The following is a 72,089-nucleotide window of genomic DNA, read 5'->3' as shown; positions in this document are numbered from 1 at the left end:
GTAGAGAAGAATCCAAAGGCAGAGAATCTGTATCTCTTTTATCACCATCTTCAGAATCTCGAGGATGAGATTCATCTTAAGGGGGGTAGAATTGTAACACCCTAAAATTTGCTTGTCTTGAAATAGAGCTAAAATGATTTAATTTTATATTTTTATGCTCATGAAAACATGGGGAAATAATAAATTTTCATTAGATTAAAATTTATATTAAGGTAGAAACATGTTTGTTGCATTCATGCTTGTCGCACCTTGTGTTTCTATGTGCAAAATGTGTTTTTTTAAAATACATTTAGGAGACGAATATCTATCTCTAGGAATTTTCCAGCTTCTTTCTGGAATTTAATTCCTACCTCCTTCACCTTAATCTTTTTGTTCCAAGTTCCCAACAATCTTTTCATGAGCTCCAAATACTTTATTTGGGTTCATCATGTTCCAAAGTGTCTTTGGGAATTTTCCCCAAATTTTTGGAGGCCTCGGAGTATTTTTTGTGGCTTAAATATCAATTCTGGACTTTTCTAGAATTATTTTATTTGCAAAATTAATTAATTTGGAAAATAAATAATATATCTCATTTTCCAACCAACTCTCAAAGCCCATGTACAATAATCCTAATAAATCTCAAAGGCCCATGCATTTATTTACTAATGGACTTTAATGATTATTTAGGTCCATTAGTAAATGTGGAGGGTGCAACATCAATTAATACCATATTGTTAGTTGATGTAGATGTGTGAAGTTTTTATCCCTATAAATATGTACCAACCCCTTGGGCAAAGCACACCAAAACTACCGTAAGGGAAGCCCCTAGTTTGGGAAATCCCTCGTGTAGTAAATTAGATTTTTCTCCACTCGCCATCGCTGCCGCGCTGCCCGATGCCGTAGACCAATCGTCGACCGCAAGAAGGCCCTAGGTGAGTTCGCCGTCTTCTCCTCTTATTCTCTATGCTCTCGGCTCGTCAAACCGTGGCCTCTCGGACCCAAACCAAGCGTTCTGGGGAGCTTCTCGTCGCCGGTAATGGAGCTTCGCCGCGCCGATTTTCCTCTCTGGCTGGTGACTCTCTCCCCCCTGCTTTCTAATCTAGGCCATCTAGATTCAATCCAATGGTCCAAGATCGCCCGTACCCCTTTTTCATGTTTATTTGCTAAAGAGCCCCTGTAGTTTCGCGTAATATAACCCGCAGTCCATGGTGCACTTCTAGAATACGTTTTCCTATTCCGAAAGCATAGTTTCTTTCTATAAGATTCAGAATACGTTTTCTCTTTCAGAAAGCGTAAAATCCCTCGGTTAGATTCAAAATACGTTTTCTTCTTTTGAAAACATAGTTTCTTTGGTTAGATCCAAAATACGCTTTCATCTATTTACAGTTTTGCCACTAGTCTTATTTAGGCCATAAAATCTTGGTTTTAACTCCGTTTTGATCCATTGAAGTTGCGTTTGATTCGTAATTGAGTAATCTATATGTTCATCCTACTACTAACTATATTTTCAACTTTTGAAATTTGAGGTTAGATTTAATCTATTATTTTATTAAAGAAAATCTTGTTTAATTCATAACTTTTTCGTTATAGCTCCGATTAGAATGTTTTTCACGTCTGTGTGTTCGTAGCGAGACGTAGATTCATTTTACAAAATTTTCATGTTGATTTTATATTTGGTGTGCCTTGGACCCTTATGGAATAGATGATGAACACTGATAATACTGATGATAAAGATGCTCATCAATAGTTAATTGTTTATGCTATTCATTATTCATGTTTACCTGATCATGTGTTTATATAGGCTTGTGAATAAAATTGTTGCCACCCAACTGCTAAAATTATGACTCATTAAAAGCCAATCGCAGTTGAACTAGTGTCAGCCTTTTGAGCCTCATGAACCCCATGTTATATTTGTTGAGTACATGTACTCATGCTTGCTTTACTTTTTAAATCTTTGGAAAAATCCCGGATGGGTACCAGATTGTTAGAGTTTGGAGGAATTAGGCTTGTGATCAACCAGTCAGTTGTCCCTATGGAATTGGAGTCTTCACCCAAAGATCGGAGTTGCCTTTCTGCTATTTGCTGTCTAAGGTTATATCCCTTATACTAAGTATGTTATAAATTAAGCAATGTCTATTGATATTACCTTTATTTGTAGCTATATGTGAGAATTGACTTCCTAGGCTCACATATGGTGTGTATCTGGTTTTGTCCTTAAAACCAGGTGCTACACGCAAACAATCGACTGTTTAATATAAGTAGATCTACGAACTGTCTATATCTAATTTATTACCATCAACAGTGAGGTTCGACCGGATTGATGCAGCTATGATGATGACAATAATTTAAAACCAGAAAATCCATAAAACCGACTATATGTCAATAGGTTCATGAAAGCATGCCAAATCTGTGAGAGCACAAGCGAATCGGCTAAAATAGCCGATGCATGCATAGCAAACAAACAGAGTACATATCTTGATCAGGAACAAAACCACTGATTGATAATCTCTAATCTAAAGTCTTACCTGTGAGGTTTGACCGGATCGATGCAGCTATGGTAGTGTCATTAGATTAGATCTCATTAACTAGTGAGCTTATCCATGATTGAAACATGTCTTTGAATGGATACTATGCTTGATTGGAATAGAGATAAAATAGCCGATCTAGCAGAATTAAGCCATCAATTATGAGATTCATAGTGTGAACAGACTAGAAGACGACCAATTATGATGATACGATATCGATCTATATATATTTCAATCGGATGATTTGTTATGATTAATAGAACATTAATTATAACAAGATCGATAATTGGTGAATCAACTAAAAACAGCAAGGAAAATCTTACTAATCTTAGCCGACTCAGTAACTGGTGATATTGTATTAAACAACAAGTTATTTAACACAAGATCGATAACTTTGATCTATATTATGATTCATAAGAGATCAATCAGCGGATGCAGCCTTACAAATAATGATACAGATCGATAACTATCTTATACTAAAGCTCATAAGAGGTCGACCGGACTAATGCAGCCTTACAAATAAAAGTATAAGCCATGATGGTACTCATAGACAAGCCAGAGGTCGATCGGATCGATGCAGCATGCTTGTTGAAGAACTCATCGAGATCTACAGTACTCCTACTCCTAAGGGTTGGCGTGAAACCAAAAAAGTAATTGGTATTGATTGATTTGTTGTTCTATTTACAATAGCCGAGGTCTAATATTTATACCTAGAACCTAAATATGAATCCTACCCAAATACGACTTATTACAATTCTTGGAATAAAAGAAAACATTCCTAACTTAAGATAATTTGAACCCTACTCTTTTCCTTTTTGTAGAGTCCGACATATTTTTCTCGATGCCATCTATACGTAGTCCATTGACGTTGTTCGCTGACGTCATCTATAAAATAGGTGATTCCGACACTGCATCACAACTAGCCGATCTTGATTTACATCTGATCGATTCCTTGATGATACAACCTTTCGAGTTCCCACGTTCTTCTTTCCAAATTTTGGTATAAACACATGCCTCCCAATTTTGGGATAAAAATGATTTTATTCTAAAATTTCTATTTACCAGCTCACCGTGTCGCAACCGTTTATTCCAAAATATACGTGCGACTCCTGATTTCTCGGTTCAAATTTTATATAATAGCCCAACAGTATCATTTCCAACTCACTCGGCCCATTCGCTTTCCCCTTCTTTCTCGAGCAAGCCTCAACAACCAAAGCAGCCATCGCCAAGGCCTTAAGCCTAGCAAATGTTGTGCTCTATCAAGCTGTTATTCAAGTAACCTTCCTCAGATTTAGATCAATTTTGGCTGCAATGGCGACCGTGACCACATCCCTGAGGTATGCTTTCAAGTTCCCGTCTTCCAAGTATCAGCCGTTATCCTGCATTTTCTTTCTTCTCAAATTTATTTTATCTGGTTCCTAGGAAATAAGGAACAAAATTTTGATTCCCCCGGTGTTGCTCCCAATGTCTATTATCTTGGGCCTATGGGTGATCCTGATCCATCTATTTTTATCAGTCAAGAAACCAACCGAATCCCCTTCAAACAATCTATAGTAGATTAGTCCTCTTAGAATACCAAGACTCCCTTTAGAAACTGGCCCAAAATGCATAAGGGATGGAGAGATTGGTTTCATAGGGTATCAGGGGAAAAGGCAGGAGATTGAGAGATTTATGACTTGAATCAATGCTTGACACTCTCATTGTCTGGAATGAAGAGGAATGATTCACTCTTAATTTCTGCATCTTATTTCTGGTCCAACACCCTAAATGCTTTTGTTTTTTGTCACGACCCAATGACCATCACTTTGGCCGATGTTTATATGTTGACCGGCCTTAAAATAACAAGATTAATGCAACCTTATGACTTCTTAAGTGCTGGATCCAAGAAATTAGCCAAAATATCAGACTACACAGGATGGGCAAGCTACATTCTGAACCACATTGGAGACGGATCAACTGTTGCCGAAAGGGAACATGTAGCTTTCTTGAACATATGGCTGAAAAGATTCATCTTTTGTGGATCTTTTTGTGGTCCAACTTTCAATCATAAATACTTGGCAGAGCGTCTAGCAGCTGGCAATGAAATCCCCCTTGGAAAATACCTGCTAGGATCTGCTTATCATCTGAGGCACCAGGTAGCTGTCCAGTTGCTGAAGAATAAACTAGTGCATATTATTAGTGGCCCTTGGTGGTTGATACAATTATGGCTAAACCTGTATATGCACAAGATTGTAAGACCTGATCTTAGAAATCTAAGCTTTCCTTCTTCCAACTTTGCTAAAGATTACAAAGGGAAAGAAGGAAGAGTTTGACAGTGCATAAACTATGGTGAAGCTGCATGAGCCATAACAATCGTTGTTGATGTAGGCCATCTCTTCAAGAAATTCTGCAGAGGATTTGATGCAAATATCTTGACTTGGTTGCCTTATGATGAAGATGAAGACAATGAATTGGTTCTGCCAGCCAAATTTTAGTTTGAATCAAGCTGCTCAGATGAAATAGCTGCAGCAATCTTTAGTTGCATCATCAAACCCTGTGTACTGCCAGCTGAATTTCGCCATGGCCATGGAAAAATGGCTACTGGTTCTTTTCTCCTAGAAAATCTTCCAACTTACGAATTCTATAATCCTTGTTTCATGGCCCATCAATTTGGCCTTGGTCAGCTGCCTCCTCAACTGTTCTTCAAGAATACACTAAAGCCAAGAGAAGGTATCAGTAAAGTAATGGAAGCCTCCAGAGTCTTTCAACTAGGATCAGATCTTCTTTCCTTTTGCTTGCATGACTAGACAAGAGTCACATTCTCTTCAAATCTGTTTGACTCCGAGTGGCAAGAATGGCACTACCATCTCTTCTGTGGGTCGATCCATCCTAGATGCATAGCTCTAGATGAAGATTTCACTTCTGACATTGAGGTAACTTACCATCCCTTTTTTAGAAATTATTTAATAAATTCCCCTGCCAACTATTCTAACAAACTTTTTTTAGGACGTCAAATTTGTTCCCCCAACCACGGATAGGGGCATCCCTTAGACTACTATCCACCATGTCCAGCCTCAAGAATGGGATCAACCGCACCCACACTGAAGAAATTGATGAAAACCCAAGCTGCCTCTACAACTGTAATATATCAATCTTCAAAACGTAAAGTAGCCCAAGGGACAACCCAGAAAACAATTACTGGGAAAAGCTTTGCAGAACGAGACCATCAACTGTTCAGGTAAAATAATTCACCCTCTTCCCAAAATGGCATTCAATTTCTAATTCTGATTCTTTCCTCACAGTTATCAACCATTGCATCCCAATCTGCTCTAGGTGCTGAACTGTTGTCCCAGGTGTTTAAATCAGCACCAACCAAACCTTCATCGGCCGATCCTCAAAAGGATCCGATTTCGGTTGAAACAACCAATGCTTCTAGGACAGCAAAAGATGAGAATCCTCCCACTTCACTTCCTGATGTTGCCAAGGTATCTCCTCAAAACTCTTTTTTTCAATTTTCACCCTTCTCTGACCATTTATCATGCCAGATACTCCCTGAGGAAACATTCACACAAGAGCAGGAGTATGATAGTCTACCCATTGAAAATGATCCTATGTTGTCACCCAGACTGTCGAATCTCCAGTCCAGCAAACAATTGATGGTAAGAAAGTTATATGCCTAGTTTATCTTCCTGCAACCAACATAATCTTTTGAGAAGTTTCCTTGATGTCTGCAGATGTCATCACTAAAAGTTCACAGCCGATCCAAACAATTGTTGAAAAAGATGCTGGCACATCATCGGTTGTTCCTTCTCTTCAACTAGAGCCTCTTCTAGAAAAGGTACTGTGTTTACTTCACCATTTATCTTATTATCAATTAATTCTATCCTCCTAACAAGATTTCCTTTGCTCTTATGTAGACACTTAATTCTCCAGCTCTGAGCTACTCCTTCAACTTTGAAGAATACATAGATGAAGGTGAGATCAGCTCTCCAGCCACCTCTCTCCAAGAGACTTTATCAGAAGAGATCAGAAATTGGCTAAGGGAGATATTACCAATGCTTAAGAAGGATATAGCCGATTCGGTCCAAGATGTAGATCCAATGTGAAGAATCTTCTTTGCTATGAAGGATAATTTGTCCCTAGATCTCATCGAAGCTTTGACTCCTTTGTCAATCATTGAAGATCAAGCCCCAAAGGTGAGAAAAGCTCAAAGGAATCTATCTGACCATGAAGCTTTGATGGCCAAGAAGAATTCTAATAAACAAGAAGCCAAAGAATTAGCACAACTGATTGACAATCTAAAGAATTCCTCTTCCAAAATTGAACCAGAGTTGAATTAGCTGAGAGCTAGGTGTGTTGAACTTGAGAAAGAACTAGAAAGTGTGAAGGCCGCCATCAATTGCTAAGAGTCCAACTTGGTTCAGATCCCCAATGCCATCAAACAGAAGAAACAAGAGATGCTGACCATGGTCAAAGAAGGCAAGGCCATTCGCAGCAGTCTTGAGAACATTCCTAGATCAGCCAAAGAAGACAAGCAACAAATCGCAGAAGTTGATGCTACCCGGCTAAAAGCATTGAAAGCAATCCAGGATGTTCTAAACTTGTAATCTACATACCAACATTTGTAACCAATGATAACCATATTTTTTGTTGATCTATTGTATCTTTTATCTTGGCTAAAGAGCCGATTTCAGACGTTTGACTTTAATCCAATTAAGTCTGAAAGCACGACTTCCACTAAGAAAACTCCTCAATCTTCTATCCTTAGTTATCAATGCCGCATTCTCTTCGGCATTAGTGGGGCGGCGCTTCGCCTTCTATTAATTGCGGTTGCCTTTTGCATGTCCAGAGATATCTACTACCTCGCTTTGTGGCTATAAATACAAGCCAAGGACTCTGGCCTCAAACACATCCACACTTGCAACTACTTTTGTTCTCTGCGCTTCTCCGCCTTCACAAACCCTATAGCGGTTTTCTTCCTCCTCTCCGTAGATCCGACCAAACCCTATGGTTGGCGAGGACAACCGGGGCAAGCATGCGGCGGAGTCCTAGAGGAGAACCTACCAATCAACCAGCGCCTCCGCAGTATTAGGTGAGATCAAAATCTTCTGCTCATGGCAATGAACTTTTCTAACTTGTTTATAGGTTTGTTTTGAATGACAGCCTTCGTCCACTTCCTCCAAGGGATGGCGAGCCCTTCAATGCTGCATCTGATGCCACCTCCACGACGGATTTGTCATTGGACTCCTCCGACTGCTACAACGGAGACGACGCCTGATATTTCCTCTAGGAGTGGAGGGCATCCAAGGATAGTTATTCTGAAGTAACTTGGGAGAACGGTCAGCTTGAGATCCGCCTCAAGGCCTCTCAAGCTTCCCTCCTCGCCGCCGAGGAAGAGGCCAGCACTGCTTGGGCACGGCTGGCTAAGTTCGACGCCATGGTGGCGGGTATGATGAACTCCAAGAAAACCCTTATTTCAATTTCCACTGTCTTTGTTTTGATAGCTCCTTTGTTTCTGTGATTGCCATCCCTAACGATGCAGCTGGAGACCCTCCAACTGGCGGTGAACGCGGCTAAGGTGGCCGTCTGTGCCTGAGTCCCCTTCATCAACGCCCGCCTCCATGATGTCCCGGCCTGTGTCCAGGAGATCGCCCTCCATGGCATCTGTCGTGGCGCATCGGTGGCGCTAGCCATGGTGCAGGTCCAGACCGGGTACGAGCTCCGTACCATGGAGACCGGTTCATCGATGGGCGATGGCCCCGAGGAATACGAGGAGTTAATCGAGCACTTCGTTGATGCAGCGGAGGCCATCATGGATATTACATCCGCTCAAGATGTGATAAACAATGTCTTTAACTAGTCTGTACTTAGGGCAAACTAATCAATGAATAAAATCTCTGTTTTTACTATGATCGTGTCTCACTGTATTTTCTGCAGTGTCTTTGTATACCATAGGCGATACATGTCGTATCGGCTTTTCCCCCTCTTTGGGTTAATTTTTTGAACTAAAGGCGATACCTTTCTAGTACTGGCTAGTCGAGCCGATGACTGAGCAAATTGTCTGTCAAGTATTAATCCAAACACTAGGATAATATTTCTTTAGATACTTTTCATTGATCGCTTTTTGATAACTTGCATCAGTATTCTTCAAACCAAAGGTCATTACAACCATTCAAATAAGCCGATCGTGCCAGGGCACCTAAAAGCTGGTTTTGTTATGTCTTCCTCAGCCATAAAAATCTGATTATAACCTGCATTGCCATCCATAAAACTAATAACCTTGTGCCCGACTGCTGCATCTACCAACATATCGGCTATTGGCATCGGATAACCATCCATCGCTGTAGCCCTGTTCAGATCTCTGAAATCAATGCAAACTCTTAACTTCCCATTTTTCTTATACACAGGGACAATACTTGATATCCATTCTGCATAATGGCACGGTCAGATAAATTTTGCTTCTAGTAATCTTTCAGTCTCCTTTTTTATATCATCAAGCACATTTGAGTTAAATCTCCTCGGAGCTTGTTTAAACGACCGATATCCAGGTTTGATTGGCAACCAATGTTCAATAATTTATCGATCTAGACCAGGCATCTCATAATATTCCCAAGCAAAACAATCTTTAAATTCCATTAATAAATCTACCAACTCTCGCTTATACTCAGGATCCAACTTAGCACTTACATACGTCGGCCTAGGCCCATCCCTAGGACCAATATCTATCTCCTCTAATTCATCGGCCGACATAAAGCCATGTTCTAGTTTACCATCTATACCATCTATTGGATTATCTATCAAAACAAACTCTCAAAGCCGACTGCTTGGATCAGCTATTGGCTTTCATCATTGATCTCAATGAGGCCTCCTTCCCATAGCTTGCCAAAAAAACACTCGAAATCTTCTAGTTCCCAATACATTGGATCGGCTATTGCTATACTCACAGAATCATCAACATGAAACAGCTCAACATCATCTCCATGCCACTGAATCAAGCATTGATGCATAGTTGATGGTACACAATAATTTGCATGAATCCAATCACGACCAAGGAGTAAACTGTATGAACCCTTTCCATGAATGACAAAAAATGTAGTGAGTAAAGTCTTACTCCCAATTGTCAATTCAACGTTTATTGCCCCCCTGGTCTTGGATGCATTACCCCCAAAATCCTTAAGCATCATGTCAGTCTCAATTAAATCTCCTGGTTCCTTGCCAAGCTTGCGAAAAGTAGTATAAGGCATAAGATTAATAGAAGCACCTCCATCCACCAACATTTTGCTCGTTGGCTTCCCATCAACAAAACCTTTTACATATAAAGCCTTTAAGTGCCAATGCTTGACTAGCTTATCAAATATAGCTTGTTGTATCACTGTCAACTTGGCAACTATCTCCTCATATTCTGATTCATTAAAATCTGAATAGACTATTTGATCTGCTGGAGCACTAAATTCTAACGGCAAAAGAAAAGCCATTTGAATATTAGCTGATCATTGACCCCTATCGGCTGTTTATTTAGCATGCCACACTTGAGGTTTACCAGATTTCTAAGCCTGTTCTAGCTCTCTATTCCTTAGGCGTTGTACCCTTTCGTGCCAAACATACTCTTCCTCATCACCCTCTTCTTCATAATCAGCCCAGTTTTGATCAACAACTCACTTCTCAAGCTGATCATGAATACTTCTATTTTTTAAGCGCCGATCCATATTATTATGATGATACTCATTTTGAGCATGGATAGACCGGCGGTTAGCTTGAGATTGCCTAAACTCCCAATATTGTTCACTACACTCTAGGCAATTATTTCTAGTAGGCAATTTCAAACCTTCATTCCAACAATGTCTGAAAAAAGGACAATTCCAATGTAATTCAGCTTGTTTTCTTTCATATCTCTGCTCTTCTTGTTGACGCTGGTATTCCTTTTCTTCCAACAACGCTGATAATCCTTTTCCTTCTGCCATTGACATTTATTCAATAAAATTTGAGATGTAACACGCGGCCTTGTTGCCCCGTTTCTTGATGTCTCTCTCTACTCATATCGGCTCTTCTGTTGGTCACGATGCCTCTTAATTTCTCTATATTCATCAGCCGATATTTACATCTCTGGATCAACTGTTCTAGTTTCTTTTGCCCTAGTTGATGTTAGGACTTTAGTCCTCCCTTTGAGCAACTTAGCATCAACCATATTCTGATTTCTTGGGAAAGGATTATCATCAACTTTTATCTTCTGAGGTGCATCAAATTTAAGCTTCCTTTGCTGAATAGCCCTCTGTATATGTTGCCAAAAAATTCTGCACTCATTAGTAGAATGAGAAGTAGCATTATGAAATTTGCAGAACTTCTTATTCTTCAATTGATCAGGAGGTAACATAACATAATTGGTGGGCAATTTGATCTGTCCTCTCTCAAGCAAGAAATCAAAGAGCTTGTCTGATTTTGTGACGTAGAAATCATAGCTCTCTTTAAGTCCTTTTCCCCAAGGATTTGGCACCATGTCTGTCTTCTTACCCCAACTCCATTCAGCCACAGCAATCTCCTCTTCTTCATCATCCTCACCATCATTAACTGAATATGGATCATAAGCTTCAGCAATTATGACATTTTTCTGGAATCGGGTATCCCTACACATATTCTGGAATTGGCTATTAAGTGCTGCCACTCGTTGAGCCAACTGACCTAAATTGTCAAACTCTTGCCCAAGCAGTTTCTCTCTCCATGTTAGTAGCATTCCTTAAACAGCCAAAGCAGCTAGCAGATTATCAGTCAGATTCAATGAAAAGCACAAATTTCTGGTTTCTCGGAACCTCTGAAGAAACTCAGCACCCGATTCATTAGTTCTTTGCCTTATTATCGTCAAATATGTGATTTTCTTTTCTCCTATCCTAGTATAGAAATATGTATGAAATTTCTTCTCTAGGTCGGTCCAATTGGCAATAGAATTAACTGGTAATGATGAAAACTAGGTGAAAGCTGGTCCTAACAGGGACAAGGAGAAGAAACAAACTTGATAAGCTTCTTCAATGGATGCTTCGCCCAACTATGTAAGATACCAACTTACATGTTCTATTATACTTGTGCTATCTTGACCAGTGAACTTAGCAAATTCCAGGAGCCTATAATTTGTAGGAAGAGCAACCAAATCATACCACTCTGGATATTGACATTTGTACGAAAAGGTCTGCCCTTTTAGTTTTAAACCGAATTGATTCTTCATCATTTCGGTTACTCTGAGCAACAACTCATCAGCATTTGAATCTAGATTTTTTGTAATTAAAGACCCATCTGCGGATTAGCATTTCGGGTACCTTGATACCCTGGATTTGGAATCATATGAAGGGTATTATAATCTATGCTATAATGATATCCTTGTGGAATCTCTATCTATTGGGTCCTTTGCTGATTTGCTGCTTGAAGTCTCTGATTGTAAACGTTGGGATCAGTATCTCTATAAATCCTTTGAACTGATGGCGCTATTTTTTGAGCCGACAATGGTATTTGGCCTGATGTGCCAAAATTAACCATTTGATTCTGAACTTGCCCCGTCGGCTATGGCACATGCTACACTAACGATCCAGGATTATATAGTATTTGATTAGTAGTAGTACCCTGAACTTGCTCAGATGAGCTCTGAACTGCCTGGGCATCATCATTACCAGCTAGTGCTACTTCTTGATGGCTAGTACCAGCTTGATTAGTTCTCTGAGTCGATATATGTGGAATATTGTAATAAGCCGGTCCAATCTGATCAATTGGATATCCATGAAACACCTCTTTCATGGTATTGTGGAATATGTTCAAGAAAGCAGTATTATGGTTCAACATGGCATCATGAACAAATTTGTTTACAACATCTACGAAGAAATACCTATCATCAGCTTCGTCTGTATCTGACTGCCCATGCATCAAAACTCTTGGTTGTGGATATTTCTGAACAACTTTATTGTCACGTGTCTTGGTGTAGGACAACAAACACTTGTTCTTAAATTCTTCTATAGCTTTACTAATGATGTCCTTATCCTCATTAGGTAAGTCTTCATAAGGCACCAAAAGAATGTCCCTGTTGTTGTGAGCTACCATGACGACTGTGGTGTCCCACTAGGCATGCCAGAACATGTGTCGGCGCGAAAACGTGGGAGACGCGCCGAGGACACGCAGCAAGCCGGAACGATCAAGACATATGCTTAGCTTCAACATAGGACCAGTCGATCCTGTGAATCCTGAAGGCGTGCCAGTCAATTTGACCTGTAATTAACAAGGAGAGAAAGTTTATCAGTAATTTAGGGTGGAACATGCCGATTTTGCCCAGACAGTTCTAAGTGTGCTGCTTCTGGAGCAGCCAAACGAAAAAAAATCGACTAAATAGCCGATACAAGAAGAAATCGACTGTTAAGGACTGTGATACTCATGGGTCATGATTGATTTATAATAACGAGTACAATGCAACCAATTTTAATGATCCTTTCTCTTGAGCTATTAATACGTATGCGTCAAAGATACATCATTGGCTAAATTAGATTTAATCAATACGTGGTGCAAAACAAAAGAATTAGGTAAAAAGGGATATACCACGCAAATAATCGACTGTTTAATATAAACAGATCTACGAACTGTCGAGATCTAATTTATTACCGTCAACAATGAGGTTCGACCGGATCGATGCAGCTATGATGATGACAATAATCTAAAACCAGAAAATCCATAAAACTGACTGTATGTCAATAGGTTCATGAAAGCGTGTCATATCTGTGAAAGCATAGGCGAATCAGCTAAAATAGCCGATGCATGCATAGAAAACAAATAGAGTATATATCTCGATCACGAACAAAACCACTGATCGATAATCTATAATCTAAAGTCTTACTAGGGAGGTTCGACCGGATCGATGCAGCTATGGTAGTGTCATTAGATTAGATCTCATTAACTAGTGAGCTTATCAAGATCGAAACATGTCTTTGAATGCATACTATGCTTGATTGGAATAGAGATAAAACAACCGATCTAGCAGAATTAAGCCATCAATTATGAGATTCGTAGTGTGACTAGACTAGAAGACCAATTATGATGATATTATACCGATCTATCTCTATTTCAATCAGAAGATTTGTTATGATTAATAGAACATTAATTATAACAAGATCGATAACCGGTGAATCAACTAAAAACAACAAGGAAAATCATACTAATCTTAGCCGACTCGGTAACTCATGATATTGTATTAAACAACAAGTTATTTAACACAAGATCGATAACTTTGATCTATATTATGATTCGTAAGAGATCAATCAGCTGATGCAGCCTTACAAATAATGATACAGATCGATAACTAACTTATACTAAAGCTCATAAGAGGTTGGCCGGACTGCTGCTGCCTTACAAACAAAAGTATAAGCCATGACGGTACTCACAGACAAGCCAGAGGTTGACCGGATTGATGTAGCCCTGCTTGTTGAAGAACTCATCGAGATCTACAGTACTCCTACTCCTAAGGGTTGGCGTGAACCTAAAAAAGTAGTTGGTACTGATTGATTGGTTGTTCTTTTTACAATAAACAGGGTCCAATATTTATACCCAAAACCTAAACATAAATCCTACCAAAATATAACTTATTACAATTCTTGGAATAAAAGAAAACATTCCTAACTTAAGATAACTTGAACCTTACTCTTTCCCTTTTTTAGAGTCCGACATATTTTTTCCGACGCCATCTGTACGTAGTCCATTGACGTTGTTCGCTGACGTCATCTATAAAATAGCAGATTTTGACACTGCATCACGACCAGCCGATCTTGATTTACATCTAATCGATTCCTTGATGATACAACCTTTCGAGTTCCTGCGTTCTTCTTTCCAAATTTTGGTGTAAACACATACAATGCATTTTTTCATTCAATTTAATATTGCACAAATAGTATCTCACTAAGACCATATTTGTTGCTGTTCCTAGGTATTTTTAAATGGGTTATCAGACTCTACATGGAGATGTTGTATACACACTACATGCCAACTAGAAAATCATCCATACATGTTAGTATGTGAGCCTGTGACGCCGTGCTCTCCGTGACTGTGTTAATTTCATAAACTTTGTTTTTTTTGAGTAAATGACACTCTAACATTGGTATTTAATTTTTACACTATTATTATCTTATCGTGCGATCCGTGTGTTTTAAGTACAAAATGTTAGCTATCCCGTAGCAACGCACGGCACACTACCTAGTAACATGTGAAATTAAGTTTGTCTATAGAATGAACGAGTGCTTTAAGGTCAACCACATTAGAGTTTTCGGATCCTTTTATCTAAATGTATGGCCTGCATCAAATCTCTCTCCGATCGCTATCTTATCTTTTGTTCCTTCTTTTTCCATGGCACCTAGCCCCAATCGAGCTGCTCGGCCTCGCCGCCCCACCTGGCTCCGGTGGCTCTACAATGGTCGGACCTGCTTATTGCTGTCCACCACGGCCCAACTCTAAAATCCATATGATGTGCCTCCTCCGTCTTCTCCATCATCTTATTGATCTCTAGCAAGGCTCCCACACCACCGCCAGCTCACACTTGGTTCCGACGGTGCCTCGTCGCCTTTGCCATGGCCTACGACCGCCGTCACACCAAATCTCCTTCATTGTGGTATCACCATGATGCCCCTCGCACTTCTGCACTCCAACTACTTCCCCAGCCACCCCACGGGCAATACCACTACTGCCTCATTCAAACCTCCTCTGCCAAACTGCCAAGCTGGCAACCTACCTTGTAGATCCATCTAGGGCCAATAGAGTCAGGTAAGCCGATGAACCCTTACCCTGCACCCTAATCTTGCTGGTGTTGGGGAAGAAGACCATTGTGGCATGACTTATGGGCATAACTAGATGAAGCTTAGAGCTACCTATTGTGCCAATTACTATAGAGATAAACCCAATCTAGAATACGGCAGAAAAATTTGAGTGAAAGAAAGATTCAAATCACTCAACTGATGTTTAGATTTCCTCTTGAACATAGGCGACTGGACTACATATTTCCTACAAATCAAAACATGATTCATGCTCCCAAATCAATATATTGTGCGTTATGATTCATGGTACCACAATCAATCTATGGTGCCATATCATTCACGATACTAAAATCAATCTATGGTGCCTTATCATTCATATGCTAACAACATATCTAACTATGGAAAAATATCAAATATGGCTCCAAGGCTAGAACCATTATAGCACGATGACAATATGGCTGCAAAGAACACCTGTGAAATTGTGCAGACGTTTCTTGAAATTGAATCCTATCATAGTCACCCACATTGATAGGGTGCACAATAAAAATTCATGGTACTTTTCCAGCACATATGCTTAGAGCCATTTGGATAATCGGACCATTCACTACTGGATTCAGGCGCTTTGCCGGGTGCCGAATGCACCCGCCAAAGGCTACTTTGCACTCGGCAAAGCCTTTGCCGGGTGCAGCACTCGGCAAAGAGCCTCCGGCAAAAAGTTAGTCGGCAAAGATTTCTTTGCCGGGTGCTTTTTATCGGGCACCCGGCAAAGAAAAGTGGTCGTTACGACGCCGGCTCCGTCATCCCTTGTTTTGCCGGGTGCCATGTCAGAGGAACCCGACAAAGATTTTTTTAATTTTTTTTTCACATTTTCTGTGCCGGGTGCCGTGCCGGGGAGGCACCCGGCAAAGATTTTTTATTTTTTTATAATTTCTTTGCCGGGTGTCGCACCGCGGGGGCACCCAACAAAGAGTTTTTTTATTTTTTTCGTAATTTCTTTGTCGGGTGCCAGGTCATGGGGCACCCGGCAAAGAATTTTTTTTTGAAAAAACTTTGCCGGGTGCCCTGGCCCTGGCACTCGGCAAAGCTGGGAATTCTAGGAATTCTGAAAGGAATTCCCAGCTTTGCCGAGTGCCAGGGCCAGGGCACCCGGCAGAGCCTAAAAAATTAATTTTTTTTATTTTGTTTTTTGATTCTATAATCACAAACACAGCATATAAAAGATATATATCACATCTGAAGCATCACAAAGACAATATAGCACATATATATCACATCCATCTCATCACAAACTCAATCCCACACATATATATCACATCGCGAATACAATACCTCACATACACGACATCACAAACATAATAGGTCCAATTATCATCGAAACAAGTCGATAGTGGATCACAGTGCATCACATGTCCATCAAGCGGTGAAAAAGAGATACAAACTAAATGTGGGGAGGAAACTGAGTGCCTGGTGAAGGAAACTCGGCACCGCCTGCTTGCGCCTGAGATGGGTTATTCGAACCCGCCGACGGAGGCTACATAAAGGACAAGAGATTCAGGCGCTTAGAGTGGGTCATCTAATGAAAGCACTAGTCGAAGCAATATGGATTCATACTCACTAGACTAGATACAACTGGCGGCGGCGCTGGAGAGAACATCGGCACAGGTACACCGTTCACTTGCCCAAAGTTCTGCAGGAACATCGTAATCTCCGCCAGCTGCTTGGCCTGTCTCTCCCGCTCGGCCCGCTCGGCTTGTCTTTCCCGCTCGGCCACCTCGGTCCTCGCCGCCAGGTCCCGCAGCTCCTGAGCCATCCTCTCATTATCGGCCTGCAACATTTCAATCGAATGTTTTAGTAATGTAAAGGTAACTAAGTTATGTAAAGATCAATGTACGAAGAGTTAAACTGGACTAACCTGGAGTGCGTCGACCCGCTGCTGTGAAGGGGATGGCCATTGGCGTATGGCCGAGCCTCCACTCGGGGTACTTGCTCGGATCTAGGAGAGGGAGGGAACAGAGCCGGACTCGAGGGTGCCATCGCCAAGCCAGTACCGCCCATGCTTCTTGGCCTGTCCGATCCTCATGACAGTCGTGCCATCAATGTCATCGGTGCTCGGATCCTAGTCTGGCCCCTGGACCGACCTTGCCTCCGACACGTAGGAGCTGATGCGGGTGTGGGCGCTCGGGTTGCTGTACGACTCGGGTGGGTCATCCGGGCTGAAGGTGACAACGGAAGTCGCCTTTCCCTTGCGGGTCAGTCCATACGCCATGAACGTGGACAAAGGCTGGCCACCATGCGACGCCGACTGCGAGAAAGACAACAAGATGATTAGAAGAAACATGCAGAATGGAGCGTCAGAATACTAAAAATGAATTCACGTACCCAAGCTTGCTTGTACGCGCCGAGGCTGTGGCTGCCTTGGTGGTGTGTGGGGCCTATCGCCTGCAAAGCCCGCTCCTGGTGGGCTTCGTGTTCCTGGATATAACCCTCTGTGAACCACCTGTCCATGATCATCTCCCAGCAGTCGGCAAAGGACTCGCACCACCATGGAATCATCTACATGTCATAAAGAATTTGAGATGTAAGACGACCAAATGAAAGCTACTTAATCTCAAAACGAATCAGTATTATTCTTCTTCATTTACCTCAAGGAACTATTCCCGGGTCAGAGGCATCTGTCTTGCCTGTGTCTTGCTGACTTTCTGACCAAGTCACGTGGCATAGTACTTGATGATGCAAGTGAGGCGCTCCTCGTAGTGCATGTCGTTGATGCATTTCCTGGCACTTTTCACCAAGTTCTTCTCCGCCCTCTCCTCCTGTCCCTCTTCACACCTGAAAAAAGTCTGTAGACAGACACAATGTATCAATTCATTATGTTAAAAAGTGTCAAATGAATGTGATGTATTGATCAAAGTTGTGCGAACGAGACTTACCCAGAACTCTCTCCTGACCCGCTCCTGCTTGTCTTCATAATCTGCGCCGGGGGTAGATTTGTAGTGGTCCCACGATTTGGCCGGCCCCACAGTCCCCTTGTGCGTGACAATGCCGGGGTAATAGTGCCTGCACACAAGCCCCAAGATGTGGTTGGGGTTGCGTGAGTCACTAGGCGACACAACCTCCTAGTGCCTGCACAAGTCATTAACAAACATTATTAGTTTCTCTGACAATTTTCAACAGGTTATATGAAGTAGCTGTGATTAAATCTAAAGTTAGTTACATGTCCCCCTGGGGGTGGATCACTGGGCGTAGGGGAGGAAGCGGAGGCCCAGGGAGTTTTGAGGGACCTCGCAAGTAGGGGCTAGCCGCAGCAGAGGCAGTGGAACTACTTCCGACCTCGCCACCCTCCTGTGCCTCTCCCTCGCTGTTCGTCGCCCGAACCTCGTCCGTCGCCAGAACCTGCTCGTCCTCCGAGGAGTCCGTGGTACGGCGCTCCTCCGGCACGTCACGCGGCCTGACTAGAGGAGGCCGGCCCCTCCTGCTGCCGCTCCCGCTGCCGCTGCTCCTGGCCCTCTGCCTCCTCCCGTCCGATGCATTCTCTCCGGCATCTGCGTCCTCACGTGCCCTCTGGTACCTCGAGTTCACGTTCCTTGGCCCACTGCCACCCGCCATCTTTGTTCAATCACCTGCAATTAAAAAGAAACAAACAAGACATCATTACATGTATTAGAAATAGATGCTAAGTAAATAAACAAAACACGATTACAAAATAACATAGTATTACATGTATTAGAAGTAATCATCATTATTGGGATTATCTGGATCATATGTCTCGTCATCACTATCAAAATTGTCCAAATAAACAAGACTGTCCGAAGGTTCAATGTTGCCTTCATCGTCATCATCTAAATGTAATCGCTCAAGCATTTCTATGTCCTTGGCATTTTGCACCTCATCTCCTTCTTCCTCGTCATCAACCCTTTCATTGTCTACTTCCATTCCAATCGCCTCGGTTAAGTCTATCACCAACCTCCCTTGTAGCCCATCTTCTTGATAGAACTCTCCATCATATGTGTTTGGGTTGAAGTTGTAATCTTCATCGTTTGGGACAGCTAGTCTACCATGTGGCGATACCTGGTGCACAATAGACCAACCCTAAAGAGCCTTGTTGCCTTGGCATGCGTATGACAAATAATAAACCTACACGGCCTGATCTGCCACAATAAAGACATCTTTTCCTTGATAGATGGAATCATGTCGAATCTCGACTTGACCAATATTAGGGCTCCGTTTCGTTAGTCGAGGATTGAACAAGTGGCATTTGAACATGACGAGACAAAGAGGTTTCGAACCATAAAATTCAAGTTCATAGATATCTTCAATTATGCCATGATACTCGAGGCCATCAGTGCCGGGAGTACAAACTCCACTGTTTGTGGTTTTTCGATGGGGCCGAGCTCACTCGTAGCTTCTTGTGTGAAAGAGATATCCATTCACATCATAACCTGAATAAGCTTTCACCTTACTGTCGAAGCCATTTGCAACCTGTCTCAACTCCTTACTCATAGTTGCATCGGTTTGGGCCTGCAAGCGCAAGAAGGAAAGATTGCCGGACTAAGTACGCGAAACTCGAAATCTCGAACTAGGTACGAGGTAAATTGGACAATACCTTTGTTTTGAACCAAGAAATGAAATCGGGCCTCCCTGCTCCTGGACCCCGTGAAAGAAGGGTGTCGGTTTGCCGTGGGGTAGGATCCCTTGGTTGATGCCAGGATACACGAATAAATTCCCTGTGCACACGAGAATAGTGACAGCGTATTTAAACAAGTTCTTTGAGAATAGTGACAGCGTATTTAAACAAGTTCTTTGAGAATAGTGACAGCGTATTTAAACAAGTTCTTTGAGAACTTACTCAATGAACGACTTCACCTCGGGTAGGTTGTGGAACACATATAGCATGATCATGCGCCACTCTTCATTTTCCAACCTCTTATTGGTCGATCCACTTGACCTGCCGAGTTGCCCTTGGAAAAGGCTAAGGTTGGATTCATTCTCATCAACATTGTAGCGAGGGAGTGGATTATGCACGCTAGGAAGGTTCTCCGTGTAGTATAGCTGTGTGAAGTTTGTCACCTCCTCCGGAATGGAAGCCTCTGCAATGGAAGCCTCAATTTTGGCTTTATTTCTACATTTTTTGCGAACGGCCTTCAGACATCTCTCGATTGGGTAGCACCAACGGGCCTGCACGGGCCCCCCATACGTGCCTCATACGGGAGGTGCACAATCAAATGCTGCATCGACAAGAAGAAGCTGGGTGGAAAGATCTTCTCCAACTTACAAAGCAACTCAGGTGCCACTTTCTCCAAGTTTGCAACCACGGTCCGAGATAGCTCCTTGGCACAAAGCTGGCGGAAGAAATAGCTCAACTCTGCCAGCACTAGCCAGAGATGCTTAGGAACGTAGCCTCGTACCATCGCCGGAAGAAGCCGCTCAATCCATACGTGGTAGTCATGACTCTTCATGCCATTGACTCGCATAGTGCCTAAGTTCACTCCCCTGCTCAGGTTCGCTTCATACCCATTAGGGAACATTAACGCCTTGATCCATCATAGTACTTCCCTCCTTTGTTCGGGTTTCAAGACAAAATCGGCCTTAGGCCTTTTCCAGTTCTTGCCATTTGCAGGAGGCCGCATCACTTGCTGTGGTCTATCGCACAACGTCGCCAGGTCCACTCTAGCCTTAGGGTTGTCCTTAGACTTGTCAGTGTCCATGAGTGTTGCCCAAAGTGCCTCGGTGATATTCTTTTCAGTGTGCATTACATCAATGTTATGGGGCAGTAGGAGGTCATCGAAATAGGAGAGCCTCATCAAGCCGGACTTATGAGTCCACATGTGTTGCTCACCATATCCCACAAAACCACCTTCTTCATTGGGCAAGAGAGCATCTATCTGAGCATGAACCTCGGCACCAGTCTTCAAGTGCGGTCTAGGGTCCGTGACTGCGACACCTTTCCTGAAGTTCTTGGTGTCCTGTCGGAATGGATGGTTGGAATCTAGGAATTGATGATGTTGATCGAACGACGAATACTTACCACCCTTCTTCAACCAAATGAACCTCACAGCTTCCTGGCATATTGGGCACGGGAACTTCCCATGAACACACAAGGCACTGAATAACCCATACGCCAGGAAGTCATGCATGGAGTACTGGTACCAGACGTACATTTTGAAGCTTTCCTTTGTAGCTCGGTCGTATGTCCATACCCCTTCATTCCAAGCTTTGATCAACTCATCAATCACAGGCTCCATGAACACACCCATCTTACTCCCTGGGTGCCCAGGAATTATCAACGTCAAGATCACGTTATGTCGTTGAAAGGCGACGCTAGGGGGAGATTGAGGGGGATAACAAACATGGGCCAACATGTGTAAGGGGCAGACATCATGCCATAAGGATTGAACCCATCTGTTGCCAGCGCGACACGTACATTACGAGCCTCATCGGATTTCAAATGATGCTTGTCATTAAAGCTGGTCCATGCTTCACCATCAGATGGATGCACCATCTTGTTAGGATGGTAGCGTTTGCCATTCTTGTGCCATGTCATCTGTTTCGCGGTTTCCTCGGCCATGAATAGCCTTTGAATCCTCGGCACGAAGGGAAGGTGCCGTAGGACTCGGGCGGGTATCTTAAGCTAGGTCTTCTGGCCACCACCGTCACCAGACTCTACCTCTAGGAACCTGGAGGCTTTACACTTCGGACAGTACTTTGCCTCCTTGAGTTCTTCCCAAAATAGGACACACCCGTTTGGACAAGCATGTATCTGCTCATATGGCATCTTCAGTGCTTTAAGGAGCTTGTGTGCCTCGTACATGGTCTTCGGCAACACATGGTTTTTTGGAAGCAGGGTGCCAACCATGGCCAACACCTTATCGAAGCCTTCTCGACTACAGTTTAAATCGGACTTCAACCCCATCAAGCGACTTATGGCATCCAGCTGGGAGACCTCAGAATGAGCGTGAAGGGGTTTCTGTGCCGAGTCCATCATGTACTTGAACGCATCTACGGCTGCCTGTATCTCCGCCTCCTCACGTCCTTCAGCAAACTGTGCTTCGTGAACGTCATCTACCATGTCTGCTACCCCGGCATCGGCATCGAAAGCCTCGACGCGTTGTCTCACCACCTCCTCTCTCATACGATCGGCTTCACCATGGTGGACCCACCGGGTGTAGTTCGGCGTAAACCCATTCTTGTGCAGATTTGTACCCATGAGTTCCTTGTCTAGCATTCTCCTGTTACCACACTTGCTGCAGGGACACAAAGCCATTTTCAGGAATTTTGCGGCCATGCCAAATGCACGATTCAAGAAACGATCGGTCTTCTGCATCCATTCATAGCTGGCATCACCCTGACTTGTCCGGCCCGTGTACATCCACTAACAGTCCTCCATCCTCTAGCATATATAACATCACCACAGGTGACCATCAATTGCATCTAAGCGGTGTCCCTACTCTCTAATAGGTGAGGATAGGTCCTAATCCCACCCGCGGATGCGTAGATGAGGTTAGTTTCCATGCTCCGCTCCTATCCGAGACGGAATTTTGGCAGCACCTCCCCGCCGTTCTCCCGATACACGTCCTGCAAGGGAGAGTGTGTATCCGGAGAACAACGGAGAGGTGATGCCGAAACACCGTCTCGAACCGGAGCGGAGCATGAAAACTAACCTCAACTACGCATCCGCGGGCTATCCAAAAAGCGTGGACAATCCGAAATAGATACGGTCGCAGATATGCAAAGGTCCGCATATCTCTGACCGTATCTCTTTCGAACGGGAGACACCTAACTAGGTTACGCGACCAAAGACCACATACGGATAGAGGGGTTATACCTAGGGTGGCGGTGAGGTCTGGGTAGCGGGGCGGTGGAGAGTCGGTGCAGTGGCGAGTCGACGCGGTGCAGGAAGACTCGCAGCGCCGACGAAGACGATCGGGGTCGCCGAGTCCCTCCCACAGGTCCTCCTCCTGCAAAAAAGGGCAAAAATGGTTAGTGTCGACTCAAAATTTCGGCAGCACCTCCCCTGCACGGGGAGGTTCCCAAAACCTGCAAAAAACATGGCACGAAGGCCAACAACCACATATATACCAAACATGGACACGAAGGCCAACAACCACCAATATATCAAGAGGAGCCATGTACTTTAGTTCTCTTTCCATGCACATGAAAGTATTGAAGTAGTACAACAACAATTACTACTAACCCTACAACTACTACTAACACTACTACTAACAACTACTTAACTACTAACAATGCTAATAGTAAGAACTACTTAACTATTAACAACTACTATTACTAACCACTACTACTTACTAACTACTACTATTTACTAACCCTACAACTAACACTACTAACTACTACAACTAACACTACAACTAAAACTACTAACTACTACTACTAACACTACAACTAACTACTACTAACACTACTAACTACTACTACTACTAACACTACAAGGGTAGGGCTTACCTTGGCGGCAAGAACGGCAAGAGCGAGGGCCGACGACGACGGCGGGGATGACCGCAGCAGCGTGAGGATCAACGGCCGGTCGGAACGACGTAGGGATCGATGGGCGGTCGGGTCGGCACCTTCCCCTTCTTCCTCCTCCCCTTCTCTTTCTTCCTCTTCTTCCTCCTCCCCTTCTCTTTTTTCCTCTTCCTCCTCCCCCTTCTTTTTCTTCTTCTTCCTTCCTCCTCCCTTCTTCCACCTACCTCCTCTACTGCTGGCCGCGGCGGGAGGAGCCCGGCGGCCGGACCACGAGCAGCCGGCCTCGTCGGGGACGGCCGGCAAGGTGGGGCCGCGTGGCCGCCGCGGCCGGCGAAGCTGGGGCGTCGGGGCCAGGCAGGAGCGCCGGCCGGTCCGAGCGCCGCCGGGGTCGTCGGGGCGGGGCCGTGGCCGCGGGGCCGTCGGATCCGGGCGGGGAGGGGGCCGGGGGCCGGCTGGCCACCGGGTCGAGCGCCGTCCCCGGGCGTGGGCGCGGCTCGCGCGGGCGCTGGGCCGCCGGTGCCGGCGCCGCGGGGTCGCCGGGACTGGGCGTAGAAGTAAGGCGCGGCAAAGGCATGGAGAGGCGCGGGCGCGGCGGAGCGCGAGGGCGGTGGCGGCGGAGCGCGGCGGCAGCGGCGGAGGAGCGCAGGCGCGGGTCTGCTAGAATAGGTTAGGGTTGGACGTGGGCCGGCCTTTTTAGTCATGGGCCTTTGCTGGGTGCCAGGTGACGACGGCACCCGGCAAAGAATTTTTTTATTTTTTTTTTAATTTCTTTGCCAGGTGCCCGGGGTGGCACCCGGCAAATTATTTTTTTTTTTGTTTTTTTGACCCCATTTTTTTTGTGGGGACTTGCTATAGTAAATATATCCCTATTTCAAAATTTGGGACAATTATGAGTTTTTAACTATATTTCCTTAATTTTTTCCGTTTCATTGAATATTTCCGACTATTCCAAATTTGAACTGCAGGTACATGAAATAATGGAATTTGGTCATTCAAAAAATAGTATTCATGATATTTAGGCTATGTCGAGGCCGTATGCAGGAAGTGGCATGAAATGTCGTCATGTTGTCGTAACATGACGATGTACTCGCGGGGGGAGTTTATTTAAATTATATAAAATCCAAACGATGTCCGAAAATCACGAAACTTGTCGATGTGTCTTGTTATCACATGTGGAGGCCCTGGTAAAAAATTGAGAAAGTTCCAAGCAAGTTGCGATGTCACCCTGGACGATTTCTTTAGAACAACCTGAGTAAGTTTTGAAGAAAAAGGCAAAATCCAATCAAACGATCTCCAAATTTTTTGAATCTGAACAAAATTTTTAAAATATCACGATGAATCACTATCAATCCAAGATCAATAAAGCTATTGCAAAGGATCATCCAATTGATCAAATGGTTGGTGACATATCAAAAGGTATTCAAACAAGATCAAGGATTACGTCATTTTGTGAGTACTATGCATTTGTGTCATCCATTTAGCCTAGAAATGTTGATGAAGCGCTTAAGAGATCTGGATTGGGTGAATGCTATGCATAAATAGTTGAATAATATCACCCCAATTACGTTTGGACGCTACACTACGGGAATCAGGATATTTGCCGAGTGCCAGGGGCACTTGACAAAGCCTAAAAAACACTCGGCAAAGGGTTTGCCGAGTGTTGACACTCGGCAAACGACACTCGGCGAATTTTAGTCGGCAAACAGACTTTGCCGAGTGTTTTTTGTCGGGCACTCGGCAAAGCCTTTGTCGAGTGCCAGAAAAGCACTCGGCAAAGATTTACACTCGGCAAAATAAAAATGCGAAAAAACCAAAAATAATAGCAAAAAATTTCAAAAAAAAATTTCGGGGGAGGCCGCCACTGGCTAGCGCTCGCCCGTCTCCATCGAAGTCGCTGCATTTTTTGCGCTAATTTCGCGGCTAACGTGGCCGGCGGGATTCGAACTCATGACCTCTCTCTCGCGTGTCTGCTGCTCTACCACTGCACTACACTGTCACTTGTGTCTAGATTCCATTATCTATCCTCATATATTATACTAAACCGAGAGTAAATTGCTTGTTTGAGTCCCTAAACCAATTCAAATCAAAAAGTGGTCAGCTACAAAGTTTCATAACTTTTCGAGATCTACAATTTTCATTTAGGAAGTTTTTCCATCCGAGGTCGTTTGAAAAATTCGAATTTCAAATTTGAGAGATTCAAACGTAGTTTTGCATGATAAGATGATTTCAAATCAAAAAGTTGTCAACTATATAGTTTCATAACTTTTGGAGATCTACAATTTTCATTGAGGAAGTTTTTCCATCCGAGGTCTTTTGAAAAATTCAAATTTTAAAATTTTCAAATTCAAACGTCGTTTTTGCATGACAAGATGATTTCAAATCAAAATGTTGCCAACTACAAAATTTCATAACTTCTCAAGATCTACAAAGTTTATTTTGGTCATTTGTTCATCCGACATAGTGGTAGTAACATTGTTCACAAATCTTATATATCTCTCTTCTACTTTCATGAAACTAATGAGAGATGTAGATTTTATGAACAACGTTATTGTCGCTTTGTCAAATGAAGAAATGACCAAAATAAACTTTGTAGATCTTGAGAAGTTATACAACTTTGTAGTTGAAAAGTTTTTCATTTGAATTCATTTAGGGCCTCAAAAATTGCTTTGAAAAACTGATTTGCCGAGGGCCAAAAAAAATACACACGGCAAAATGCCTCTTTGCCGAGTGCCAAAACAAAGGCACTCGGCAAAATACATCTTTGCCGAGTGCCAGAAAAAGGCACTCGGCAAAGACGCATTTGGCCGTGTGCCAAAAAATAGCACTCGGTAAAATACATCTTTGCCGAGTGCCAGAAAAAGGCACTCGGCAAAGACGCATTTTGCCGTGTGCCGAAAAATAGCACTCGGCAAAATACATCTTTGCCGAGTGCCAGAAAAAAGGCACTCGACAAAGACGCATTTTGTCGAGTATTTTTTTTTTTTGCCGAGTGTATTTTATTTGGCACTCGGCAAAGACCGTATTTGCCGAGTGCCCGATAAAATACACTTGGCAAAGCCTCCGGCACTCGGCAAAGTGCCGGTTTCCAGTAGTGCTAGTTGAGAGACCCAGGAACTACAGTATGGGTGGTATTAAATAGGTGCTTAGAAATAAGCAAAATAAAGATGGCATAGTTGTAACAAACAAAACAAGATTGGTTGCACGGGGCTATACTCAAGTTGTAGGATTAGATTTTCATTAAACATTTGCACCGGTTGTAAGACTTGAGGCCATTGAGTGCCCCAATATTGAGTTTTAGTTTTCAAATTTTTTGAAATTCATACTTTTTGAAATTTTTCAATTGCCTTGGACGGAGAAACGACCCAAACCAAAGTTGTAGTACTCAAAATTTCGAAAACTTTCCAATTCAATGTTTTTTAATTTAAACTTTTTAGGCTCTCAATTATGTATTACAATATTCACTAAAGTGGATACAATATAAATGTATCTGCTACATAGACACGAGTGACTTTGAGGCATAGTGGTCGTGAGTTTGAGCTCTCTCAGTCACACGCACGTGTTAGGCACGAAAAATCATGTGACTTGTCACTTCCGTCAACACATGCTAGGATGTAGTAGTGCCTCCTGTTTAGCGGGCTCCATCAACACCGCTAGGAAGTATGATTCCAAAGCGTTAGAATATCTAGTGTTCTAATTTTGTGGAAAAAGCATTGAAATTGAAGATTTCGGTACAAACTCTAGGGTTCAAATTAGAGGTTGGATGCCTCAAGCTACCAAATGTTATTCAAACACCTTGACTGGAAGACTAGAGGATCTCGGATTACCTTTCTCTACTGTACCAGCACAGCACGTGACGTGAAGAAGGGCGGGCGCTGGCTTTATGAACAAGGCGTATTACAAGTTGTTAATTCCATTACTTAGTCGTTAATGTATTAGTTGTGTTGGACCCACGGGCAGTGGGAGGAGAGGGTAAATAAACAGATATACTTGTGACCCTGTGAACTCTGTAAAAGACAAGACTATTCTGAATCGGAACAGAAAAGGGATCAGGTTCTCGTCCCTATATCGCTATCTCGTTCTTTCTGTGTGCGCTCCATCACCGACGTACGATCGGCGGCGGCAACGGGGACTATCGCTTTCTCACTATATGAACAAGGCAATGTCCCTGTAGCATGCAGCTCCGTGCTCACTCGGTGCCGGCATGCGATGTGCTTGTTGTACACTCGGTACGTAGGTGTGTATATATATAGACTCTAGACGTAGGAGTATGTATGGTGGCAGAGGCCTTTCTGTCAGCGCCTCCTGGATCAGATGAGGAAAGGGGTGCAACCACGAAAAACATCTGTTTCGTCAGGGGCCAGGGCTCACATTTTATTTGCCGTAGCGGAAAGGGGTGCAACCATGAGTTGGTTGGCGTTGGTTACACGGACTCAATCCTTGGACCTTTGCCACCAGAGAACAGAGATCACTCGATCAACCAGCAGGGTTGCTAGTTGTGTATGGTCGTGCGTCTCACCACCCTGAGAATAGTGCACGAAAACAGAGTCAGCATATTTTGTTATTTATTATTATATGGTGTGTCTGTTACCAGGACGCTGTTTGTAGTTGCAATCTCTGCGGCGAGCAGATGTCCAAATTAAAGCCCATGAATTTAACCGAAGCAAGTGTTGTGCCGCACAACTGAAATAGCTCAGTTCCAGGTCTAGCAAAACGTAAACGGGACAGATCAATTGGAATAGAGGAAATCCTGTTATTTATGCACAATCAGTTGACAACACAAGGTGACAAATGACTCTGTTCTCAGGCGTGATTCGTTGAACAAAGTGTCAAAGGTTCAAAAGCTGCTTCAAAGCGTTGCTTGTACAAGTACTGAGCATCGAAATGCATGTTCACATTACGCTCTTGGTCTACCCTTTTGTTGCTGCGGTGCAGTCAATCCATTGATCCCCCAATGAGTACATGCGAACCCTTGTGCTTCAGTCCATTGGTTCGAAGGTGCCGCTACCTTTGCGGCTTCACTGCAGTGCAGGCACGCTCGTCCACGCAGCCAGAATGTCAAGTGATCATAGGCCTGCCACCTTCAGGGGGATAGCCCAAATATGTTATACTACTCCAAGAAGAAATTAATGAAATAGGAGATATTGTCAGGATGGAGGCAAGCAGTTATATCGTGTAGGCAAATTTACCGGAAGCGTAGGCAGAGGGGCAGGCGTTTGTCCGCACATGTGCGTCCTTCTACTAGCCACTCTTCTTCATCAATGGGACATGTTTCAAAATATCGAAACCTCCTGCGGTGCATGCGTGCTGCAGAAGATATACAGATTGGAATTGACACGATGGAAACAATAAAGCAGACCAAGCGAAACACAATATCCGAAAATAAATATATATCGGATGAAGCACCTTTAGTGTTAATTTACCTTGAGCAATAGCAGAGCGGCTGATATTTGTCTCAAAGCGGAAAGGATCCCTTGTGTACAGAACATACCACTTCCATGGACTGCCATAGGCTTTGACTTGCTGGATGTGGCTGAACTTGTGCCACTCAGGACCAGATTTCCCTGCTGCTAAGGATGTGAGCAGCGACAAGGAACAATATAGCAGTAAATGCCTTGGGTTGACATCCTGTAGATACCTGGGGACTGTTCCCATGGCATCATCCTTCAGATTGAGTCTCTGTAGTGCTGGCATGCCCTCCAATACCATCAACTTTGGGCAGTCTTGGATGGTGAGCTTCTGCAGTTTCGGTAGATTACTGATCCTCTCCAGGTCAGTGTTCCTAGACACCTTGAGGTGGACAACAGAAGTGAAGTTCTCCAAAGAGCTTAGATGCTTGACATCACATATGTATATTTCCTTCAAAGCCTTTGCGTGGAAGCCAAGCCCAGGTGGCACACGCCTCAACTTGCACATTTTGAGTGTAAACTCCTCCAAGAGTGGCATGGCTTTCACTTGTTCCTCCCACACCCATTCCTCCCATTCCACCATTCCCACAAAACGCAGCTCCTGCAATCTGGGAAACGCAACCCCCACATGATTGCTTGGTTGTAGGAATTCAAGCCCAACACGCTTGATCGCTGGAGCCTTTCTAATCTGTAGCAGCTCCAAGCAGGGGAGCTGACTCAAGCCACTAGGAAGCTCTGTGCAGCAGGCCAAGTCGTCCATCATTAGAATCCTCGTGCTCCCAAGCGGCATAATTGCTGCTGCTGGCATCATCCATCTTGGGAGCCGCTCACCAAAATACCCTTCAATGTTAAGGTTTTCTAAGCCAAGCGGAGGGCAGAGCTCATCAAAAACCTCCTCGATTTGTCTCTTGGCTTTCTCAGAGATCCCATCTTCCTCTTTTACCAACAGGCCATCATCTCCAAGTCTACTGGTGCAACCCAGTGAGAGAAACCTTAGGCGCTTCTTCCCACCAAGTTTGGCCTGTATAGCAGATGAGGAAGAAGCTACATTCTCCAAGAAACAGATATGAAGATCTGTTAGCTGGCAGAGAGGCCCCAGTTCCCCCAAACTACAGTGATCACAGTCCATGTGGGCTGGAAATCCATATAATTTCCTCAAAGAAGTTAGGCCACTAAATTCCCTTGGTATAACACTTACATTTTTCCGGTCAAGTCTGAGAAACCTCAAGTCTTGTAGCAATCCAATGCTACTAGGAAGATTAGCCAAACTCTGACATCCAGAAAGGCTAATGTACTGCAAGAATTTCAACTTGCCTATGTCTTCTGGTAACTTGGATGTATTACAGTTTTGTATTGACAAACACCTCAAATGTTTCAGCTGATACAAAGATTCGGCTATTGCATCAATATTTACACTGTCCAAATGTAGTGTTCGAAGACTTGAAAGAGAAACAAATGAATCACCTAGCTTAATCTTTAAATTACCAACTAAAATTAGTGTTCTCAGTGATGTCTGTGTTTGGAGAGAACACCAATCCAAATCATGTTCTGATCCTTTGCTTTTGAGAGATAATCTAAAAACCTTTTGCGATTTAAGTTTGTCAATACCAATTTTACTGTTGTGAGCTATGAGTGCTTCATCTCCCAACATGTTATGAGCAAATGACCAAACAACATCATGCATGTTGCAAACCGCTTGATCAACATACTTCATATCTGGCTCAATAAGGTTCCGCTGTATTAACTGATCATAGTATTCCCTTCCTATTTCTTCTAGGTCACGTAAAGTTCCATGAACAAATCCTTCACTAATCCACATGCCAACAATGTCATGAACAGAAAACAATGTGCCCCTAGGAAGGAGGGAACATTGCAAAAAGCAAGGCTTCAAACAAGGCTGCAGATCTTCATAGCTAAGATATACCGCATAATTTAGCTCTTTAGGCATTTGTGATACTGACCATAGAGAATCATCTAAGACATTTTGCCAGTCGGTTCGTCTTATCCTTTTCTGACGCAGGAGACCTCCCATTACTTTGACCCCAAGAGGTAAACCATCACATTTTTCAACAAGTCTCATTCCAATATCCTTTAGTATTTCAACCTGGGGCTCATCATTTACGTCTGTAACAACCTGCAAGAATTTTAGGCTAATTAGACAAACAATAATTTATTGTGCAGTGTCGTGATATCCTGTCAATGCAAAACACATCAAGAAAGAAACCTGTGCGGTCTCTAGCACATAATTTTTGGTCAGCCTTTTTTATATTATACTTTATGCATGTGCAACTAAGTAAAAAGAAAGAAAAAAGGCACGAATGTTGCTTCGGAGACAATAGCAACAAAGTATTCTCTAGCAATGTTCATGATGAATTTCTACTTCTTTGCTCCTATCACCTTTGGAAGTATGGCCTTTCCTAATCTTTAGCAAAATCAGCACTATTATTCAGCTAATACAACATTGTGTGCATTGTAGCTGCCACTGCATCAATTCTGAACCCACTGGAATGATTCACTACCAATCAATATAAATTCTGTATAATATAGCTACAGTGCTCAAGAAAACATAACTCAATAAATATGGAAAAATATTCATTACATGGGGCGCATTAAGGTATGGCCAAGCAAAAATATTAGAAAGAATTATTTCAATTACAAGTGACAGCATGTAATCTCCCAGTGCATGACTATACAAATAAACAGTTGAAAGCAGTAATAGTCTCCTACCAACAAAGGCGGTTGGATTAGTTTCAAATTTTGTTCCAAAAATAATTAGTATTCTAAGTGGTTCTAGTTCTATTCGTAGTTTCTGGGCCCACTCTTCAGTAAATTTCACCCAATAGGCACATCCAGTTTAGTACAAAGAGTTTTGCGTTGGTATATGTGGGTTCTTTGCTATAGCACGCTTCCACCCGGTTCACGTTGAAAAATCAATATTAAAAATGCTGTTGTAGACAATTTTATATGCGATGCCTTCTCACGTATACTTCCAGTCATATGATAATTGGTATAGTGGAGAATAATATATTTTTATAGAGTAAATTATAGCCATGGCCCCTAAACTACTACATCTTCTATCATATCACTAAATATAAAATTGCACATTTAGATCCTTAAACTATTTAAGTACCCCGGTTCTGTATGGCTGCGCAGCCACGGCGGCTACGCGGCCACGACGGTTGCTCACATTTGTGCAGCATTGACAGCGAGATGAAGTCATGTAGCATTTCTAATGTGGAAGAAGATATTTTTAAAAAAATAGTCCCTGATGAAATTTGTTAATATTTGTGCAATTTATGTATCTGGGTGATTTTGTATATAACCCCCGCTAATATTTTATTTTCAAGCAAGCGAGTCTTTTCTCTGCACGCGGGCCTGAATCCATACCCGTTTGTACGAATATGAGGCCCAAACAAAGTTTAAAGACCGGAATGACATACTTTTTATGTTTGGTGACCAGGATGACACAACTCACAAGTTGGAGGACCAACCATGGAGTTTACTCATCAAAATATTATTTCTAGCCTTAGAATATGTACCACGATGTCATCCACATCCAAACAGACCTAGACCTTTTCCATTCCTCAACATGGCAAGCCATGGTGGAACATTATCTGTGTGTTTGGATGCAAGGACAAGCAGGACCGGATGAGATGGCTCCAGGATGAGTGGTGTTTGTTTGGGAGGCCACAAGGGGCGAGGACATCTCAAATGGGAATATTCCCGTGAGATGCAGGTTGCCCAGTCCCCTGATATTTGACGTACGGGGGTCGCCCAAGGTGGGACGAGCCCGCTTGCTGGCGAGGAAGAAAAGGAGAGGAGGTGCACGTAGGGGCGGTCGACCAAGTAGAGGAGCGTCGGGGGCCCACCGTTGCGCAAGCATGGGGGGCCACTGCCACGCGTGACCTCGAGGGGCCGCCACCATGTCCGAGATATGAGGAGCCTCCGCACGTGAGCTTGGGAGGCTGCCGCCATGCAACCTCTCAAGAGCCACTGCGTGCAAGCTCGGGGGGAGGGGGGGGCATGAAACAGGAGGTGTGGGGCATGGGCGCCGATCTGACCAGGAGGATGCGTAGGGCGTCGCGCTGCGATCCCTTTGGGCAGCTACGGTTGGGGAAAGAGAGAGGAGAGAAGGAAGAAAAAGAAAGAATAAAAACTGCCAAATGGGCCCCACATGTCAATAGCGGATCCCACTTTTTATGTCTAAGACCAAACAGAAAACGGGGTTGATCCCATCCCTCCCCAACCAGAAAAGAAATAGGGTCGCCGCATCCCACAAACCAGAGACAAGACCATCCCACCCCACCTTATCTCCCAACCAAATGTTATCTATATGTCTCATAATATCTCTACTAGTGGATCCTACCCATGGGAACCACACATATATGTTGGTCTTTGGCCCACCGTCTCGATTCCCCCTCCCTCCCTCTCTCTCTCTCTCTTTCTCTCTTCTCGCTCTGATATTGTGCAGCAGCCCAATATGTGTGACATACATACCCTCGCGTTGGACTACTGGTCAATACCAAACCACAAATGGATCAATTGTGGCCTGCCACATAAGGATGTATAGTGTGTTAGGGCACATTTAGAACTGGATGATAGCACGTGACAAGTCTGGGGATCTTGATGATATTCTAGTATAAGTGTGGGGGGCATGAAAGTAGCATTATAAGAGCTTGGGACTTACATTACATCCAAAGACAATTTCGCTAACCTCACAGTCCATGCATTTTGAGAGTCTAGGGACCCAGATGGCATCACACAGAATAAGTTCGAAGTCCGTTTTTTTATTTTACTCTAAAAAGCATAGTGCTAAACAGACTTATTATGGTTGCCTTAGTTTGTGAATTGAATTTAGTTGCTAATTCGCCATGTGGTATTGCCTACGTTACAGCTCATGACAGATCCAATCGAACCTACAGATCTCAAGTTCTTTTAAAAAAGGAGGAAGTGCAATACAATGTCCAAATTTTAATTGCTTTAACAAAAAATTGTGAATACCTGCCCTATGTGGAGTCTGCATGACTGCATCTGCAGGATATTACAATACTAACATATGGAAGTATGACATTTTGTTTCTTTATAATATATTTTGAAGGTCACCACCGTAGAACTAGATGTCGAAACAAATAAGAAAAATAGAAGTAGCCAGGACAGGGAATCTAGTTCCCACTACTAAGATAGAAGCAAAACAAAAGTGATGCAGCTAGAAAACAAAATGCATAATTAAAGAAAAGTAATTAATGTATGGATTAACTTGTACCTGCTTCTTGAGCAGCAACCATGCATCTTCAAGCCCAAGTTTGTCAATACGATGGTAGGGCTCCTCAGCCTTCATCTGACGTGCCACTATGTCATGCCTTGTGGTGACCAGCACACGGCTACCTTGAGCTAGCATGGCGTTGACAAAGGGAGTTCTAAGCACACCTTCCCATATATTGTAGTCCCAGACATCATCCATTATTAATAAGGTTTTGTGTCCCTTCAAAGCTTCTATTAGAGTCTGTTCCAGTGCCACCTTTGAAATTCCACAAGCATGGTGGTTTCCACCAGCTTCCACAATAACTCTCCTTAGCATTTCAGTATTGTTGAAGTCTTGGTTGACACTCAACCATATTTTCTTCGTGAACTCATGTTTTATGACTTCACTGTTGAAGATCTTTTGAGCAAGGGTGGTTTTACCAATCCCACCAATTCCCACAATGGAGAAAATGATTATTTTGTTGGATTTGTCGTCGTCAGTTGGATATTTCTTTGTCAGCATCTCTACTAGATTTGTTGTGTCCTCTTCGATCTTCTCACCAACCAAACCAGATTCGTCAAGCCCCCCTGACGTCTCACGGGTACCAGAAGGATATGATACCACGTTTCTTCCACTGTCCTCATAAGTACCAAGGTTCATGAAGTTGAATGATGCACCACGTGCCTTGATGTCATCAAGCTTCTTGTTAAGGTTCTTGATGCGGCTTCCAATGTTGTGGGCATGTAGGGGATTCCGTATGCAGAAGACCAACGGGTTGAAGCATCCGGCATCATGCCTTTGGCCTCGCTCCATGGCCTTGAGCTGGCACATGTCGAGGATGTCAGTGGCATCATACATAGCATTCCTTAGCTCTATCCCCCATGCTTGGACACTCTGGTCTGTGATGTTCCTCCTATCAGCATCAGCAAGGATGTTTTTCAGATCCCGAAGCTTGATGTCCATGTTATCAATCTCACCGGACACTCCAAGCAACATATGCACCTCATCTGCCACCATCTGCATGAGCATGTTTTGGATGTAGGACGCCAAAGCATCTAGGACACCGGCCATGATTGAGAACTTCGGTTTTTGCTGTAACAAAATGAGAACAGATATTAATTTCAACAAGGCATTTTAATTTTATACATCAAAGATTCAATCATCTGCCATCTATTATTGCAGCCATCGCGGCACTACTACTAACTTCTCGTTCATTCATACAACTACATGACAGTGGCAACTATATGCGAAGATCTAGCTACGCATAAGCAGCTGCAGAAACGTAAGTACTACATCACAGTTGGCACTATATGCGCAGATCTAGCTACGCATAAGGAGCTGAAGAAATGTAACGGTTAAGGAACGAACCAGAGGTTGACGAGCTGAGCAATGGCCAGAAGCGGTGAGGCGGTGCCACTGTTGTTCGTTCTTGGTCGTGGAACAGGATCTATTGGTTAATGGTTAGACAGGCATCGGCATGGACATCGTCGACCTAGCCCACCTCATATTACTGCTGGATTGCGGCACGCCAGTGAGTGAAGAAATGAGGAGTAGCGAGATGGATTTAGGTTCCGATGTGAGGTTGTTGCCTGCAAGAATCGCAGTAGCTGCTTGGTGGCTTGTGTTGGGTGTATGAGCTAGGAAAGAAATGTTGATGATTCAGGGAAGGTGGTGACTGGAGTAGGTTGTGGTAATAACACTGCAAGGTGGGCAGGAAAGTGCGTGACAGCTTCGACGGATTTGCGGACTGCGTCCTAGTTTATTAATTCCACAGCAGGGCCTTCGATGCTAGAGTAGCTCTGAGCCACCACGTGAAACGGCGGCCAATGCATTTGTGTGCAGGAGCGCGGGGGTACCGCAAGATGCTTTCTCATCGCACGAGATGACAAACAAAGACCAACAATGCAACTTGGCAGTGACCGGCTCGCATGCCTCTTGTACTACTTGTAACTGTAATCAATGACAAAGGTAATGGGGTTTTTGGTACGTTACAATACAACGCTGGAGATGGCTCCTCGTATTGTATGGGTAAAGATTCCTCTTTGGAGCCCCAATAGCTAGGAAACAACGACTCGCTTCCTTCCATTGTGAGCCCCAATGTGTTTACCCATGACAATTAACAAAGCTAGGCCACATTCTCTGCACCTCTAACTCGGGTCTAACACGTAATTAAAGCTAAAGATGGGTTCACCGCGCCAATGTTGATGTGTTAGTATATATTGCAAGTTGGAAGTTAACAGTTTGATCGCCATTTGCATGTCTGGATGCACCAGCTGGTAGATGCCATGGTGCTCTACACTAGCCTGCACCTGGCTCGAATGGCTGGTAGCTTCACCTGTGACTGCTTCCGGTGCAGATACCATGCCAGTGAGGACACCGGGTTGCGTTAACAAATGAACATTAGGGTGCCAAGTGTATTATATTGTCAGGCTGCGCTGACACTAGGACATGACACGCGGTTAGGTAAGTCCAGCCCATGAGCCGAACTATTCTACTTTCTCGCGCAGGCTGGCAATCGTAGGTGTAGTGCAGATCGATCAGATAGATTCAGATTCATGACCAGCCGGTGATGACAGAAAATTCAGTCGAGAGTGACCAATACTCACTAGTTAGCCACCGGAAACAACCAATGGAGGGCACATGGCCTTTCAAAGCTAAACGGGGACTACCTGTGGAGATACAAGATGATGTGCTAGCTAGCGCTGCCGGGTTTCGATGACGATGTACTACAACGGAAAAACAAAGCAAACTCCCAGCTCATGCAAGGAGGTCCCAAACTTGTTCCACTGTTTTCCTACAAATAATGAATTTATGAGATTTCATTTAGTCCTGTCATTACAAAAAAGAAAGAACAAAATTAGGTCTCTCAGAACATCTCATGCGTGTCCTCATAAGAAGTCAGCTTCGTTCAAATACCATCAAAGTGGTGGATTCGCCACACTACCTTTATGAAACACTTGTCACCTGCTGAAATGCCATTTCTGTGTTTTGGTTGTCATTTAAAAAAAAAGTTGACATGAAATTCCCATTTTATCCCTAGTATGAAATCACAATCTTCTCACTGTTGTCCATGGTTCGTCCTTGCATCATGCCGCTACTGACTCCTGCGTCAACCATGGCATTATCAGCAGCCTCGCTAGCTCTGCCGGAGCCCTATATATGCCCCTTCGTCCCTAGCCCTGATGGTTGTTCGGGTGAAGGTCGATGGCAGCGCTCACTGCTACACTCCCTCGGCAGCGGCGGCCTCCACCATCCCATATCGGGTTACCAGTCCTTGCTGTGGCACCACGATATGCCTGGTAAATGCCACCCTAGCTCTCATTCACACTACCTCAATGGCGATCACATCTCGCCAATGACAGTCCTCCTCTGTTCTTGCAAAGCATAGATCTTTGTTGGTTTCAAAGAGCAATACGAAGTACACCCTCCGCTCCATATTATAAGGCGTTTTGGCTTTTCTGTAGGCGTAGCTTTTGCCATGTACTTCGACATATAATATGTCTCGATATATATTAAAAACAATGTATCTATGAAATTAAAGCCAAAACATCATATAATTTAGAACGGTGGGAGTAGTATTGTAGGCTGCAGGGTTTGTGTGACTAGATATATGTACAGCCCACACGAAAGCCAGACCATAGAATTATAACCTCCAATTTATACATTAAAGTCTTAGCGAATTTTACTAAAATTTGTTGGAGACGGCTCATTATGATTATCTCTACTTCTTTGTTTTATGTAGATTCATGTGAATAGATATATATGTGGGGCCCACATCATGAATTCAGAACTACACTACTACAATAAAACTTAACTGAGGCATTTAGCAAAAGGACTCAGAGGCGGGCGGGCCTATTGCCCACCTCCGTTATTCAGTGGCTGGGCAGCCGGCCCAGCAACTGTCTCATTTAATCATTAACGGAGGAGGGCAACCTAATGCGCCCGCCTCGGTTAATGTCAATTAACCGAGGCGGTTGCCCTAACACAACCGCCCACTAGTAGAGAAATGGGTTGTAGTCCCGGTTGGGAACTGGCTTTAGTCCTAGTTTCCCAACCGGGACTAAAGGTCCTGGCCTTTAGTCCCGGGTCACATAACCGGGACTAAAGGTCCATCCTCAGGAGAAAAATAAACGAAATTGTAGGGAGACCTCTCTTGCGATGTGTGGGATTCGAACCCATGACCTCTTTTCTCGCGCATAAACTCCTTACCAATTCAGCTGTACACCACATGTGACAGGGTCCTGGACACTCTCCTTTTTAATTGACCTGTGGGGTACCTTTAGTCCCGGGTGGGAGACCTTTAATCCGGGTTGGTGACACCAACCAGGACTAAAAGGTCACCCTTTAGTCCCGGTTGGTATTACCAGCCGGGACTAAAGGTTGAAGGACCTTTAGTCCGGGTTGGTAACACCAACCCGGACTAAAGGTGGCCTGTTGCGAAAACGTGCTAGGATAGGGGCCTTTAGTCCCTGTTGGTAGCTCCAATCGGGACTAATTCTTCGTTTACTCCCGGACGCAAAAAATACCGAGACTAAAGCCCAAAATCGAAGCGGATGAAAGGTTATTTCTCTACTAGTGGCCATGGTTAATCGACAGTAACCAAGGCGCCGCCTCCAAAAAATGGTGGCCCAGCAAGCAAACCATCTCGACCTGACACTCATAGAAACATCATATAATTCGAGTTATCCACAGCCGTCTCTCATTCCCTCACCCGCCGCCACACAGCACTCTCTCTCCTCTCTCGGCTCAGTCCTCACGAGAGAGGAGGCGCTCGTCTCTCTCGCGTCTCTCGCACATGCATGGCCCGCTCTCTCCCTCTCGTCTCTCTCGTGCATGCATGGCCCGCTCATGATTTTAAAATGAATATTTAGAACCCTAAATGACTTCAGATAAAAAAGTCATCAACTACAAAGTTGTTGTTCTGATCGAGATCTACAAATTTGATGCTGGTGGTTTTGCCATCCAAGGTCGTTTGACAAATTTGAATTTGAAATCGTCTAAACTTTAGCCATACTGTTGGGACATCAAACGATTTCAAATGAAAAAGTCATCGAGATCTACAACTTTGGTTTTGGTTGATTTTCCATCCGAGGTTATTTGCAAAATTTGAATTTCAAAATTTTTGAACTTCAGATAGAAATTTAAGACCCTAAATGATTTCTAATGAAAAAGTTGTCAATTATAAAGTTGTAGATCATAGCAGGATCTGTAACTTTCCTATTGATCATTTTTCATCTGAGGTTGTTTGTATAATTCGAAAAAATTGAATTTTAAAATATAAGAGCTTCAAACAGATTTCTGGGACCCTAAACAATTTCAAATAAAAAAATCATGAACTACAAAGTTGTAGATCTCATCGAGATCTACAACTTTAATATAAAGTTTGTTTTCATCCGATTTTTTTGTAAAAGTTATGAATTTTATTGTGACGTAGCATAACTAATCATCTCCGGTTCGTATTACGAACCGTTGGTGAAATAATTTTCACCACTGGTTGGTACCACAAACCGGCGGTACAAATGGGTCAACCATCACTACTGGTTGGTAACACAAACCAGCTGTAGTGATAGGTTTATCACCACCGGTTCGTGTTCCCAAATTTTCACCAACTGTTCATAACACGAACCGGCGATGAAAATTATTTCACCAATGCTTTGTCATACGAACCGGCGGTGAAAGTGGCGTCGGTGATTACCCGTTATGTAGTACTGTGGAGATGCTCGTCTCTCTCCGGCATCGGCGCGGCACACGGCGCACAGCTCCCGTCCTCCGACAGTGGCCACCACCGACGCGGATTTGGCAACCAGCAGCGGCATGGGTGTGGATCCGACCACCAGCGGCGCACGGCGTTCCCATAAGTGGGCTCAGCGTTGGGCCTGAGAGTGGGCCCGGTGTCGAGCCTGGATTCTTTGTTTTTTTTATTGATTTACCGAGGCAGGCGTTATAAGACGCCCGCCTCCGTTAACTGATTAACTGAGGCGGGCAAGGCAACCGCCTTCATTATTCATGGATTAACCGTGATCTTTCGACGGAGGCGGTTATCTTTGCCCGCCTTCGAAAATAAAAAACACACGTCTCCATTAAGTTTACTGTAGTAGTGCTAGATATTTGGCACTGCTCCATAAATTCCACCGTAGAGCAGCTCCACAAAAACCTAGAGTTTGTGGAGCACTCCTTTAGGTGCTCGTACAGCTCCAACCTTTTTCCTCGATTTCCCTTGCAATTTATTTCCACATTGGAGCCTCATTAGCAAGCAAACTAAGTCAACACAAAAGCAAGTTGAATTAAGTTATAACAATAATTTGATCGCACATCTGGTTGTCTAGATGTATGCACCTGGTCCAGATACCATGTGACTGCATCGCTTGCAGATACCATGCCAGTAAGGACCTCGGGTTTGCTTTGACAGATGAACATTAATTAGGGTGCCAATGCAAGAGTATTATTCTACTTCTCGCCAGGCTGGTACGGGTAGGTGAAAGTCAGATCGATCAGAAATTCACGGAAGCAGTGAGGTGTTACCAGCAGTAGCACTGGGTCAAGGTTAGATAGGAATTGGCTTGGTGGTAGTCATATATACAGACAACGCAGGTACCTGGCCCATATCTCTGATAGTAGCCCCCATACGACTTAATGGTAAGCTAGCATGTAGCCTTGAGTCCTTGGGACGTCGCAGCCTCCCCTTGTAAGTTCTGCGTACCGTGAGTACATAGTGAGCATCTTCGGGTGCCGAAGTATTGAGCAGCACAATTAGATATTTCCAAGTATTGGGGAGCCAGTATGTTGCCGTTCGAGTACCAAGAGCATTTCTCGGGTAGCGAGAATCTTTTTCAAGCATCGAGTGCGGCGGTGGTACACCGTACATCAAGGGACGTTGCCCCCTGGCAGCTGTAAGTGCTTGACTTGGGTGGTACACCCCATATCGGGAAACATAGTTTCCTGGGTGTATCCCTCGGGATGTTGTTAACGCCGCGTTCGGGTGATGTTCCTGATAACTGGAAGCGTAGCGACATCGTGGATGCCGTGTTAGGGTAGAAATATCGCTGTACTCGAGAAGTTGGTTCCCGACGTAATCCGGCGTGTAAATAGTGGTTGCGCATCATTAAGTCCTAGTCGTAAATAATAATGAGAATGGGGTGGGTACTTCTCACTTGGTGGTTCGGCGGCTAATTGGCATCACCCATCAAGACCACACATTGGCACCGCAAGAACCTAACCACAAGTGAGGGTAGCTCAGTGACACGTTCTACTAGAGTTGCTCTTCACGGCTCCCGCTGGGCGAGCACAATGCCCCTCACAAATCCTTCTCCAGAGCTTCGCACAATCTTCTTGCGGGCTTCATGACGGAGAACTTGCCACCAAGCCGTCTAGGAGGTGGCAACCTCCAAGAGTAATAAGCACCACAGGCTAGTAACTCGAACACCTAGTGCCACTCGATGCAATCTCTCAATGCAACGCACTAGGATCACTCACTAGCAATCGAATCGCACTCTTGCAAGCATGAGTTAGAGGGCTCCCAAGCTTACTCAAGCATGGACACAAAGTCCCCCAAGGTGCTCAACCTCAGCCATGCCCAAGTACCCCTTCGATTTATAGCCCAAGGGCTCAAAAGCTACTCGGTGAGGTCCGGACCCTAGAACAGGACCACTACAGTGAGGGTCTGGATCCTAGGATGTCGCCACGTGTCCCCATGTTTAACGCGACCCTAAGATCCCAACGATCACTATTTATCATGTGTCTGCGTGGAACCGGACCCAAGTTCTGGACCCAGAGCCAGACGAACTAAACTCTAGGTCCGGAATGGAACAGAGAGGTTCCAGAGATAGAAAAACACTCTGGACCCGGTCTGAACCTAGCTTCCGGACTAACTCCCTGGGCCCAGTCTCTTTCCCAGATGAATCTGTGAAGGCCATGTCTCCCTTCGTTCATACCTGCACAATCGGCTCCTAGGTGTGACCAACCGGACTCCGCGACTTGGGTCTGAATCCAAACCGCGCGAGGGTCTGAGATCGATTGAGCCGAGCACACGCTCCATAGCCCGACGTCGCACCTAGGGCGGACCCGTGTTGCCCCAGGGTCCGAGGCAATGACACTCTCGGTCTAAAAAAGGCCACGTGCACCCTGCCTCTTCGTCGAACCCGCTAGCAACGTTGGCCCATTCTGTCTCTACGCTCACACACGTGTGTGACCGAGCTCCTCGCGTCGAACTCACGCGCCCTCACACCTGCGCTCGCGATCTAGAGGCTGAGGCCACGTACCCAGATGGAGCCGCCGTGATCGCTACTGCAGAGCCACGTGTAGATGCCATGATTCTGCGTGACCTGCCTGTCCTGCCACGACATAGGGCCGGACGCCCGATGGCATTGACGCTCGTGGTGACGAGCGCCGCTGCTAGAAGCCATGACACCAGCTTCTTCTTTGGTCCGCTGTCATACCTGCCGAGCGCGAATGAAGAGCCCCGCTTAGGAGATTAGACCCACGAGCCCTCAAGGCTGGACCCACGCTCCCTCCGTCGGTCCGACAAGGACACTACGCGCCTGTTGACGGTAGTTATCATTCATTATAAACTTCAATATAACTTGAAATAATGCATGAAAATGATCACCAACATAGACTTAGGGGTTTAAACTAACAATTTACACGAGTTTGGTGAATCTGTGTTTTCAGCAAGGTTATTTTAGAAAACTGTCAAAGGGGATCAAAACGTCAAATTAAATCACGCTTATCCGCGGCGAAAACTACTCTACAAGGTTCCAGAGGACTCCTAAAGCCACGTCACCAAAGCAAAGGGTGAGAGGATGATAGGTGGGGCTGCTCGGCTCCCTAGGCCCACTTGGCAGTCCCTTCATAGTACATCGGTTCTCCACCGCCTTCAGGATTGCATCTACGCCGTTCTTTCACGTCGGTTTGATCCGAGGGCTCACATTGGACGCTCTGGCCTATATAATCTGCCCCTGCCCCTCCTCCAGGGCATGCTGCCATAAGTCAAGATTAGACCTAAAATTAGGGTTTCCAGATAGAAGAGAATATAGTTCCAATTCTTCAAGTTTCTAGTATAGGCTAGTTAGCAAGGTTCAAGTAGAGTGTGGGCTATTGCTCAGGATTCTGCATCTACCGTCTGGAGACTGGTACAACCATTGTATCTCTATATTTATGACTTTATGAAGGGCATCTGCCATCTTTAATATTATGTTGCTATTTATTGTGTTCCTAGTTTGCTCTAGTTATATGCTTGATATAGTTATGATTGATGATGAATTTATGCATGTGTTCGCAAAGCTCTTAGCTCAGTACTCAAGTGAGTTAAGTGGTCGACATTATATAAGCATGGTGCTTAGATATTGTTTGCCTGCGGATACATTCTGCACTCTGGGTCATGTGGTAAATCGCTGATGTGATACTCCTGTTGAATTCTTTGTAGTCCACTCCCCCTTTGTAGAGCAAGTAGAATGCGGTTGCGAAGGGAGACAAGCTCTGTTCTTGATCTTCCTTAGTAATGTTTCTTATGCATAGATCCAAAGTTAGTTATACTATAAATGAGAGTGTATATACTTGGGTGCACACAAGACAGTAAATAAGGAATGACATGGGAATCTTTTGCTCTTAACGAATCCCCTGCTTAGTCGTACTATATTTTATGAGTCTCTATTTCTATCTCTGGAATACCATTATTACCTCACACTTATCCTTTATTTATCCCATGACTTACCCCTGCCATAGCATGAGAGTGATTTTATCATAAGTATATATATTTGTCAATATCTCTATGCCTACACAACTCCATAGCTGCTCCCTGTGAATAAAATAAAAATAACGATACTCGATATACTCCCGGGTGAAATGCTACAATGGTACATTATCTGTGCGCTTGCGGATTACTTAGTATATATATAAATTTACAAGTGTTCTCAATAATTACCAACAACGCATTTCTGGCATCATGCTAGGGATGACAACTTAGTAAAGAGTGATGCTAAGAAATGTCAACAAGCATTTCTGGCGCCGTTGTCGGGGAGGGGCACATAGCTAAAGAGAATTGACCAAATAAATACTTATTGATGAAATCCTGACCTCTGTTTTAGCAGGCTTACCCTTGTTTGTCTTTGTTCATATTTCATACAGGGTATTGCAGACTTGGTTGTGATTCATGAACAACTTCTAATCAGAATCAACCAAATTAAGAGGAAGCTTAACACCAGTTTCTAAGCTATGGCTGAGAAGACTCTACGTGAGTTCTCTGCTCCGAGCACTGAGAACATTCACACTGGACCAACAGTCAGAACTACCAACCTCAAGTTTGAGCTCAAGCCAAGCCTCATCAACTTAGTGCAAGCTACCCCATTCAGTGGAAAGGCACATGAAGATGCTAGTGCTCACCTTTAGAATTTTATAGAGATTAGCAGCACAGTTGTCATCAAGGACGTTGCTCAAGACATCATACTACTTCGCTTGTTTTCATTCTCACTTGTGGGACGGGCGAAGCAGTGGTTCTACATCAATAAAGATCACATCAACACATGGGCAAAGTGTTCAAAGGCCTTTCTAGAAAAGTTATTCCCTGTAGGCAAGACAAATGCCTTAAGAGAAAAGATTTCCAATTTCCAACAGCAGAAGGGAGAAACCATTCCAGAAGCATGGGAATGTTTCCAAGAATACATTTCAGATTGCCCTCATCATGGGATGAAAGATTGGTTGCTCATGCAAGGCTTCTACCATGGATTAACTCAGAAAGCTCACGAACAACTGGATGCAACTGCTGGAGGATCATTTATGTCACTCACCCTTGGAAAAGCTGAAACTCTTATGGAAAAGATAGCCTCTAATCAAGGATGGTCATCATGCAACATTCAATTATGTAATAAGAGCGAAGAACAACCTTGGTAATTACTATAATTCTTCTAATTATAAACAACCATCCTTGAGAGACTTGATCTTAGAACAAGCTAGGATTAATGAGAATATTTCTAAGAAGCTTGCTTTTAATAATAAGGTCCTAGAAAACATAAATACTAAAATGGATAGTTTTTCTTCCGCCATAAAAGACCAACTTAGCTATAATAAAAAGATACAATCACAATAAGCCCAGTTGGCTGCTGCTCTGCCTTTTGCCACTAACCTTGAGAAGGTAAATGCCATAACCACAAGAGGTGGCAAGTCTAGTCGTGATCCACCATATCCGACAAGACATGTGAGACACCAGCAGTAGTGTAGGAAGAGGTGAAGAGAACCGATGAAATTGAAGAAGTTGGGCCACAAGAGTTAGAGTTATAATAAGATTTTCATGACACAACCCTCCTACCATTTCCACATAGAAATCAAAAAGCCAAAATGGATGAGCAGGTTGGTAAGTTCGTAGAGGTAATTCAAAAGTTATATATCAATATTCCGTTGCTAGATGCCATACAGGTACCTACCTAAGTGAAGTATCTCAGAGACATCCTCAACAACAAAAGACCACTACCTTCCACTGAGGTAACCAAGTTAACGGAGGAGTGTAGTGCGGCCATCCCAAACACTTCACCTGTCAAGAAGAAGGAACCAGGATGCCCCACTATCGACTGTTCGATTGGGAGACAAAACTTTGAGAATGCGTTATACGATCTTGGAGCAAGTGTCAGTGTCGTGCCCAAAAAGGTCTTCAACAACCTCAACTATTCAACACTCACGCCAGCATCAATGTACTTGCAACTAGCCGACCAATCAGTCCGCTACCCTGCAGGAATCGCTGAAAATATTCTAGTAAAATACGAAACTTTTTCGTTCCCGTAGATTTTGTAGTACTTGACATGTAGGAAGACATGAAGACACCCCTCATTCTTGGGAGACTCGTCCTGAGCACTACAAATGCTCACATTGATGTTAGAGCCAGAGAAACTAAATTCCATATTAATGGGAAGGAAGAGCGATTCGCTTTCAAGCCAAGACCGGAACAATGCTCCAATCTGGAGTGGCATGAGAAGTTAGTATCAAGGTCTCCATCTCCAGGACCGACTGATGCAACTAAAGAATAAACCTAAACGGAGAAGTCCGGTTCAGTGGACTAAAAATTCCAAACCCTCATCGGGAGGTAACTCGGTAGTTATCCATATTTACTTTTTCATACTACATTAATCATTTTATCGTAGCATATTTACTTTTCAACACCTGCATCATGAAACAAAAATTCTCATAATGGCATTATAAAAACTTAAGTCCCATGTAAATAATTTTACGGAGTAAAAACCCGTATAAAATATTTACCATGGAGGCATAAAATTTTAAAAATATCATCATTCATCTTGTTATATTTCATAGTATCATAAAATATTTTTGCATTGCATATATATACGAGTGTACACAGTAGAAATACGGGAGACACATGGGGCCCACTCAACCACAACCCATCACTTCTATCACCTCCATAACCACCACTATCACCTCTTTCCACTCTCCACCACTACTGATCGTATCTCTGCACATATCCACCGAAAGGAGCACTCACCTTGCTTAACCATGAAGTAAAGAAGCATTAGGAGGAAGGGGAGACCACTTGGACGGCCGGCCTATTGCTGCGCCACCTATAAATCCCACTCCTCCTGCTTGCTCTCGGCCTCACCCACAACTGCAATCCAGCTCCTGAGTTCGAAATTCCAATTCCAAATTTCGTAGTTGAATTTCCCTTGCTAGAAGTAGTGTTGGAGTAAGAAAGAGTGTGAGAAAGTTCGGGTGTGAAAGTAGTGATAAAATATTGAGAAAGAGAGAGAGAGAGGTGCTGCTGAAATTTGAGAAAAAATAGAGTTCAGAGTGGTAGTGCTGTCTAAATCAAGAGAGGTAATTAAAAAGAATTCATGCTAAAATCTTGAGTAGAATCTTCATTAGGCAATATCGGATGACTAACCCTCGGACTACTGACTTTGGACGGCTAACCACTAACATTTTCATCTCCTAATCCCATTCCAGAAGTTTTGTTGGTTTTCTCTATTTTGTAGGAAAATGAGCAAGATCACTAGCAAACTCAAGCGGGCGATGTTGTTTTGTTCAACGTGGAGTTCTTCGTCCTGAGCAAGCACCGACATGGAGGTCAATCCTCCGTCTCCTACTGTTGGAGCACCATCTCGATTAGGCCCTGTGGAGAGGAACATTCTTCTACAAGAGAAGTAGCTCAAGCTCCGGGAAGATAGGGAGAAGAACATCTACAAAAAGCTGAAGACCCGGGACTTCATCCTCACTCCTGCCTATGATCCAACCCTACTCCAAGCCACAGACTGGAACCTCGGTCTGTATGTAGTGGATTCATTTGTGTTTGATTTGTATAGAAAGGAGGAAGCACCTCGCAGGAGTGCCTCTGCGAGGATCACTCGCAACCCACAGCCTCGGTACCGTGGAGACGACCCCATTCCAGAAGGCCCTACCTACGCAGGTTACATAAGATTTGATCAAGCAGGACCTTCCCAGGCGCACCATCCTGTGCATGCATGTTGGGACCAGTCGGGATATTCCCGTATGCAACATCCTGGACATGCTAGGTGGGAGCAACCGACTCTGTATCATTCAGAGAGTTCCTAGCAAAAGGGCTCAAGTTGGCAATGGCAGGATGGCAATTTTGACTACTACCAGCAGTAGTCCTATGAGGAGGTCTCCAACGGCTATCAGCGAGGACGCATGTCCTTCTCGTCTCATGGCTTCCATGATCATCCCACGGGCTATCACAACCAGCACATGGGCCACCATCCACCGCCCATGGGTTACCATGAGCAGTAGATGGAACACGCTCGCTTCGATACTAGGCTCAAGACTATCGAGGAGAACCAGCATGGGATTCAGAACACTCTACACCAACATTCCCAGTGGTAAAAAGAAACAGGACAGCGCCTTGCCACCATCTAATAGCACCAGGAGTAGGAGAATCAAAATTGGCGGTACTTATTCCAGGGTCTCAACATCGACCCACCCTCTGAGAGAACGCAGCAACAACTAGCTTGGGGGAGGAGCCCCCATTACTTCAAGTAAGTTTTCTTTCTTGTATTTTATTATTTTCTTTAGTTAATTTTTGAATTTGTATTATAAAAAATGCATAACTAAGAAAACAAAATAAAAATTTGCCTTTATCTTATATATATTACTGTGGAGTGATCTAAAAAACCAAACAAAAAGAGTGTGTATAGTTTGCTTTAAGTTTAATTTGCTTAAGATGTGCTTTAGTTTTTTGTCTTGTTTTTAAGAGCCAAATGAATAAAAAGAACTTGAACGCATGTGTACTTTTGAGGAGTTGCTACAATGTTTTCAAAGATCCTAAACTCTTCATACATTGGTAAGTTTAGCTTTGCTTAGGGACTAACAAAGGTTAAGCTTGGGGGAGTTTGTTGACGGTAGTTTTCATTCATTATAAACTTCAATATAACTTGAAATAATGCATGAAAATGATCACCAACATAGACTTAGGGGTTTAAACTGACAATTTTCATGAGTTTTGGTGAATCTATGTTTTCAACAGGGTTATTTTAGAAAACCGTCAAGGGGGGTCAAAACATCAAATTAAATCGCGCTTATCCACGGCGAAATCTACTCCAGAAGGTTCTAGAGGACTCTAGAAGCCACATCACCAAAGCAGAGGGTGAGAGGATGACAGGTGAGGCCGCCCAGCCCCACCTACAGGATGCCCGCCCCCCTAGGCCCACCTAGCAGTCCCTCCTTCGTACGTTGGTTCTCCACCGCCTTAAGGATTGCATCTACGTCGTTCTTTCAAGTTGGTTTGATCCGAGGGCTCACGTTGGATGCTCTGACCTATATAACTAGCCCCTGCCCCCTCTAGAGCACGCTGCCATAAGTCAAGATTAGACCAGAAATTAGGGTTTCCAGAGAGAAGAGAATAGAGCTCCAATTCTTCAAGTTTCTAGTATAGGCTAGCTAGCAAGGTTCAAGTAGAGTGTGGGCTATTGCTCAGGATTCTTGATCTGCCGTCTAGAGACTGGTATAGCCATTGTATCTCTATCTTTATGACTTTGTGCTTCTTCAATATTATGTTGCTATTTATTATGTTGCTACTATTGCTCAGGATTCTTGATCTGCCGTCTGGAGACTGGTATAGCCATTGTATCTCTATCTTTATGACTTTGTGCTTCTTCAATATTATGTTGCTATTTATTATGTTCCTAGTTTGCTCTAGTTATATGCTTGATATAGTTATGATTGATGATGAATGTATGCATATGTTCGTAAAGCTCTTAGCTTAGTACTCGAGTGAGTTAAGTGGTTGACATTATGTAAGCATGTTGCTTAAATATTGGTTGCCTGCGGATGCATTCTGCACTCTGGGTCATGCGGTAGATCTCAGATGTGACACTCCTGTTGAATCCTTTGTAGTCCACTCCCCGTTTGTAGAGCAAGAAGAACGCTGTTGCGAAGGGAGACAAGCTCTGTTCTTGATCTTCCTTAGTAATGTTCCTTATGCAAAGATCCAAAGTCAGTTATACTATAAATGAGAGTGTATATACTTGGGTGTACAAAAGACTTAGTAAATAAGGAATGACTTAGGAATCTTTTGCCCTTAACGAATATCCTGCTTAGTCGTACTATATTTTATGATTCTCCATTTCTATCTCTGGAATACCATTATTACCTCACACTTATCCTTTATTTATCCCTTGACTTACCCCTGCTATAGCATGAGAGTGGTTTTATCATAAGTATATATATTTGTCAATATCTCTATGCCAACACAACTCCATAGCACCTCCCTATGGATAAAATATAAATAACGATACTCGGTATACTCCCGGGTGAAATGCTACAATGGTACATTATCTGTGCGCTTGTGGATTACTTAGTATATATATAAATTTACAAGTGTTCTCAATAATTACCAACAACGCATTTCAAGCATCATGCTAGGGATGACAACTTAGTAAAGAGTGATGCTAAAAAATGTCAATAGCGCCGCACCGAGACGGGTGCCAGACCCGCACCCTATCAGGTCCAAGGACCAATCAGGGTCCGAGGCTCCCAATCGTGCCCCTAAACCACGCCCCTGTATGTCGAGACAGCGACCAGACCCACCCCTTCCAGGGTCTAGTCCTAACGGGTATATGGTCCAGTCCTTAACACCTTCCTATTTTTATTTTTCTAATACTTCGACTCTGCCACCCTTCTTCTAAATTGCCTGCCACAAAGTGTCTCACCATAGTGCATGTGTGTTAGAGTTTTTCAATACATTTTCCGAGGGTTACTCACTCAACTTGCGATGCCACTCGATCCTAGCAACGATGCGAAGTTACATCACTCGAGTGGCACTAGATGACCAATATGCAAACAAATTTGCCCCTCTTTATAGTATGGCCATATATCCTAAATCCGGTCATAAACTTCTCAACACACTTATGACCGGTGAAATGAAATGCCCTAGGTTATACCTTTGCCTTGTGCATTCTATTCCATCTCCTCCGATGTTGATGCAACACATGCACCAACATGATCACAAATGATATGATCCACTTCATATCATCACATGACCGTATTAGTTTATCGATCTTGACCTCACTCGCTCTTCACCATTGGTTTGGTCCATCGGTGCCAAGTCATAACTCAACTTGCCCTTCACACTTGCAACCGGTCCATCAAGCCAAGCCTTGTCTTGATCTTCTCCACATTAGTCATATGATTCCATGTCATGTCTCAAATGCAATGAGCTCCTTCATCACATGTGTGAGCCTTACAACATATTCAAGCTATTTTCACATTCATGGCATGTGTTGCTCACACAAGTGTACTTGTGGACTAATTACCTATGTATCTCACATAAACACTTATTAGTCCACCTAGGTTGTCACTCAATTACCAAAACCAAATAAGGACCTTTCAATCTCTCTCTTTTTGGTAATTGATGACAACTCTACAAATATATGGAAATTAAGCTCAAATGGATTTGAGTTCCTTGCCCAAGCAATTTTACCATGTGTAAATGATTTTGGACAAGTACTACAAACCCAAATTGGTAGTATTAGCTCCCCCTACATATGTGCTAGAGTGTTTGGTTTGAAGCTCACACATATGCATAGATTGGAATTGTGGGAGAGTAATTACTACCAAATGATGCTATGGTGTATAGAATAAACCTTTGAAGCGTGATACCAATCGGAGTTGCACTTTTAAGTTCATCCTTAGCACCATGGTTAGCTAGATATCACTTGAAAACAGAACACTAGATACCCTGTGTGATCAACATTAGAATCAAGGTACTAGTATTACTTGAAAAACATACCAAGTGTCCAGCTATCATCCTATGTATACTAGTTTTCATTTCATCAATCAAATTCTACAACTAGCATACACCACACAAGCATGCATATCAAATTTTAAAACTTATGCAATGCAAGCAAGAACATGAATATGCACAAATCAAATGCAACCAATTAAAGTTCATGAGCTTGCTCCCCCTATTTGTGTGCTTCTCTTGTCCAAATTTTGATCCTTCTCCATTCTTTAATGTTGCTCCCTCTTTGTCCATGTCCATCTTCTACTTCTTCCCATGATGCATTTACATATCTTTGTTTCAACTACTCCCCCTTTGTCATCAATTTCCATAAAAGATGTGCATCTTATTGATACAAAGGATTGCATTGGGTAGATGGTTGAGGCTTGAATCTTGCATTTTTTTATGGACACCACCATATATGTTGGAATGACACCACTTGTATAGCTCTTGAGATACCACATATAGGATCTTTGACCTTGATACCAATCGGTGGGGCACCTCCCCCTATGTCATAGCATGGGTCATCCACTTGATAAACTAGAGCTCTTGTTGGTGAGGAAACTTTCTTCACTTGATGATCATTAAAGTTGAGGATCACTTGTGGAACCACCATTTGATGTAGCAGTGTGAAAAGATGTGAAATGTGGTAGCAATCTAGAGGTCAAATAAAGCCCAAATTTTTACAGCTGCTAGATGACTTCGTGGAGCACATCTCCAGAAAATTTTGTGTATTTGGATCTGTACATTGGGAGTTATGGACTTATCTTTAAAGGGCATAGAATCTGCCAGAAAAGTGACATTTATTGGATTGATCTAGAGTCACTTTGATTGAAAGGTCCTCAAGTTGGAAACATGTTTATAAGTGTTTGAGTTACCTAAGTTTGGTTTTGAGATGATCTAGAAGCATGACAAGTAAAGAGTACAAGGTTATTTCATTGTGGAGTGTACTTGGCACACATTTGGTACTCAAGTTGAAGACCAAGATCAAACTCAAGATGTAGATGTGAAGTTTAAGTTCTATTGACAATTGGAGATCATTTGTAAGAAAGAAAAGGACTTAAACATGTAGAAATAAAAAGGACTTAAAGAAGGAATCAAGGTTACTCATCAAATTATGTCCATCACTTAGATCAATCAATCAAGTCATTTCAAGTGAGTGTCAAGAATGATTCTTTAGAGAGAGGTCACTTCTCCCTAGTGTAGGGGCTTGCCACCTTTTGTAGGTAAACCAAGTGTGGTACTTGAAAGGCTAACATGGAAGTGGTGATCTAAGAAACATTTGAGACGCTTAGTTGAAGCAATCAAAAGAATTGATCTAGAGAGCAAGCAACACCCAAAAGAGAGCTAGTCATGAAAGTGGTACTCTCACATATGGTTCTCTCATGCAAGCATTAATTAAATGAAGATGCAAGCCAACCACATCAAGAAAGTGCACTTGATCATAAATTATTTTCTTTTCATATGGGTGAAGAATGGGATACAAATATTGATATTGGTCTTCACCAAGCTAATAATTGTACCTCACATTGCTATTGCAGAGCTTAATTGGAATCAAATGACTATCCTCTACTCCAAGATAGCAAAGGTATCATTGTAATATGCAAAATCATCTCATCCCTTACTAGTATGTGGTTAGTGCATATAGTACATGCTTATTAGGATCATGCATAACAAATGAAATCTTAAAATTCATAGCCTAGCACTATTGCTTGAATGATTAGTTGATCTAGTGGTATGTGTATGAGTTTGTTCATGAGCTAGTGAACCCAAGTACTTGATCTATTTTGAATTGCCAACAAGTGACAAGTACAACCTTGATAAGATAACCTCCTAATGAGTGTGAAGAAGCTTAGAAAGGGTTCAAAACGGACTTGGAATCTTAGGCAAATCAATTTGGTTCAAGTCATATTAGAAGCTCATGACAATGATAAGAGTACAAGAAAAAGACAACAATGCAAATGGATATCTAGTTTATTTATTTCAAGTGGTATCTAAACTCAATTAATTTCTTCAAGTGGTATCGGAGCTTGGTCTCTCATTTGTGATCTTCACCAACCCAAGAGGATGGCGAATTATGGGCTAGATGTTGAGTGTCCACATATTTTTTATGGCACACACTTTGCATGATAGAAAAATTAGATGATCAATAATTTTAAGTTCATTTGCCCTCAAATTGGGTGGATCATAGATGTTGGCTTTTCTCATGCGTTGGATAAAAATAATGCAACTCAGGCGCAAAAGAAATGCCTATATCTCGATTGCCAAGCTACTAACATTTTGTATCAATCTATGGAAGATAGTATATTTGGTCAGATCGTGGACATAGAATCCGCCCATGAGATTTGGATTTATCTCAATGGAAAATATGGGACGTTCTCCGATGATGATGATAATGAGCCCAATAAGGAGGCACATGAGGATGTTGAGCATAGCCACAATTCGGTGATTGTGGAGGATTGCTCCACCTCATGGTCAAGTGATGATGAAAGATCTACCACAAGTTCACTTGACAAGGTTGATGATGATGCCTCAAGTGATGCAAATGATGATGCTACTCCATGCACACTTGATGGCGATGATGATGGATCATGCTCGGGTGACATTGCTACTACAAGCTCATCAACTACATCACATTGCTTCATGTCACAAGGTGACACCAAGGTATCTAATGCAAATGTGATTGATCTTGGTTCATATGAAGAGCTTCTAGATAAATTTGGTAGCATGATCAAAGGTTTAGAAAATGAGATGGCTAAAACAAAGAAATTGAAAAATGAAAACTCATTTCTAAAGAAAACATGTGAACAACAAAAGCATCTACTTTATGTTACTACTTGTTCACATAAGGAGATAAAATTGGCTCATGATGAACTTAGTGTTACTCATGATAACTTGGTACAAGACCGTGCTTTTCTCACTAAAGAGCTTTCAAATAAAAAATTTAAAACTAGTGAAAGCTCATCACATGGGTCAAATGATCAATCACATAATGTTGCTAATCCATGTGATGTAGGCAATTAGCATGTATCCACCTCTTGTGATGATTTACTAGATATGCCATATTCTTCACAAATAGATGCTTGTTCATCTTCTTTGTCTTGTGAGACTAATCTTTTGAAGGAGAATAATGATCTTAAAAATGAAGTGAAGAATTTGAGCAACAAGTTAGAGAGGTGCTACAAATCAAAAGTCACCTTCGAGCATATGTTGGACAATCAAAGAAGCTATGGTGACAAGAGTTGCATTGACTTCAACAAGAGCAATGTCAAAGGCAAGAGATGGGGCAAGAGAAGAAATGAAAGAGAGATGAAGAAGCAAAAAGAAAAGAAGTTCTCTCATTTTGTGTGCTTCAAATGCCATGAGATGGGACATCTTGCCAAGTCTTGCCCATCCAAGAAGCCAAAGATGAGGCCACAAGATAAAAAGAAGAAGCCCCAAGAGCAAGTCAAGATCAACCATGAAGATGGTGGTGACTTGATGATGAAGAAGAAGAAAACAAGAAGGCATGGAAGAGCAAAGCATCCAATGCTTGATCAAGTTGCTAAGATGATGAGCAAGACTCAAGATGAGAAGAAGGTGTATAATCACATCAAGTGCTTTAAGTGTGGAGGTATGGGACACTTTGCCTCAAGATGTCTTACCAAGCTTGAGAAGAAGGCTCAAGCAACTTATGAGAGGCAAGGCGATGAAAAGCAATACAAGAGCAAGGAAGAGAAGGCTCTAACAAAGAGAAATTGCTACTCATGCCGAGAAAGGGGACACATGGCTAATTCATGTCCCTTAGGTAACAATGCTAAGCCTATTTCAATTGATGATAATATTGTGCTTAGAAATGATGGTGATGGTACCTCTATGGTTGCTATGCAAAACACCCCGCTTCTTTATACTAAGGCAATGCCTAAGTATGTTGCACCCAACTTAAGAGGACCCAAACAAGTTTGGTACCATCAAAAAGTGGATGATTGATTGTAGGTACCATCGGCATTGGAGGCTTGGTTCAAGTAGTATTTATTGTGTTGATCTTGTGATTGAGCCAAGTGTTGACAAGTGATTATCATTATCACAATGCCATGAGAAGTTAAGTGAAGTCCAAGAGCTACAACATACAAGTGCTATTGTCAAGTTGTGGATGATTTATTGGAAATATTAGTGGCTTGCAAATATTTGAGTTGAAGTTTGCTAGTTGAATTATCATGAGCTAACAAAGGTATATCTCTAGTTGATCTTATTCATTAGGGTGCATATAAGTTGATTGAATTGGATATATATGCATATATTGCTTGATATGAGATGATTGAATGGATTAAATGCTTAGAAATCAAATTTGAGTTACTTTGAATGGATAAATTCTTAAGATGACATTTAGTAAGTGGATTGAATGGATTTATATCTTGTGAAAGTATTCAAACAAATTGATTTCAAGTTTGATTCAATTTGAAGAAGATTAGCTCAATGTGTTGAAATCTGTTCAATATTGAAAATCTGAGCTAGCTGAGTTCAAGTCTGAGTTCGAGTGATCAAATCTATTTGGATTGGCTTGAAATTTGGTGTGCATGCTCTAGATTCATGGTATAAGTTTATGTATTAATTTCATGAGAATTGGATAAGAAATACTTCGGTTTTGGAGTGGATCTTATCAGCTATTGTGTAGCTTTAGCTCCCTTGTGTAGCTAGTTTACTTTGGTAGTAAATTAGTTGCTCTCTTGCGTGACTAATTGGCTTGAGTAGCCTTGTTAGTCACATTGCTTAGTTTGTGATCTGTGTGAATTTGAGCTCTCTAATTTGGCTTGTGTAGCCTTGTTATTGAGCATTGCTAGTGAGCTTAGGAGCTTTGTGCTTTTGCCACTAGCATGTGTAGGATCTCCCCGTTGCTTGAAGTACTAGTAGCTTAGGTTTGTGAGACCTTGCTTTTAGAATTAGTTTGGTGAGCTCTTACTAGTTTGGCACCTTAGTTGCTTGTGTTAGAATCTTTATAAGGTGATTGAGAACTTAGATAGAGGGGTGTAGTCTTGGCTAGACCGATAGTTTTAATTCCGCATTTGTTTTGGTTAGCTGGTGCAATTAATCCTACACCCGCGCGTCACTAAGCCAGTTAATTTTTAGGGTGACCTATAGCAGGTCGTTTGAGCACTAATGGTGTCACGTTTTTCTTCGAGATCTATCAAGCGACATGATATGAATTTTCGCAAACCTTGTTAGTGCTAAAGTAAGGACGTTGTCCCAGAGCCCTGTGGAAAATATAGCAGTGTCCTTGTCCAGGCACCACTGTGCGTGACTAACGAACCCGTGAGCAGCTGTCAGCAGTTGTGTGTGTTACTCTTCGAGCTGATAATGGGTTGAACGAGTGAACATTCACTTCACTGAAAGAAAGCGGCAGGACAAAGGCAGACCAGCGGGGGCACGTCAAAAAACTCTTTTTCTAGATTCCAGGAGCTCGTACTTTGGTTATAGCCATGGACCAACCAGTTTTCCGGTTTCCCCCGAAGGGGCACACACCCGCTGAAATAAGGTACTTCGAGCTCGTCTGGGTATTGGGAGATTTACGTGACATGGAGTGTCAGAGGTTTTAGGATTAGACTGGTGACCCTCCCGAATACCCCCTGACTCTGGAGGGGCAGGGTCGATAGTAAATGAATCACCACGGCTTACACCTGCTGAGGGGGTGAGCCGGGCTGAGTACCCGGTCTGAGTGTCAGATCACTCACCTGCACCAACTCAGGTGATGGTGCGTCGAATTTTGGGCCAAGAGGCCCCACGGTTTCCGTGGTTGTGGAGATGGTTTCCATCTCAGCGAAGCTGAGGCGTTGGTTTCGGCGACCCATTTCCCCACGTATGTCTCACATGAAGCGTCCCTCCGGAAATCGTGGGGACATGGGGCGGCCTTAACGGCACCACTGCTTGAAGAGATTACCGGAATCCCATCGGCCGTGTGCGTTCCCTGCCTATAAAAACTGAGGAAGCAGAGGAGAGTTAGTACATCTGGATTGTAGCTTTTGCATACTCACCTTGCTTCTCGCTGAACGGGTATTCGAGCGGTCATTGCTGAAGATGTGTGTGAAGGAGTCGTGTCGACGTAGCTGGTGGAAGCGTGACAACGCAGCCAAAGGTGGCGTGACCGGTTCGAGGTAGCCCCCGAGGGAGTACCCAAGTGTCGTTGCCGACGGAATGCCCGAAGGCGATGTGTCGACGTAGCTGGTGGCAGCGTGATGACGTAGCTAAAGGCGACATGACCGGTTCAAGGTAGCCCCCAAGGGAGTACCTGAGGGTCCTTGCCGATGGAGTGCCCGAAGGCGGCGTGTTGACGTAGCCAAAGGCGGCGTGACTGGCTCGAGGTAGCGCCTGAGGGTTGTTGCCGGCGGCGTAAGCAGAGTCATTGTGCCACCGTAGATGGAGGTGGTGTGTCGATGTAGCTGCAGGAAGCACGACGACGTAGCCTGAGGTGGCGTGACCGGGTCGAGGTAGCCCCCGAGGGCATATCCAAGGATCGTTGCCGACGAAGTGCCCGAAGACGGCGTGTCGACGTAGCCGGTGGCAGCGTGACGACATAGTCTTTGTCATTGTATGCTTTACAACATGAAGTCAAGATCAGTGAGTATTTATTCGGTAGTCAAACAAGATAAACATATAGTAAAGCATGTGTTAATTTGCCTTTATGAGCTATATTCATTGTGTTGTGCACTTTGCTGACTAGACCGTAGCCCCCGTGCTAACCGTCGAGATGCAGCGCATGTAGCATTGGGTTTGCGGCATAGGTCGTCGCACCAACAAAGCACACCACAAAGAACATGTGTCATAAAAGTACTTAATGCAGTTTTAAGAGTCGTTGACTTCTTTCCTTGATGTTATTTTCGCTTTATGAATTGCTCAGCATGTTATGCACTTTGTTAACTAGACTGTAGCCCCGTGCGTAGGTTGTCAGCCACGTGATGGCGTGACCCGTACAATGTAGGGTTGTGGTGTAAATCGTTGTCGTGATAAAATTTTGCACACCGAACGTATCATGCAGGTACTTAAATCGCGGAGAAAAAAGCAAACATGCCCTGGAATGTGATTATTATGTGTAGTAGCCCCCGACTTTCTGCTAAGTTTGAGGTAACTTAATAGAAAGTAAGAGAATAAATAACATTATAAAAGTAACTATGGAAACGGCTTAGCTGATCCAACAGGACATTGGTGTCATTGTTGTCGATGTCGAGTACTGCCGCGACGAGGGACCACGGGGAGCCGAGAAGAGGTTCGTCGTAACCGTCCGTGTAAGCCTACCGACGTTGCTCGGGCAGTACTTGCCAACGTGTCCAACTTTGTGCTGCCAGAAACGATGCCATCTCGTGACGTCGAACGGAGCCGTATGATGGTGACGAAAATGGTTGAGTTCCTGGAGAAGATAGTCACGGAGATAATGTACATATATGGAGATATGCACATGCTGTAGAATAAAATACATTAAAAACGTGACTTAGCTCTTTGGCAGGTCGCCATGTGCTAATGGAAACGCATGCACCACTCAGTAGCTTGCTTGCTTGCTGGGTGACGCACGGAGACGCACTGTTTCTACCGACGAAGAAGAGCCTCTGGACGTCAGTTCCGTCGCAGGACGCCGAGTGTGTCGCAGACCGCCGAAGAACGTTGCCGCAGGACATCGAGTCATCGCGGACGACGTCAGTGAAGGGAGCCGCGACAATTCGTCGATAAGGGCCGTCCACATGGGATGGCGAGAGACGTGGGTGATTCCTGTCATCAATAGTCGCGAAGACAGATAGATATATCCGAAGACATATATGAAGATGTATAAGAATATTTAGTTGAAACAAAAAACATGACTTAGCCATATAGTGTTTCTTGTGTGAAATCGGGATATGTCAACTACACGGGACGACGACGGAGTGCCGGCGTGCAGACATCGTGTTGTCAGCGCGGGATGACGACGGTGATGGCCGTGACAGTCTGTCGGGTGCTGCCGTAGATTGATAGGTCGACGACACGAGCCGCGGCATGCGGGCCACCGCGAGACGACGACATGATCCTTGTTATCGGCGAAGGACGCAATTAGGTTCCTGCCAGTAATAATAATCGTGTAGATACATTGCTAGAGATATATATTCATATAAAATATTTAATCACAGAGATATGTATTTTATATATAGAATATTTGATCAGGATAAAAAGCAAAACTTAGCTTGTTAGATTGAAGCGTCGTCGGATCAACAAGCAAGTAAAGCCATCCCGTACTTGTATTCTCGGCAGATGAGACGCAGCCCAAACCGACAATCAGGTCAAAGTTGGACAACGCCATGTAGCTGTATGCCTATATCGCCTGACTCTGAAAATTCGCGGACGGGCTTGCTGCTGCTGCCGATGATTATCATGAAGTAGAAAATATCTAGAGATATATAAATATTTGATTGACACAAAAGAAACATGACTTAGCTGTTTTTGTGTTCTAGCGGGGCGTCGCCCTTGGAAGAACCTCAGATCGCCATTGGAACCAGGTCGCAATAGCAGCAAGGGAGATTATCCCTGTGTGTATGATCGACACATACGTGCACATACATATACGGGGCGAAGCGTGATGATTATTTTAATTCACCTTCATGGTCCTGTAGATCGGATCGTACGCTCCTTTGTTGACCTTGGACATCTGGAACATGCCTTGCCATCACGTCGAGCGCCGCCGCCGCTTAAGCTGATTGCCGGACATACATATACGGGAAAATCATCAAGAAAAATAGCTACAAACTACAACAAAACATGACAAAAAAAAATAACTCACTTCGCGATCCAGACACATGTAGAAGATGCGCCCTTGGTTGATACCCTTCTTCTTCACCCTGTACTACCTCACAGTCTTATGCCCACACTTGCCGCATGCAATGAGAGGGAGGTCCAGTCTCAGTCGCTTAGGGACCCCATGTGAGGCCCAGGACCCAGAAGCAGTCGTCGTCTACGACTCTCTATACTCATTTTCATCAACTACTATAAATTTCTCATTTTGTGAACCATGAAATTAAAGGAGCTATATATTAGCAAAGAAAGTTGGATACTCGTTTAATTTTAATCGGCTACTTTAAGCTTTCTTCAACTGCATTTGCGTACTATCAAGTGAGTTTGAGCTCAAATGGTGTTTAAATCCAAAAAAAACTCACCATTCTTTCTAATGTAAAAAACCTTAAAGTTCTCTATTTCTAAACCATGAAATGAGATAATGAAAGGTGCATACTAGTTTTGATGAGCTATTATAAGATTCCTTCATCTACATATACAAACTGTCAATTAATTTCGAGCTCAAATGACATATAAATCAAAAAATATCTACCATTATTCCCAATCTAGAAAAGCACAAATTTCTCCATTTCTAGACCACAAAATGAGCCATGCTAGTGATGAAACATGAGAGTATAAAGTTTTTAACCTTTAGAACCGAAGAATGAATGGAGGAATCGAATGAAGCCTTGAAATGGCGGCCGGCGACAAGCAAGAATAGAGGAGACAAGCAAGAACAGAGAGCTTAGAATGGCTCGGGCTGGGAGAGGAAGCAGAGTATATAGCCTGGGACCTGTAGTCCCGGTTCGTAATTCAAACCAGACTACAGGTGGACTTCTATTCCTGATTGAAGCCACCAATGGGGATTAAAGGTTTAGTCATGGCTGATAACTTCAACTGGGACTGGAGGGTGACATTTAGTCCCGGTTCGAGCCATCAACCTGGATTAAAGGTCCCCTCATACAAAAGCCTGCGGCTCTAGCCGTTGGATAGGGACTTTAGGCCCCGTTAGGGCCTCCAACCGGGACTAATCCTATCTTTAGTCCCGGGTCCAAAAATGGTTGGGACTAAAGCCTAAAACTGAAAGTCTGTTCTATGGTAGTGATCGATGACTTAATGGAAAATATAGTAAACATCTATCTGAAACAATGCAGATCACCGGGGCCAAACAACCATGTAAACGAAGGACAAACAAGCACAAAATTTGGATATATACTACAAGCTCATGCTGTGGCCGGCTTGTTTCTGCTAGAAAACATTATTATGGAGGATTATTTCTCCTCCATGTCGATGTTGGCGTCAGACAGAATAGCCTCAGGATCGTGTGGTGTCCATTCCTCTGTTGCCGGCTTCATAATACCACCGTTGCAGAGCAGGGCCCAGAGGTGCGTCACGAACTCACCCCCTTGTGCGATCTGCTCGATGTGTGCAGCGGCATTATCAGACGATGCAGCGTACAGGATCACCTCGGTCCAGAAATCTGCCATCACCTTCAAGCGCAACGAGACGTCTAGCTAGTGCTGAAGTTGCCATCCGAGCTGCACACCTCTCTGAAATGTGGTGAGGCTAGACACGTCTTCTGGCAGATGAAGTTCTTGAATCCTCCTCCTGTTCTCCGCCATAGACATGTTTGTTCTTCCTAGTAGGTCTCTTGGTTGCTGCAAGACTCGTTGAAAGACGACCTTCACTGTCAGAGAGTGCTCTGGGAGTAGCTCGGGAAGAAATACCACCAAGTACGCACAGTATTTCGACAGTGTCATAGCGAGTTTACGATATCCAGTACTCGGCTCCTCCAGTGACTGGGACGTGCTGCCCTCCTGCAGTGTCTGATGGGGCACATCCTCCTCCAGTATCTCCTCGGACATCATGTCGCAGTAGCAGGTCGCAACGTGCCACATAAGGATGACGTCCGTGAGGGTCTCTTGCCTGCAGGTCCATGACAAATCATCCAGCATACTCCCGTACGTTGTACCTATGATTAGCATCCAGTGACCTCGGGCAGATGGTTGGTGGACAATTCATCTCCTTGATAGTCCGAGCTAGGAACCTTTTCACGCTGTCTGGAACATGGACTTCTTCTTCTGCCGGGTAAGGCAACTCTGACTGCGTGGAGGTGGAGCTGCATAGTGAAAGTGGTCAATGACAGAAGGACTAGAAGCAGTGCCCGTAGCTGTAGAGTAATACAGGAAGACATTCCGTATTGGATGCCAGTGCCTTGGCAGAAGAGGATATTCAGGCTGCACAAACACGATATACATGAGAAGTACTGGCACAGCAAAGGCAGCTATAAATACTACATCAGAGCTGTCGTAGTTTCCTGTGGCTCTTATTCAAGGCTACCCCCATCCCTTGCCTAACAGACACCAAGCCAGAGGTTATAGTTAGTGAAGAAGTAGTCGTGAAGGAGAGCCAACTGCACCTCAACTATGGTAAATCCCCTGTTCCAGTCTGCTAGAAGCTCCGTCAGTACAAAGTCACGCACCTGCTCGTTTCCATCCTCAGGGCAAGGGAACCCGAAGTAGCGCCTTGCCAAAAGGCGGCAGAAGCTGTACGAGAGGCAAATGTCCGGATCCACGGCACAATTTCTTGGAAACCGGTCACGTTGCCGCAGCTGCAGCACATCACTGAATTACAGGAGTATCTGCACAATGTCCGGATCCATCTCTCAGCTGCATAAAGTGGTATCTGCAGCGGTCATACAGGAGTCTGCTACTTACATCGCCATCGCCATGGAACAAGGGTAATGGTAACGACGACGATCGACCTGCTGGACTCGCGCATCGTGTAATCAGCAAACTCATTGGTCTCCTCATCCAAAAGGAAAAAGTCTACTTAACCCCCCACCTATCAACCATGGTCTATTTCACCTCTCAAATTATAAAACCGTCTATTTTACCCCCCGGGGGTTTTCGACGGTGGTTTTGCTACAGTAACGGTGGTTTTGCTATAGTGATGGTGGTTTTGTCTTTTTCTTTTTTATTTATTTCTGGTGAATCTTTAAAAAATCATAGTAAATCACAGAAAAATTATAAAATGGAAAATCTAATTTTGTTGGACTCCACATGAGTAGATCTACACAATGAACATATAATATGATATGCTTTAGTATAAAATTTTTGCTGTAGTTTTAGATTAATTGAAAAATCAAATTTTGTCTGTAATTAATTGGAACAATTCATAGCTGCAGCTTCTGTGGTCTAATTATGGTGAAATTTTTATGGTAGGCTAATTGTTGTATGCTTGAACTATAGTAAAAATTTCGTACTCATTGGACCATGTATAACTTAGTTATAGATAAATTCCAATTAATTACAGACAAAATTAGATTTTCCAATTAATTTAAAGGTACAGCAAAACCTTTGTACTAAAGCATACCACATTATATGTTAACTATGTAGATCTACTCATGTGGAGTCCAATAAAATTGGATTTTCCATTTTATAATTTTTCTATGATTTACTATGATTTTTCAAAGATTCATCAAAAATAAATAAAAAAAGAAAAAGGTGAAACCACAGGTAGCGTAGCAAACCACCGTTACTGTAGCAAAACCACCGTCGAAAACCGCCCGGGGGGGGGGGTTAAATAGACGGTTTTGAAAAGTTCAGGGGGTAAAATAGACGGTTTTATAGTTTGGGGGTGAAGTAGACCATGGTTGATAGGTGAGGGGTTAAGTAGACTTTTTCCTCATCCAAAATGGCTGACCGCGATCGTGGCTTAGCAAGCAATGTAAAGTAATCTATTGCTCTCTCCTGTCTGAACGCGCGGCAGAGGTAGGCGCCGAAAGGGCTCCTGCTGCTGCACTGTAGCAGCAGCAGGGGCAGGCGTTGAAAGGCTCCCCTGCCGCACCGTAGCCACAGCATGGGTAGACACCAAAATCAACCAGCTGTCATATCTAGTCATTGTAGCAGCATGGCAGCCTGACATTTTTGTATACTAGGATTAGATTGGTAGAGTTGTATTTATAGCTTCCCACTATGACTACATAAAGCGAGCGAGTTCAGTTTTGCCGTCTCCTCTATAGAGCTCCGGCTAACGCTGGTGTTTGTGTTGTGTGTGGGCGCTCTATTCTTCCTCTCTTCTTCTAGCTCTAGCCATAGTGACTGGTCGGCAACACCGGTGAGCGGTCAGCTCGCCCGTTGCGGGAGATCTCAGGGTCCAACAAGTGGTATCGGAGCCGTACAAGCACCGTCACTGGACAAACCGTCGGTGATGACGGAGTGTTCAGAGATGGGCGACAGCAGCGGCGCGGCTGTGGCTGCCCAGCTACGATAGGAGGTCGTTGTGAGAACGGTGCGGGAGGTCAGCGGCACCAGTTGGACGACGCTGACTCGCACCAACTATGGCGAGTGGGCGGTGACCATGAAGGTCAAGCTCAGAGCCCGACAGCTCTGAAATGTCATTTACAAGGGCACCGACAATGAAGAAGATGACATGTCAACGTTGGAGACTATCCTCGGTGCTATGCCAGTGGAGTACAGGGAGTCGTTAGGGGCGAAGAACTCTGCTAAGGAGGCGTGAGGGGAAAGTGATCTCTGACCGTGTGCCTGTTGAAGAATGAGCCGGCGACTCATAGGCAGTGGCTTGGTTAAGGGAATGGAACCCACCGGAGCCATAGCGAAAGCGAGTCTTCATAGGGCGATTGTCACTGCTTATGGACCCGAACCTGGGTGATCTATCCATGACTAGGATGAAGCTTGGATGAAACTAAGCAGAGGTCCGAACCGATTGATGTTGAAGAATCAGCGGATGAGTTGTGGGCCATTGTAGCGATGTGCGTCGGCTCCGACCGTGCAAAAAGGGCGACGGCCCAGCTGCTGAAGCAAGAGTACGCCAATTTCAAGTTCAAGGATGGTGAGTCAGTGGAGGACATCTCCCTCCGCCTGCAGTCGCTCATCAGCAAGCTGAGGAGCCACGACGTCACCATCGATGAAGAAGAGGAGGCCTCCAAGTACCTCAACTTCGTGCCGGTGAAGTACATCCAGATTGCTCTCTCCATAGAGACGATGCAGGACTTGTCCACCCTTACCATTGAGGATGTGACAGGCCGTCTTTGAGCGGTGGACGAGCGCATGGAGTAGGCCACAGCAACGACGGACAACATCAAGCTGTGCTGACAAAGGAGGAGTGGGTTGCCCGGATGAAGGAGAAGAAGTCCGGGGAAGCCTCCTCCAGCCGCGGTGGTGATGGCAAGTGCTGCGGCAAGGCTTCTTCGGAGAAGAAGAAGAGGAAGGTCGACCCCAATGCTTGCCGGCGCTGCGGGAAGACGGGCCATTGGGCAAAGGAGTGCCCAAATTGCAAGCAGGAGAAGAAGGGTGAGGCTCATTTAGCGTAGGCTGATGAGGATGATGATGCCACTCTCCTGATGGTGACGTTCCGTGCATGGCACGACATTGAGGCCAAGGAGAGGGGAGAGGTGATGGTGGTGGAAGGGCATGGCAAGTCTCTGAAGGCTATCAACCTCGACGAACCGTGCGCCCAAGTCCACCTCGGACATGTGGGCGGCGAGCAGGAGTAGCGGTGGTACCTGGACTCCGGCGCCAGCAATCACATGACGGGCTCTAGGGAAGCCTTCTCTGAGCTCGACGGCAACGTGATCGGCACGGTGAAGTTTGGTGATGGCTCTATGGTGGCGATCCGAGGGTGCGACACCATCATCTTTAGGTGCTAGAACGGTGAGCACCGCGCACTGACGGATGTGTACTATATTCCGCAGCTGCGTTAAAGTATCATCAGCATCGGCAGCTGGACGAGTGCGGATGTGAGGTACTGATCGAGAGAGGGATCCTGAAGATTCAAGATCAGGAGCGGCGTCTTCTCGCGAAGGTAAAACGCTCACGTAATCGATTGTACTTGCTTGATTTGAAGGTGGAGCAGCCGGTGTGCCTAGCAGCAGGGCACACCGAGGAGCCATGGATGTGGCATGCCCGGTTCGGCCATCTCAGCTTCGACGTGCTCAGTCGGCTGGAGAAGATGGTCCGAAGGCTGCCCCACATCAAGCACGCAGGCGAGCTATGCGACAGCTGCCTAGTCAAGAAGCAGAGGATGTTGTCATTCCCAAAGGCGGCTGAGTATCGTGCGATGGATGCTCTCGAGCTCGTCCACGGCGATCTCTGCGGGCCAATCACGCCAGCCACAAACGGTGGTCGGCGGTACTTCCTCCTGCTCATGGATGATTGCAGTCACTATATGTGGCTGCAACTCCTAACGTGCAAGGACGAGGCGGTGGCGGCGATCTACGGGTGGAGGCGGAGAGCTACAAGAAGCTGCGCGTGCTGCGGACTGATCGTGGAGCCAAATTCACTTCGGTGCAGTTCGCTGCGTACTGCATGGATCAAAGTGTGGTGCGACACCACACCACGCCGTACTTGCCATAGCAGAATGGTGTGGTGAAACGGCGAAACTAGATGGTGGTCGACATGGCTCAATCCATGATGAAGGCCAAGAGCATGCCGGCAAGGTTTTGGGGTGAGACAGGGACCATGGTGGTGTTCATCCTCAACCGCACACCCACAAAGGCCCTAAAGAGCCTAACGCCTTTCGAAGCTTGGTATGGGCGCAAGCCGAGCGTGTCCTTCCTTCGGACATTCGGCTGCCTCGGCCACGTTAGGAAGACAAAGCCAGTTCTCACCAAGCTAGAGGACTGGAGCACACCGATGGTGCTCCTAGTAACGAGGAAGGTACCAAGGTGTACCGGCTCTATGACCCACACGGAGGCAAGGTGGTTGTCTCGCGCGACATCATGTTCGACGAGAAGGCGGCCTAGGACTAGGACAGTCCGGGCACAGGGGAAGCAGGCGGCTTCACCACCACCTTCGCCGTCGAGCACTTGATCATCCACGGTGGTGGAAACACTGGAGAGGAGGTGCCGAGCACTCCAGGAGGGGTGCCGAGCACTCCAGGAGTGGTGTCGAGCGGTCCTACAGTGGTGCCGAGCACTGTAGCCGGGGTGTCGAGCACTCTGGGCACTGTGCCGACCACTCCGACGGAACAGGGGATTCCATCGACGCAGATCGAGTTCGCCTCAACTCCAAGCGACATCACAGAGTTCGTGGATGCTTTCCACGATGGAAAGGAGGTGTGGTTCCGCAGGCTGGACGACATCATCGGTGGCATAGTGTCCTCAGGCCTGGCAGGTCGGCTGCTCAATGATACAGAGCTGCTTCTCGTCAGTGCAGAGGAAGCACCCACGTTCATGCTGGCTAAGCGCAATGCAAATTGGTGATGGGCGATGCTGGAGGAGATGAAGGCGATCAAGGAAAACGAGACTTCGGAGCTCATCGATCCACCTCTAGGATGTCGTCCGATCGGCCTGAAGTGGGTGTACAAGGTCCAGCGGGACAAGCGTGGCGCCATTGTTAAGCATAAGTCGTGCCTCGTCGCCCGAGGCTTTGTCCAGCGTGAGGGCATCGACTTTGAGGAAGTCTTTGCACCGATAGCACGCATAGAGTCTATCCGAATACTGTTGGCTTTGGCAGCAGCGAAGGACTGGTACCTCCATCACCTGGACGTAAAATTGGCTTTCCTCAACGGCAAGCTAGCGGAGACAGTCTTCGTTAGGGAACCTTCGGGTTTCGCCGTCAAGAGAGCGGAGCACAGGGTGCTCCGACTGCGCAAGGCGCTCTATGGGCTGCGGTAGGTCCCACGAGAGTGGAACGCCAGGCTTGACACCACGTTGAGCGAGATTGGGTTCACGCGGTGCGCAACCGAGCACACGCTCTACACGTGGCGATAGGGGAAGGAGGAGCTCTTCGTTGGCGTGTATGTGGAGAACTTGATCGGCACCGGCGCGCGTGCGGAGGACATCGATAGCTTCAAGCGCAAGATGGCGACTCGTTTTTTAATGAATGACCTCAGCGCGCTCTCCTACTACCTCGGCATCGAGGTGAGACAGAGGAAGGAGGCGCTCACGCTCGGTCAGAGCACGTACGCCTCGAAGCTATTGAAGCGGAGCGGCATGGCCGAGTGTAAGCCATGCATGACTCCGATGGAGAAGCGGCTGAAGCAGACGAAGGCCAGTACCGCGGCGTGGGTAGATGCAACAGTCTACCGGAGCATCATCGGTGGTCTGTGCTACCTAGTCCACATGAGGCCAAATATTGCGTTCACCGTGGGCTACGTCAGACGCTTCATGGATGATCCCCGAGAGGATCACTGGGCCGCGGTGAAGCGGCTGCTGAGCTACATCAAGGGGATGGTGGATCAGGGGATCGTCTTTCCCAAGTCTGACGAAAGTGGGCTGCAGCTCACTGTGTTCAGCGATGCAGACATGGCGGGGGACATCGACGGACGACGGAGCACTTATGGCGTGCTTGTTTTCCTCGGGTCGGCTCCAATCTCATGGTTGTCGCTGAAACAGAATATGGTGGCACTGTCCACGTGCGAGGCAGAGTAGGTGGCGGCGGCCACAGCGGCGTGCCAAGCTGTGTGGCTGCGTCGGCTGCTGGGCGAGCTGACCGGTGTGGAAGGTCACCCACCAGCACTGATGGTGGACAACCAGCCCGCCATCACCCTCGCAAAGAATCTGGTTCTCCACGACCGGAGCAAGTACATCGACATCAAATTCCACTTCCTCAGGGACTGTGTCGATGGAGGGCAGACCGTCATCGAGTTTGTCGAAACTCGCGGACGTCCTCACCAAGTCGCTCGGCCATTTCGGTTCACGGAGCTGAAGAAGATGATCGGCATGGTGGAGGTTCTAGTGTTAGCAGCAGGATTAGGGGAAGAATTGTAAAGTAATATGTTGCTCCCTCCTGTCTGAACAGCGTGGCTGGGGCAGGCGTCGAAAGGGCTCCCTACTACTGCACTGTAGCTGTGGCAGGGACAGGCGCCAAAAGGCTCCCCTGCCGCACTGTAGCCACAGCCGAGGCAGGGGCCAAAGTCAGCCCTGCTGTCACATCTAGTCACTGTAGCAGCACGGTAGTCTGGTATGTCTGTGTACTAGGATTAGATGGGTAGAGTTGTATTTATAGCTTCCCACTGCGACTTAGTAAAGCGAGCAAGTTTAGTTTTGCTATCTCCTCTGCAGAGCTTCGGCCGACGCTGGTATTTGTGCTATGTGTGCGCGCTCTATTCTTCCTAACTTCTTCTACCTCTAGCCATAGTGACTGGTCGGCAACGCCAGTGAGCGGTCAGCTCACCCGTTGCGTGAGATCCGTGGGTCCAACATGCAAAACATAAATCGCCGGGGCAGCAAATACAGGAATATTATAAATTTCTGATACCGTCGGTTGACGGTCCAACCAAATCCAACCCCATGGTTGACAAGTAAAGTAGAGAAGATATGACAGCAGCTGCCAACTCTGGAGTATGAGTGGACCACCATCCAGAGTGAAGGCTGTCTGTTGTAACATGGCTTTGGCGGGTGGCGCCAAGGCATCTTCGACCGTCTTAGGGCGGAGACCCAGCGCTGACCAAAGGAGTTTTCCCGGCTATGCTCGAAGGGTGCCGAATCTCCTTCTCATCGCGGACTCCGCTCAGGCGGGCGTCTCCGGTATCACGAGCGGAGGTCGCCTTATCTCCAAAGTGTGCGTAGGTACTCAAGCGTAGGCGCTCGCGGTCCGCGCAAACGCGCCAGCATGACCCCTGCCCGGCCGGGTGGAGACCTACGGATGACGCCTCCGCCCGGACCGGCGGAGGTTTTCCAAGGCGACGGCGTGCCCCTGAAGGCGGAGGACAGCGGCGAGAACCATGGCCCCCGCGCGGCCGGGCGGAGACCCGCGGGTAATGCCTCCGACCGTCCAGCGGAGACCCGCCGGGGCAGCGGCGCGCCCCTGGAGACGAAGGCCGGCGCTGGGGACTCAGGCCTTTGGGCCGAAGACCGAGCCACAGTGGGCCGGTTGCTCATGGAAGCCCATCACTCGAAGACGGTATGGCAGGATTGCCCCGCGAACAAGAGGCTAGCGACGGAATATTCCAGGAATGTACTGTAGCAGTTGAGGGGCATTGTAATAAATTCTGTTATATAGTAGTTGAGCCCTATAAATATGGGACACTTGTAACCGCGCCAGGCGGTTGGTGGATGAATTAATGAAACCCTAGCCTTCCGAGTCATTCCCTTACTCGACACTCTTCCCCCTTGTCATTTCCTTCCCGAGCCTCCACCCAAGGCCGACCGTCCGACAGGCGGAGGCCTTGGTCACTCCCACGTAGTTTGAAACCGCTAGTTTCAACATTGGCGCCCACCGTGGTTGGGCCAAGGCAAACCAATGATGGCAGGGAAAAGAAAGACCACCACTAGAGCAGCAGCGACCACGGGTCAGCGAGGAAGGCCTAGGCGCAACACTCGTAGCGCCTACACAACCTCGCCAGCGGAGGATGACACCAGAGCAGATGCCCAGGGTCAACCACCGGAACCCCAAGACCGAGAGATTCAAGATCCGGAGGCCCAACCAAATTCAGCCACGGCACCCGAGCAAGAACTGCAACAGCTGCAAGCACAGTTGCAAAGAGCGCAACAAGAGAGGGACAGAATGATAGCAGCATTTGCAGCTAATCAGCAAGCTATTCAAGCATCAGCATAAGCAGCAGAAATAAGGCAGTAGTTGGCAGTCCTACATGCTGAGATGCTAAGTATGCAGCATGCAGTACCAGCAACAACCTCCGCAATCCCAGCCTCCATAGCAACACCAACTGCAACCATGCTTCAAGGTCCTACGCCAGTGGTCAGCCAGCCGACAATGCCATCTCAGGTGACGCGGAGGCCTATCGATCCCAAGTCACCACTATCTGAAGGCATACAACAGTCGCCATGGCCAACAGCGTACAAGCCAATCACACTACCCAAGTTCAACGGAAAGACTGACCCCCATCAGTTCATCATGAGTTACGAGGCAGCAGTAGCCTCCGTCGGTGGAGACGACGCCGTCTTGGCAAAGTCATTTGTCATTGCAGCCGAAGGTGACGCACTGGCTTGGTATTCTATGCTCAAACCAAGTACAGTCTATTCTTGGGAGAACCTCCGGGACAAGATATTGGCAAACTTCAAAGGCCTAACAGCACAGTCGCTGACTTCCACAGATCTGTTTCAGTGTAAGCAAATGCAGGGAGAGACACTCCATGATTACTTCCGAAAATTCGTGCAACTAAAGGCGAAGGCACCAGATGTCCCAGATGAGATCGCCATCAAAGCAGCAATCAAAGGCCTCCGAATTGGGCCATTCGCAGCACACTTAGCAAGAGAGAAACCAACCTCCATTCAGCAGTTGTATGACCAATTTGAGAAGTACTGCAGATCAGACAATGACCTGCGCAAGAGGCTGGAGGAGCAAGGTCAAAACAGACAACAAAACAGCAACAAAAATCCCCAGAAAACCAATACGAACCAGAATGTATCAAATTAGAAGCTAGGCCAGGGGCGAGTGCTCAGTATCGAGGGTCAACCCCACCCCGAGCAACGGCAACAAACAGCGCCAACACGGCCGGAGACCTAGACAAGGAACCAAGATCAGCAAGGTTACCAAGGCAAAAACTGGAACAGAAACCAAAGCCAGAAACAACGCAGGCCATATTGCGTTTTTCACGGCAAAAACGCAGGGCACAGCACCAAAGATTGTCCGGAGACAAAAGAAACACAAGAAAGGATAAAGAACAAGCAAACTGCCCAACCTCCGACACAGCAAAGCGCAAGAGAGGTCAACACCACATACATAACTAGCCACCAGCAGTACTGCCCAATGTACCCAGCGTTAAACGCAACCCAAATACATCCCTCCACACTGGCCTCCGCCT

At 44.9% G+C, this 72,089-nt stretch overlaps 3 protein-coding genes, 1 non-coding gene and 1 pseudogene across 4 annotated transcripts; 2 read left to right on the top strand and 3 right to left on the bottom strand.

Annotated features, from left to right (window-relative positions):
* Positions 1-23,951: 23,951 nt before the first annotated feature.
* Positions 23,952-24,296, bottom strand: LOC136479510 (classical arabinogalactan protein 4-like). The gene has a single exon (XM_066477356.1). The coding sequence runs from the start codon at positions 24,294-24,296 to the stop codon at positions 23,952-23,954; it is 345 nt and encodes a 114-aa protein (XP_066333453.1).
* Positions 24,297-28,152: 3,856 nt separating this feature from the next.
* Positions 28,153-35,919, bottom strand: LOC136479509 (putative disease resistance protein RGA1). Its single transcript, XM_066477355.1, has 7 exons — positions 35,738-35,919; positions 34,391-35,461; positions 29,143-31,261; positions 28,909-29,026; positions 28,621-28,800; positions 28,379-28,469; positions 28,153-28,242 (listed from the first exon to the last, which is right to left on the bottom strand). The coding sequence occupies exons 2-7, from the start codon at positions 35,438-35,440 to the stop codon at positions 28,153-28,155; spliced, it is 3,648 nt and encodes a 1,215-aa protein (XP_066333452.1). The 5' UTR covers positions 35,441-35,461; positions 35,738-35,919.
* A 9,025-nt stretch (positions 35,920-44,944) lies between these two features.
* On the bottom strand, positions 44,945-45,051 carry LOC136484438 (small nucleolar RNA R71). The gene has a single exon (XR_010765958.1). It is a non-coding gene; the product is annotated as a small nucleolar RNA R71 (small nucleolar RNA).
* Positions 45,052-68,184: 23,133 nt separating this feature from the next.
* Positions 68,185-68,754, top strand: LOC136479508 (uncharacterized mitochondrial protein AtMg00810-like). The gene has a single exon (XM_066477354.1). It carries the CDS (start codon positions 68,185-68,187, stop codon positions 68,752-68,754), a length of 570 nt encoding a protein of 189 aa, XP_066333451.1.
* Positions 68,755-70,506: 1,752 nt separating this feature from the next.
* Positions 70,507-72,089, top strand: part of LOC136481587 (uncharacterized) — a 5,783-nt pseudogene continuing 4,200 nt past the window's right edge.

The sequence above is a fragment of the Miscanthus floridulus genome, chromosome 9, assembly GCF_019320115.1.
Source record: "Miscanthus floridulus cultivar M001 chromosome 9, ASM1932011v1, whole genome shotgun sequence".
In the NCBI taxonomy this organism is placed as follows: domain Eukaryota; kingdom Viridiplantae; phylum Streptophyta; class Magnoliopsida; order Poales; family Poaceae; genus Miscanthus; species Miscanthus floridulus.
The sequence above is the reverse complement of the archived record's forward strand: the minus strand, read 5'-3'. Positions and strand labels throughout refer to the sequence as shown.

Coding starts and splice junctions, on each gene's coding strand:
- LOC136479509 (XM_066477355.1), bottom strand. CDS start 35,440: ATGGCCGGTGTCCTAGATGCTTTGGCGTCCTACATCCAAAACATGCTC. Junction 28,470..28,620: donor CAAAAGGGTAGACCAAGAGC/GTAATGTGAACA, acceptor CATAAATAACAG/GATTTCCTCTATTCCAATTG. Junction 28,243..28,378: donor GCGGCACAACACTTGCTTCG/GTTAAATTCATG, acceptor CACTATTCTCAG/GGTGGTGAGACGCACGACCA.
- LOC136479510 (XM_066477356.1), bottom strand. CDS start 24,296: ATGCCTTTGCCGCGCCTTACTTCTACGCCCAGTCCCGGCGACCCCGCG.
- LOC136479508 (XM_066477354.1), top strand. CDS start 68,185: ATGGCGACTCGTTTTTTAATGAATGACCTCAGCGCGCTCTCCTACTAC.